A 71,662-nucleotide genomic window follows, 5' to 3' on the forward strand; every position below is an offset into this window, starting at 1 on the left:
TGTCTGAATGGACAGGGCAAGAACTAACAATCTTAAACTACAGCAGAGGAAAATTAGGTTGGCTGTTAGGAAAAATGTTCTAATTATGAGGGTGGTTAAACGCTGAAGCTGATTACAAGCAGAGGTTGTAGAATCTCAATTCTTGGAAATAAAAGGTAAATGTTTGGTTAATCTTGACTGGGATGGTTCAGACAGGGATTATCCTGCCTAGATAAGTTCCTGAGGTGCCTCTAGGCCCTATTTTTCTATGATTCAGGTCAGTGTATACATCCAGGGACAGAAGCATGTTTAGGAGGGATCTGAATTAGAAGGGGAAGGTTGTCCTACAACAAAACACCACAAAAATTGGGACCTTACAGAGCTTGAAAGAAAGCATGTGACATTTAAACTTGAATTTGGGGGGAAGCAAGTCCATAGCTCTGGACAGGCAGATTCTTGTTTAATTTATGCTTGCACCTCATGAAACCTGAAAACATTTGTAAAGAAGTAACATTTCACCATTGTTACTATGATAGCTTTTTGCAGGCTGGATGAAGCCCACCTGTGACTTATTAGCCACTGCCCATCCGTTTTAATGCGGCATAGCTGGCTCCTATAAGGTTACCAGGAAAACTTATTGGAAAGAGATGAATGAAAGCTAATGAGTTGTGGATAGGCTGAGGTTGAACAACACTGCAGTGAGATGGTGTTTATTGTCAAGGCCAGTTACAAACCTGTATGGCATGTAGGTGGGGCAAAAATATTCTGTTTGAGAACCTGAGGAAGCTGTAGTAGGGTAGAGATTGTTCTGTCTCAGTCTAGTCAACAGAGTATCTGGAACAGGGGCCCTGGTTTGTGCCTTTGGGTGGGAAGCCTTTGGGCTTGGGGTCAGGAGGAGACAATCAAGAGTTGGTGATAGTATGAATTGGATGATATTAACTTAATGACTGCATTTGTTATTTGGCACAGACCATTATGAGTGCCTGGAAACACTTTAAGGGAAAGAAAAGGGGCAGAAGAGAGATTTGATCAATAATGGCAAGTATGAGAGGGAAGGGAAAACGGACCAAGGAGCTTACAAATGGAGTGACCTGACTGATGCAGACACAGGTGAGCTTATGCTATATTAGACTTCTGGTATGCTAACTTAATTGTGTACTTCAATCTGTTGAGAACAAGCATACCAGTGAGGACCCCTTACTCCAGCTGCAAGGGACAGGCAGGCCGTATGCCTTAGACTCTTCCTGCTAATGGCCTTTTTCAGTTAATGTCCATTCACAAAGCTGCATGTGTTCTCTTTTTCTGCTTTCAGGTAACTAGCACACTTCACTCATCCTGGCTCCCCTGGCCTGTAGGTACTGGTGTTGCTACGTGTCTTACTTCATCTGAACAGTCCTAGTTTTTCATATCAAGTCCCACGTCTTTGATTGAACCTTGAAAATACTCATTTGTTCCTATCTTCAGTTTCAGGGGGCATGGGGGGGGGGGTGTTAAGCAGAGCTGCCAACTCTGCTTCACTGAAGAACTGGTCTCTGTGTAGGTGTCCTCTTATTTTATTTTTAAAACTTTACAGTTCTGAAAGTCAGTTCCTTCACTTGAATTTCAGCATGTTTCTTGGAAGTAGGACTGATGTAGTGTGGTAGGATGCAGGCTTCTTTCTAACTGCATCTGGTCAAAGGAATGAGTATTTTAGGCCTCTGGCAGACATTTGCTTTAAAGATGTGATGATATCTAATCCTACGCTGTGTGTAGACTAAATGAGGTGTGTGTGTGTGCATGACACTTTAAAGCTGATTATGAGCAGAGGTTGTTGAACCTCTATCCTTGGAAACATTTAAAAGATTGGCCAATATTAACTGGGATGGTTCAGATGGGGGTTATCCTGCCTAGATAAGTTCCTGAGGTGTCTCTAGGCTCATTTACTGTGGCTTGCTCACAATGTTCTGAGACCTGGAATATGAAACAGGTCATCAGCTTGCCAGCTATAGTTCATTTAGCTGTTGCTCACTGGCTGGCTCTTTATCACATAAGGTTGTGTGTACATGCTGCTGGTTCAGTGGGATGAGCTGAAGTTATATTTTCAGCTTTGTAAAGGACAAATGCTAATGTTATGATGTACTGAAAAGTCATCAGCAAAATGTATGTGCAGTTTCTAATATGGACTCTGCAGGAATCTGCAAGACCTAAGCTGGGACAGCTGAACTCTGGTAATGCCCTTGGGGACTACCACCTGTCTGTCCTTTTTGTCTACTTTAATCAAGAATCTAACTGTCTCTAGCTGATAGCGAACTTGGGCAATTTAAATGACCCACCCAACCATTTGCTAGGGTGGTTTGTTGGCTTTGGACATTCTTCACTGATGTTTTAGCAGATGGAAAGAGCAATACTTAATAAAAGAAATATGCTGGTGGTTTTCTCTTTCAAGCTGTCAAATTAGTAGAGCAATGACTTTGAGCAAGTTAATCATCTGTGGATATCAGAGACCACCTAAATGCTGAAATGAAATATGCCACTTCAAGTCTTCACTTTCTAATGGTGCAAAATTGCAGATGACCAAAACACAGAAGAGTTCTGGATGGGAATTTAAAATTTTAGGGATGTTACTGGTGAATTTATGCTTTAAAGGGCCAGCCCTATGTGCCTTTTCCCTCCTAGTCATGCCTCTCATGTTCATGTGGAATGAATATTCTCTCAGATAACTACAGTTAAGCTGGTTTCAACCAAATGTTAGATGCTGAGCATTGGGACTGGCAGTTTTTGGCATGACTTAAAACATGAGACTGTGCTGCAAGGATTTTGTCCCAAGACAAGATGCATTTCACTGCAAACAAGTACCTCAGTAAGGCAGTAGAAACACTACAGGCAGAAGACTATGAGAAACAACTTATTTATAAGACTAAGGCTAAATACAGACATTCAAAAAGCCTGAGCCTGAATTAATTCAATCTATGCAGGTTAGTTTAACCTGCATAGATTGAATCGATTTGCAAGTGAATAGACATTCATTTTTGATTCCAGAAATGCAGGAATATGTCTGCAGTGGCTCAGGCTAGAAGCTGGTAGGGTGCTAGAGTGAGCCCTCAGCTGCAGGGAAACTGAGCTAAACTCTGTGTGTTTGTGTGTGTGTGTGGGGGGGGGGGGGGTTGGTATGTATTCAGGTCTGCTGGGGCCTGGCCACAATTGGGTGGGTGGGGGGTGTGTGTTAAGTTTCCACCCTGGCTTGCAGGGACCCCAGCCAGGGTGTGCCTGGAGGGGAAAGTAGCCATTTCTTCTGCCTAGCATTTCCCACCGCTGTCCTCACTGCTAGAGTGGTGGGGGTGCCTGGGGGAAGTGCCTGACAGGCTTCTCTGCCCTAACCAGGCAGACCCTGGCTGGGATCCCAGGGGAGAAAGGAGGGAGTGGGGAATAAACCCTCTCCCTGCCCCCCTCACCTCAGGGGGCCATAACAGGCCTGTCCCTGGCCACAGCCCACCTCTGCCACTGCAGCAGTGGTGGGGCAGACACTGACACAGGCTGGTCTGTCCTGGCCAGGCAGACCCTGGCTTGAGTTGGGCAGAGGGGGGAATTTAAACCCCCTCCATCTCTGTTCACTTCATGTTGCTGCTGTGGCTGGCCATGCCCCTTGCCCCAGGTCAAGCAGTGAGTGAGGCAAAGTGCCTGACACGGGCTGCTGCGCCCCTGCCTGGCAGACCCCAGGCGGGGTCTGTGTTGGTGGGGCAGGGGAAGGAGGGGGGGAAGAATCTCTTTCCTGCTCCCTTTGCTTTAGGGGGTGGGGCTATGTCTGCCCAGGCCCCGCCCCTGCTCTGGCTAGAGATCACAGGAGTGGGGCCAGCCCAGCTCCATTGGAGCAGATAGCACAGCTCGGCCCAGGGCTGAAGTGCATGCTGGGATGCTGGGGGGCTCTGATTTAACTGAAACCAGGAAGGGGTCGGGGACAGAAGTTCTATAAACCATTTCAATTTCAATCAGTAGGTCTGATAGTACATTCACCCAGGTTTAACTCAAATTTGTTTAGGCCATTTTGAAACTGGTTTATGTGCACTGAACTTCTGTTCTGTTACAGGTTTAAACCAGTTTCTGATCACTTAAACTGGTTTATGTGTAATGTCTGTCTCTAGCCCATGTGTACAAATCTTATTCATTTGTACACGCCACAAAATTGGCCTTTAAAGCAGGTTAAATGCCCTTTTGCACTGCTTTAATGGTGTTGCTGTTTGCACATTCAGTTAAATGACTTTGGGACGTAGCTAAATAAAATGCATTTGAAGTGTTTTAGCTTGCTACCTTAGTAGCCACGGAGGAAAGCACTGGGCCCTGTGCAGCTCCGGGGCTGTGCAGGCAGCCTGGCAGCCAGCCTGTGCAAGCTTCACTGAAGGGGGGTGGGAAAGGGAGGAGCAGCAAGACTGATCCTTTTTTTTTCTCTCTCTGGAGCCTGCCTGTCTGTCAGAGCTGCATGGGGGCCCAGTGCTTCCCACCATGGTTGCGGTGTCCCCCAGGACTGCCTGGGCTGGGTGCCTGCAGGCAGGTGCCACCTGGGGGACACTGCTGCGGAGGGAAGCATCAGCCCCCCCTGCAGCTTGGGGACTCCTTGGCCTGCCGGCAAATGCCCCCTGCCGCTGGAGAGGTAGGTAAGGATCAGGCCCCAACCCCTGTGTACATGACACTGGGGCGTTACTTCGGTTTAAATTGAAACAGGGTTTTTAAAAACCCACTTCTTCAATTTAGGGAGAATTAAACTGAAGTATACCCCCGTGGCATGTACAAATGCCCTCAGAGTCTGCCCGATTCCAGGTTCATGGTATAGAGCAGACACGTATGTCCCAGACTAGTGCTGATGTTGCAACAATGTCTTTTAAAGCAGGAGTTTCAAACACCCTGCTGCTGCAAACTGCCCCAGGCTGGATCCCTATCCTCAAGGAGCCCCATGGCCTGTATCTGGCCCAGGGCACAAGGTGAATTTGACACCCCTGACTTGAAGAACTACCTGGTTCCAACAGCCACAGCCCTGTCAGATTTGAATGAATTCCACTAAATACCTGTCAGCGACAGTCTCAAACAGGACATGAGAAGTTGTTTGTTTAACAGTCCATGAATATTCAACACCATCCATAAGTACAAATATGTTTACCATGTTTTGTCAGTTGAGATGCCAAAAAAGGTGAAATGTTGGACTTCATGTATGTTGTTGTTTTTCTTAAAGGCATCAACCAGGGGTGTTACGAAAACACTGGAAAATGTTGACATGCCCTGAACAAATATGTCAGTCTATTCTTCCACTACATGAAGTGTCTGCAATGCTGCAGAGGGGTGGAAGTAGGTGGGGAAAGCAATTCCAGATTCTCAGGCTTTGATCCTACTTGCTATCATTCATTGTCAAACACTTCCCAGACAAATATTTCAAGTGTTAAAATACTGTGAAGAAAGTCCTGCCAATTACCAATATAATTTGCTTGAGCAGGAAAAAATTAACTGGAAAAAATCCATTTAGGACATCGGACATAAAGCTGATATTGCCTTTTACAAACCTGGTGAAGACCGTACTGGGTGGTAGAACTCCCTGAGTCAGTCAATATGCTCCTTGAAGCAATGTATCTTAACCAGTGATTGATAGAGCCGGTATATTTAACTGGTGTTATTCAGCACCTATGCCAAGGGTTCTCAGAGCTTTTATGCCATGGTCTGGCAAACCACAGCCTGGAAGTGGCTGCGGCCCAGCAAACCATCGCCCAGCCGTCACAGCCAACCACACCTGGAATTTCCGGCTGGCAGATGGGTAAGGATACCCCATCCCCTTGGCGGAGGGTGGGCTAAACCCTGCGCTACCTCAGGCCCTGCACAAGAAGCCCGCAGCCTCTTCGCCTGGCCCTGGGGGGCTGTGGTTTGCCAGTCTGTGGACACTTCTGTTCTGGCAGCCGACCTGCCATGGCCTGGCACTGGGCTGCAGCCCAGGGTTGAGAAGCCCTGACCTATGCTATCTAAACTGGGTGATTTTAGGAGCACTGCAAGATAGTTTCTGACTTTTTATTTCGGCAATCTTGAGCCTTTGGAACAAGTAGGAGCTCTTCCAAAGGGAGGCACTGTCAACCAAGGCTACTTAATTCCTTAGAAATTAGGAGCTATTTGAAAAGAGGTAGTTTAGGACTCTACAAATGCATTCTTGCACTTTGAAAAATGTGCAAACCCTGCCTTAGATCTTCAAAAAGCTTTTGAGGCTGTTATTTTTTAAGACTTAATTTTAGAACAAAGACATTTCTTACAGTTAATGTTGGGGTTTTTTTTGGTTTTTAAGACTCATTTGAGCATATCGTTAAGATACAGCTTCACAAACTGTCTTTTTCCTATGCAGGTTGAAATGTCCACATGGAAGGGTTCCAAACTTCTTGCAAATTGAACCTTTTCTTTCTGGAGTTAGTTACCTCAATTATAAAGGCTTTCTGAATATCAGATCTTGTAGAAAAATTGACTGCTTTACGTGTTTTATCTAAGATGCTTAACAATAGACTGTAAGTTGTTCCATTTGGAAATATTGAATGACTTCGGTATGCGGTGTATCACTTTACCTAGTTGCCAAGCTTATATTTTTCTTTTTGTTTTTAACTATTGCATTTACTGAAATGTATGAACCCCCCCCCCCCCGTATTTAGATTCTTTATATGTAAAATTTATAAGTTGCTTATAATTTTTCAGGTATAAAATCTAATTATTGGAGATTTGTCTTGAATTTGTCTCCTTCCCACTGCTACAGCAGGAAAGATACAGCTGCAGGTCAGATAGCCCCTTTGCCTTCTTCCCCCCTTCTTTACTGTCAGACCCCGCTTTTCCTGAGCACATGGAAGTAAAAGGCAAAACTTGCATAGAGACAAATCATTACAGGTACCTGGAGATGGTTCAGCTAGAATTGATACATTTTACCTTTTTTTGAAACTGCTGCAACTTTTAGCACAAGTGTTCCATAAACATACTTTTGTACCACTTACATATAGTACAAACTATATTGTTTTTATTTATTTACAAAAATATCCAGATTCCATTTAAACCTTTCTTCCTTTCCCCTTTAAAAAAACATAGTTAAGTATTCTGTTTCTTGGAATACAAACTCTTCTCCAACTTACTCATTTATTTTGGGTATTCCACATTTAACATCTTAACATGAAACCTTTCTCCATCCTGTTTTTATACAATCTGGTTTCCTTTCCAATTCCTTCCCCCCCCCCCCCCCCCCCCCCTTTCTTTCCATAGGTTCTATCTACAAACATCAGGACCCATCTTTCTCCCAGAGTTTTTTTTTCCACTTTTTCCTTCCCTTTTTCTCTCCTTGGTCCCTCCATAGGTACGTTTTCACTCTGTATAGGCCTAGCTTTAAGCACTGTTTGACAGATCACTCTACCTCTTTGAAGATCAGCAGGGTTTTCACAGTCCACAAAGCATTTTTTAAAACAGATTACCACTGTTTTTCTTCTGTGTGCTCTCTTTTTCTTTTTTGGTCCCATTTTTGGTGTCTCTGCACCACTTCTTCAGCTGTCAGCTTGGTGCCTGTTATTAGCTGGTATAATCGCTCTAGCCTTCCCCACACCCTTTGGGTAAAGGCACATTCCACAGCAAGTGCTCATGTGTTTCCCTGGTACTTACTCATGTCCCTTGGGCATTTTGTGGTCCAGCAGAGCTGTCAATGATATTGCAGCTCACAAACTGGCAGTATTCTGCATGCCAACATCCAGCTTAGCTGTCAGTCCTCTTTAAGAAAGTCTTTCACACATCTCCTTCCAGATGGTGTTGGCTTCCTCTGCAGAGAGAACAGCTGTGATTGGGGAAACTATCTCACCAGTGCACCTCTTGTTGGTTGTTGCAATGGTTTTTCATTTCTTCTGGTTCATTTTGCTGTAAATTGTATCAGTTCTGGAAATCATCTATTACCAGATATCATTTAGAGGGCTGCCATGCCCATGATTACATGGACGGACAGTCTCCTATTTCCTTTCTCTTCCATAGTCTTCCTCGAAAGTATTTGAGAAACAATGCTGCTTTGGACTCCCCTCCCACCACCAAATTACAACATAGGCTTAATTTTTATCCATTATGAATAAAAACACATCTAGGAAGTCTCTCCTGGCATGTTTCTTCTGTTTGAATAATATGTCTTGTGCTGGTCTCTCCCATTGTGACCCCCAGAAGTGCACACATGCTTTCCCTATTGCACAGGCTTTGGTGCATGTTGGGGTGGAGCACCAATCCTGTATATAAGATCATGGCTTTTAGCAGCTGCATCTTTCCCTCTAGGATTAGCTTCCACCCACTCCAGAGTCTCATCTTTTGCTTGAGTCTTTGTTTCTTGCCATGCTGCCCTCTCTAAGTTTGAGGTGTACTTCCAGTACCCATGTTGCTTCTTTTACCACTTTAACCCCCATCCCTTACAGGTACCCCATCACCCCACATACCCTACACATACTCTTTGCAATGTTCAATTTTGCCCTGCAGCCTCCTCATAAAGCTGAACATGCTTTATCACTTCCCTAATGGACCATTGGTCCCTACATACCACATTTATATCATACGCTACTAAAAAATAAGGGTTGGAAGGGACCTCAGGAGGCCATCTAGTCCAACCCTTTGCTCAAAGCAGGACCATCACCATCTATATCATCCCACCCAAGGCTTTGTCTAGCTGGATCTTAAATCTCCAAGGATGGAGATTCCACAACCACTGGAACAGGTTACCTAGAGAGCTTTCCTACCCTCCTTGTGAGGCAGCTTTTTCTTAATATTTAACCTAAACTTCCATTGCTGCAACATGAGACCACTGCTGCATTTTCTGTCATTTGCCACCACTAAGAACAGTTTAGCTCCACCCTCTTTGGAACCCCCCTTCACGTAGTTAAAGGCTGCTGTTAAATCCCCCCTCACCACCAAGGACATAAATCCCAGTCTGCTCACCACCAAGGACATACACGACCTTCAGTTTGCTGATGATTGCTGCATGATGGCTCACTCTGCGCAGGATGTGCAAGCATCCTTGGATCTCTTCAATACTTCGTATAAGAGACTTGGCCTGTCCTTGAATGTCACCAAGACGAAGGTTCTCCACCAACCCTCCCCAGGCCAACTGACATTCCTTGCGCTATCTGTGTAGACGGGGAGGCTCTGGAGTACATGGAGCACTTTCCATATTTTGACAGCCACCTCTCTCTCAATGGGCTACCATTGATGAAGAAGTCCAGCACTGGGTCAGCTGTACCAGTGCTGCCTTCTTCAAGCTGTGACAATATGTATTTCAAAATTAGAGACCTTTGGAAGTTGACAAAGGCCCTGATTTACAAGGCTGTCATGCCAACAACCTTCCTCTGCTGCAGTGAAACCTGGACCGTCTACTGACACCACATTAAGACCCTTGAGCTTTCACCAGCGGTGCTTGTGTTTGAAATCTGGGGGACAAATGGGAGGAGCAGTGGACCAGCACAAGTGTCCTGCAGGAAGCTGTGGCCACCAGTATCAAAGCCTTGCTCTTGAGATATCGACTCCAGTGGATGGGCCACTGTGTACGGACGCCCGAGAATTGCCTCCATTGCCAGACTCTCTTTTCCCAGCTCTCTGGCCAATGCTCAAAGGGCGGCCAAAGGAAATGGTACAAAGACATGCTCAAGGTCATCCTCAAGCACAGAGGCGTTGACACCAATGGCTGGGAGGAGCAAGTTGCTGATTGTTCGAAGTGGCACCAAGGCGCGCACCACTTTGAGGCCCAATGACTGGATACTGAGGCGGAATGGTGATGGTGGAGGAAGGAGAAGGAGACCAGCCCAGGGCTGTGAATCCTACTCCCTCGCGCAACAACATGCCCCCATTGCCAAAAAAACGTGTATATCTAGAATTGGGCTCCTCAGGTACCTGAGAACCCATCAAGCTTGATAGACATCATTCTTGACTCAGAGGGACTGCTGCTGCTGCTGCCACCAATTGTGCATTGTAACCCCCAGGTCCTCTTCTGTAAAACTGCTGCTTAGCCTGTTTGGTCCCCAGCCTGTGCCAGTGGATGGAATTGTTCTGTCCTAAGTGCAGGACTTTGCAGTTCTCCTTTATTGAACCTCATGACATTTCTTTTGGTCCAACCCTCCAATTTGTTGAGGTCTCTCTGAATCCTAGTCCTCCTCTCCTGCATATCTATTACTCCCCCCAGCTTGGTGTGATCTGCAAACTTGCTGAGGGTGCACTCCATCACATCTTCCAGGTTGTTGTTGAAGATACTGAACAAAACCAGCCCCAGGACCAACCCCTGGGGCACTTCACTTGATACAAGTTGCCAACTAGACATCAAGCCTGACAATCCAGCCAGTTTTTTCCATTCATCTACCCTGTACTTCTTTAACTTGCTTATGAGAATGTTGTGGGAGGCCTGTATCAAAAGCCTTGCTAAAATCAAGGTCCACTGTTCTTCTTCCTGCATCCACAGTACCAGTCTATGAGCTCATCATAAAAGGCAACCAGGTTGGTCAGGCATAACTTTTTCTTGGTGAATCCATGCTGCTTGTTTCCTAACCACTTTCTCTTCCCAAGTGCTTAGAAATGGATTACTTGAGGACCTTCTCCATAATTCTTCCAGAGACAGAGGTGAGGCTTTCTGGTCTCTAGTTCCCCAGATTCTCCTTCTCTTTTCATAAAGATGGGCACTGTATTTCTCCTTTTCCAGTCGTCTGGGACCTCTCCCAGTACCATGAGGTTTTTTTCCAAAGATAATGGCCAGTGGTTCTGCAGTCAATAGGCCAATTCCCTTAGCACCCTTGGGTGCATCATATCCAGCCCCATGGATGTGTACACATCAGCTTTTCTAAATAGTCCCTAACCTGTTCTTTCACCACTATTGGCTGCTCAACTTCTCCCCAAACTATGCTGCCAAGTGAAATAGGTAAGGTCAGCTACCAGACTATGAAGACTGAGGTGAAAAAGGCATTGAGTACTTCAGCCTTTTTTCTGCATCATCTGTCACTAGCTTGCCTCCCCCATTCAGTAAGGGACTTACAAGAGGAAGATCAGGGAAAGTGCAATACCTAGTTGTATTGCTTTTGGTGGGGGATGGCAGAGGGCTCTCATCCCCACATCTCCCTGCAGCTCTTTCTGTCTGTCACTCTGATTTGGGTGCTGCTGCACTGAAAACAGAGAAGCTGCTTCAAGTCTTGGACACCGGGTTGCAGAATGTTGCTGACCCAACAAGAGTGCCCCCCACCATCACTCTGACTTCCACAGAGGCCTTTCCTCTTTCTTCTGATTCTCCCCCCCACTCCTTCTGCCATTTCCCTGTTCCTATGCCTGTTTCTGCAGAGCAGCTGAGCTGTGTCTGAAGGGAGCTTGGAGGGAAGCAGAAAAGGACTGGGATTCTCCTTGGGCTCATTCCAGGGAGGGCTTAGGTGGGTGGTTAGGAATGTGAAAGGTGGGGCAGGAGGAAGAGGAGTTTAAGGAAGTCAAGAATAGGGCTAGGGACCCTGTGTCTCTGTGGCTGACAAAGGCAGTGTAAGTGAGAAGCAAGGGGGACTTTCGTGGGTGACTATTTTTTTATTGGACCAAGTGTAAAATTTGGGAGTTGCTAGACAAGGGCACTGCAGAAGGCACTTGGTGCTCAGAAACTTCTTTTAACTGGGCAAAAAGACAGACTGACTGGGAGAAAAAACAAGACATAAAAAAAAAAAAGGGTAATTAAAGATGTCACTAAGATCTCCTTGATTCTTGCATATTGTCTGGACCACCATGACTACAGCAGTACTCCAACCCTACTGCAAGGAAGGTTGTGGCTTTTATTTGGCTGGGCCTATCTCATCTAATCAGGGGGCAGAGCACTTTATGGGTGCTGGCTGTTATAGCAAAGTCTGGGACCCCCTCCCCCCTACCTGCAACTAGTTTACACCCAACTTTGAGGACTATTGCAGAATTTTCTGTTCTTCGTGTCAGGTAATCGGCTGCCTAGACTTGTGCCAGTGACTCTTTGCAGGAACCAGCTGGATACAAGAGGATAATTTTGAGATGCAAAATTGTGTCTGCAAGAACATTGGGCCATGGCTTGGCTGAGAAACTGAACCACCCCAAATCCATAGCTTACAAAGAGTGGAGCTGACAGGGATACATGGCACAAGTGCTAGAACATGATGCTTTGCAAAGTCAGTGATTCTGAGTAGGTCGCTGGGAGCAAAAAGAGACGTTCTGGAGCATACTGTTGTGCTGCTCTCATCACAGCCCACTGGCAGCAGTCTTCTCGCTCGTTAGTAAGACTGAGTGGGATGATATAAGTTGGGGAAAATGACAATGTGGGTTCTGTGTAGAGAGGAATTTGGCTCAGTGTGTGTAAAGGGGAGTGGTATCAGATAGGAAAAAAGCAACAGAAAAATTGTCATACCTGCCTTGCATAGGAAAATACACAATTATTTCCCTTTGGTTAAAACATGACACATGATCCCTAGGCATTGAAGAAAAAAGATGCATCTTCTCCTGTTTTCATCAGAAGTAACTACACAAGGAACTGGATTTGAAAAGCTACAAAAGAAATGCAGGGAGGAGAAAGCTAAGAAGGTACAGGCAATGACTATTTTAAAACCTACATGCCACGGAAGAAAGAAGCTGGTGGTTGACAGAGAGAAGGGTTCTTAGTAGTGCCACCTAGCACAAAATTCTGCTTCTAATTCAACCAGACTTCTGAATTTTCAGCTTTGTGAATGTGACATGCTTCCCTTAAAAATACCTGAATTTCTTGTTCCGGCTGAATTAAAGAGAAGAGTATGAAAAGACAAGGTTAGGGAAAGGTTCTTACAAAATGTATGATGCAGGTGGTGTTAAAATACACGTGTTAAAACCCCCCCACTATTTACTAAGACCCAATTTGCTTCCAATTCTGCAAAGCCTTTTACAAGTGCTTAACCTTATACACCATGACTAGTCTGATTCATAGAAGGCACTGAATATTGCGAAGTCCAGTCTAATTTTACTGGTTTACTTTGTGATTTTTTTTTTCACCTGGGTGTCTTTCTGTGTGTGCAGCCCAAATAAAAAAGCAACCCTAGATTGTGAGTCTACAAAACAATCTTTTAAAAACGTTGTAGAAACAAGTTGAGCTGGAGGAAAATATGATGTTTTACCTGAGAGAACTGCAGGAGGGAGCTTATTGAAGCAGAGAACTTGGAAGTTAAGTAAAAGGACAGAGCGAACCCGTTGTCTGAAGAACAAGGGATCAAAAAACAAAGTAGATATAAAATGTCTCTTTTTTTTTTTGTATCTGGAAGTGGTATCTGAAACTACCTTGTGTGTCTGAAGGATGAAAACATGACACACACAGGGATACTAACACTTCTACCATGTCACCTCATCATCCAGCACAGCACAACACTTCAACCACTCTTCTATCCATGTGTGCCCTCACTTCCCCGAGGTTTTACTCCCTTCATTCCAAGATGTTGTTCATTTTACAAGAGTAAGGCTTCTCCCCATGCTGCCTCCACAATCTGGAGCAAGGTACCCTGCTGTATTTTCTCATGTACCACACAATGTCTCCCCACCCCAAATAAGACTTCTGCCTTCCTTGTTTTGTGGAAGGCAGAATGGAAAGAAAACAAGACTGGTTTGGAGTTGTGGCCAACTGAGTGACCCTAGGGTAAGTTCTCCTGAAAACAATGTGCCTTAAAAGTGTGATAGCCAAGGAGACTGCCTGGGTGAAGCAACAAGAACTTTCTGGTGCAGCAAGACTAGGACCTAGACCCTTGCAAGTAGCAGGGCTGTTATTTCTTCACTGTAAATAGTTCTATATAAGTAAGTTCCTGTAAATAATGAAGAGTTGTTTTCACACTGTGAGCTTCATCCAGATACTACAGACTGCATTTGGCAACAGCAGTAGCTCAGTTGCTCCTTTAGCTACAGAGTTCACCCCATAGCTACAGCTGCGAAGGATTTAACAAAGGACTCTCAACCCCTTCTGCTTGCTGACCCTTCACGGGAACCAACAGCAGCCACCTTGGCTTCATTAGAGCACAGTCTCTGAATGGTTTTATTCCAGCAAAGAAAAATCACTAACTATGCTAAGACACACACCCCAGTTTTGAAGGGGTGATTTTTTTTTTCTTTTTTTGGAGGGGGGGAAGCATGCATGTGGTTGGTAAGGGAATGTGCTATGTTCATACCTCTCAGAATGCATCTCCTTCTCCCTCGCCTGTGAATTCATACAGGTGTTAGTTGCTCCTTTGCATTGGCTCTTCTGAATTCACACAAGATTGACTTGAAGAAAGATGACATGTCCTTGTACTAAAACCCCGGTCAAAATTTGAAAATATTATTTGTATTCCTTACTTTGCACTTAAGGAGACTGTATCCATCTGAAAGAGCTGCAGAATGCAATTTGGTTCTGAAGTTAGCTTAGTTAAAGGAGCACAAGGCCACATGAATTGTACATTACTTTAAAAATGGTTTGTTCTAACCTAGGGTAGCTGAAGCAGAAATTTATTAAAGCTACTTCAAAATAAGCCTTTATTTAACCAAAACAACAGCATTCATACAGGGTCTCACACTGTTTTAAAACCACAGCTTAAGTTAAATCTATGAAACTCTCCCATGCAGGAATGGCCTTCCTTCTGGAGCCATCATGGAACCAAAGCTCCATATGACTGCCAGGAAGTGTGTTGCTTTTTTAGGTTCCTCTTAAGCTATTAGGGTTCAATATACATTTTGAATGACTATTAAATTGATGTTACACTGCACTTGTAGAATGATAGACTAGTAGGGCTGGAAGAGACATTAATTGGACCAGATACCACCTCCTCCTCCTCAAGGCAGGATTATCCCTGAGTAAACCATGATCAAGTGTGGCTCTAACCTGCACTTAAAAACATCCAAAGATATAAATAGATTTATAGGTTGACAGAAGTTAGGGGCTGGAAGGGACCTTGGAAATCATCAGGTCCAGCCCCCCTGCTCTAGGCAGGAAAGACTGCTGAGGTCAGGTGACCTCAGCGAGGTGTGTTGTCTTTTGAAGATCGCCAGGGAAGGTGATTATATCACCTCTGTGGGGAGTCTATTTCAGACTCTGGACACACGAACTGTAAACAAACAAACAAACAAACAAACAAACTTTTCCCAATGTCTAATCTGAAGCGATACTCTATCAATTTATGACCATTATTCCTAGTTTTCACCTGGGGTACCTTGGTGAACAATCTCTCTTAGCCTAACAGAGCTTTGCATTTAGACATTTTTATTATCTTTTCCTCCAGGAGCTAATGTTTCTTACTGGCCTTCAGAGGATGAAAAGATCCCTTCAGCATCATAGATAACTTCTAATGCAATTGCTAATAAAGGCACAAAAAAGAAAAGATCATCCTGTCAGGTAAGAAGCCCTGCCATGGGGAGATGCCAGAACTGAAAGGTGATAGTTAAGTGCTCCCTGCCATGACTTACTTTTCTGCAGGAGTCACCAGATGGCATTGTTGCACACAGTCTTACACATTCTTTTCTGAAGCAAGTGAGCAGGATATAATGCTGGAAGACATACTGTATTGTGATTGGTTCTGTGATGGGAACTCTTTTCTTAACACCAAGGGAAACAATGGAGCAACTTACCTAGAAGGCACTACAGTGCACTGGCCACAGGTCATTAGATAGCAGCTTTGAGTCTGTTTTGCTATCGTAAAATGGGGGTAAAACTGTTGACTTCCTGCACTAGGGGCTGGGGGCATTAATTAGCAAAGCCCATGCAGTCCCTGAAAAACATAAAAGCTTCTCAGCATGTTGAGTGTTTAGATGCCTCATAATGTGGAAGAGCATGGAGCAGCACTGCTAAAGGAGAACACAGAACCATTGAGATGCAGTATGAGATGGAGGAAAATGTCTGCAAGTGGATTGATTCTCTTCCTTATGGAGGAGTGAGCTAGTTGACAAGTGCTTTCTTGGAGGGGAGGGAAGGGAGGTTAGAGACCATCCAAGTGTCAGACTTCAGCTTCTGTTCTGATGTGGAATTTGGAAGTGAAATTTTCAGTAATCTCTCACTTGGCACGTGGCAGATTCTCTGAACACGAAGTCCATTCCACAGAGTGTGTCCAGAGGTGTATCCAACTCCTAGCTGCCCTGACACTTGTAATGGGGTAAATCAGCAAAATTAGGATCACCTCTAGGCTCATGTGGGGGAATCCTGGCCCTGCTGAAGTCTGTGACCAAATTTCCTTGGGCTTCAAGTGGTCCAATTTTCTCCCGTAGTCTTCAGGGCTAGGGATAGACATTCAAAAAGTGTGAGCCTAAATTGATTCAACCTTTAGGTTAGTGTAACGTAGCCAGGTTGAATTGGTTTTCAACCATACAGACAATCCCTCTGGACTGACGAGATTCAGGCACATGCCTGCAGTGGCTCAGGCTAGAAGCCAGGGGGTACTAGAACAGCCCTTCCTTCCCTTGCACAGAGTTAAGCTGAGAAGGTGTGGCCAGGCCCTGGCAAGACTTTCTCATTAGGGAAGTCTGCCTGCACCATCCCAGTATTTTCCCTGCTGGCTGCTCAAGGGGTGGGCCAGTTGCCTCAGAGTGCTACCAAGGGTCTGGGGGATGACAAGTGTGTGTGTGTGTATGTGTGCATGCATCTGTTGATGACATGGAGCTTTTCAATCTCCCTCCCTGCTTGTCAGACTATCTGAAGCAAGCTGACGGGGGAGCAAGGTAGCCTGGAGCTGATAAGAGTCTTTATCACCCAATTAGCAAAACAATAGCCTGTCTTCTAGTACTTCAAATTCTTCTTAAATGCATACTGGGGTGACGTGTTGATTAGCTCCAAAAGCCCTGTTCTGTCTGCCTGTCTGGCTCAATGAAATTGGAGAGACACGCACAGACACCTCTCAGCATTAGCTAGTGCACCACATGCCTAGGATCCATGGGGCTGGGGTCCGTGCTGTGGGGGGAGGGAGGGAGGAGAGGATTTCCTGCTTGAGCAGCAAGGGAGGGGGTAGGGCAGGGAGAAGCCAGCAGACCCTGCTGTGTCTGCAGTCTCTGCTCGAGCCTTATACAGCACTAGCTAGCATACTACATGCTGGCTATGGTCTGTGCTGTGGGAGAGGGGAGAAAGGGATCTCTGCTTAAGCAGCACGTGGTAAGAGGGAAAGGGGAGGGGGACACAGGGAAGCCAGTAGACCCTGCTGTGTCTGCAAGTCTGTACTGGAGGAGCTCTGTCCAGGGAGCAGAGGTGAGGGGCCAGCCCTGCTGTGAAGCAGGGACTGCCGCCCGGCCCAGAGAGCATGCTGGGGGTGTCTGGTTTATCTTAAACCAGCAAGGGGTCTGGGACAGACATGGCATAAAACGGTTTGAGCCAAATTAGTTAAATCTGGTTAAATGTAGTATCAGACTTATCTTAAACCAGTTTTGGTCATTTACAAACTAGTTTATGCATACTGAACATCTGTTCTGTTACAGGTTTAAACCAGTTTCTGATCACTTAAACCAGTTTATGTATAATGTCTGTCCCTAGCCCAGGAGCTAAAGGAGGCCAAGCTCTATGTTGGACCTTCAAAAACAAATTGAGGGGAAGCAAAGCATATCTTAGATTGTCATTCAGTGACCTTTCCTGAATTGGCTGTTTATTTCTTATATTTATTTTATTAGATTTGTATCCTACCCTATCCAAGAGGTTCTTGTTCTACATGTCACTTCTTTTCATGGGTGACTGTTATTGTCCACCCTAAATGTTCAAATTGCAGCCGGCAGACAGATGTCGAATTGTACCCAGTAGACCATGTAAAGAAGGGAGAGTGAACAAATTAATAAACACATTTATTGTCCTTTCTCCTATGCTTCTGCTACAGAAAAACAAGACCAAAGAAGTTACATATATCATGGTTTGTGGCCAACATAATAAATGTTGTATACCCAGCTATAATACAGTAAAAAGAGAAAAAACAGCTGAGAGAGGAGGAGGCCAATGCCAAAAAGTCTGTCTTCACAAACAGACTGAGAACACCCAGCAGGCCTCCAGGATGTGTGAAGAGAGGGAGTGATAGGGAAACAACTCCACTGTTTTTCTCAACAGTCACCTGGCATATTTCTATCAAGGAGCAGGCCAGTGTTTTTAGGCAGAGAATTTTGGAAATAAAATCTTCCAGAGGCTGAAACAGTAGTGGCACCTCTGTACCAGGCTGACAATATTTCTACTTTGCACAGGAAGAATGTGTGCACGGGAGCTTCTGAAGATCAGGTTCTCTCTCCTGCCACAGACACATTGGTGGCCAAAATTATTCACTCTGGTTCATCTGACCTTTTGCAAGAAAGTGCTTCCGAAGTCTCAGTTTACACAGACATAAAAAGCAACAAGAGTATGTGAACAGAGAGCTTAGGTGTTCTGATAAGGATAGAAATTATTGATTACTAACAGGAAGGACCCTTTAGCAAAAGTACCATCTTCAACTCTATAGAAACCATTAGAATCTAGGGAAATTGCAGAAAAGATTTTATAGGATGCTACAAAAGCAGCACCAGATAGCAAAATTTCATGCCATCTACTCTGAAGGTATTCCATGGATTTTTTTGGAAGATATAATCAGCAGACTTTCTCTCCCCCCCCCCCCCATTTCCTATTGTGAATTTGGATGCAGAAAATACTTTGTTAGTGAACAATATAACTAGAAACATACTACATGCATTCTAAGTACTCCTTTAGAAAAGTTGTGAGTTCTTCTTTCACAGTAGTCCTTTAAAAAAAATCAAATGAAGATGAATGAAAATATGGGAGATATTATTTATACACTGAAGACAGACAAGCTGCGGGAGGCCTGGTCCATTCTGTTTGCACAAGCATTGTAGAACATTCTGATTCTGCCTTTTTTATTTATTTTTTTTTGTTTGAAAAGACCTAACAAGTATGAAAGATATTTTAGTTCACAGAATTGCAGCTTTAATGGCAAAAGAAGTTGCTGAACATGACATTTCAAGCCAGTTCAGAGGAACAGACAATACCCACTTCATCTTCAATACCAGAAGCTGTCAATATTATTAAAATATATATTCTTACTGATCTTGGCACAATGATGAAGATCCCACAATAAACTTTAAACCCACATATTCCCATGGTACCCATGACATTTGCGGAGGAAACATTAAGTAGATTCCTGTCAAAAGTCTTAGGGCCTTTGTACCTGCCATGTATTTTGCCTTTTTTTGTGCTGCAACGGCATAACTGTTTGCATGAGTGGGTTTTCCGGATGCTTTAGAAGTCTTTCTGGCGTATTCAAGTAAAACTCCTTGGACGTAGTTTAGTTTGGCTCACCATGAATAAAAGCATTGTGTCCATGGATTCATTGCATGCGAACACAAAAGCACTCAAAGATGTCTAATGACCTCTTTGTCCACCAGATGGCGCTGCAACTTTTTTGCAGGTCACCCCTTTGAATTGCTTATGCTTTTTTTTTTTTCTTGTGCTGTTTTCCAGCTCTGTGCTCCCACAGCTATGTGGCAGGGCATGGGGTGGAGTGCCTTGGGCCAGAGGGGCAGCACTGGACTTTCCTGATCTCCTGCGGTGCTGCCAGGGGACTAGGCTTAATTCGTTCAAAAACCTAGTGAGTGCAAACACTGATGCGATGCTCCAAAATAAACAAGTATAAATTTGCTAAACCTATTTAATTTAAATAGAGATTGATGTCATATATCTTGACTTCAAAAAAGCCTTTGAACTGGTATCCCATGATCACCTCTTGGTGAAACTGGCCAACTGTGGCCTTGGGTCTACCACAATCCGCTGGCTGGGAAATTGGCTCTGTGGTCAGACCCAGAGGATGGTAATTGACGGAAGTCAATCTTCATGGTACCCTGTGACCAGTGGGGTCCCCCAAGGCTCTCTCCTTGGACCCACATTGTTCAACATCTTCAGTAATGATGTGGGCATTGGAGTCAGAAGTGGATTGGCCAAGTTTGGTAATGACACCAAACTTCGGGGCAAAGCATCCACACCTGAAAACAGGAAGGCAATCCAGGCTGACCTGGACAGGCTCAGCAAATGGGAAGACAAGAACCTGATGGCGTTTAACACTGAAAAATGCAAGGCTCTCCACCTTGGGAGGAAAAACCTGCAGCATCCTTATAGACTTGGCAGTGCTGCACTGGCTAGCACTATGGAAGAAAGAGACATGGGGGTCATTATTGACCACAAGATGAACATGAGCCTTCAATACGATGTGGCTAGTAAAGCGAGCAAAACACTGGCTTGCATCCATAGATGCTTCTCAAGCAAATCCGAGGATGTCCTTCTCCCCTTGTACTCGGCCTTGGTGAGGCCGCAGCTGGAGTACTGCGTCCAGTTTTGGGCCCCACAATTCAAGAAGGATGTGGAGAAGCTTGAGAGAGTCCAGAGAAGAGTCACGCGCATGATCAGAGGTCAGGACAACAGACCTTACGATGACAGGCTGAGAGCTATGGGGCTCTTTAGCCTGGAAGAGCACAGGCTTGGGGGTGATCTGATGGCCATCTATAAGCTTATCAGGGGTGACCACCAGTATCTGGGGGGACATTTGTTTACCAGAGCACCCCAAGGGATGATGAGGTCGAACGGTTATAAACTACTGCAAGACTGTTTCAGGCTGGACATAAGACAGAATTTCTTTACTGTCCGAGCCCCCAAGGTCTGGAATAGCTTGCCATCGGAGGTGGTTCAAGCACCTACATTGAACACCTTCAAGAGAAATTTGGATGCTTATCTTGCTGGCATCCTATGACCCCAGCTGACTTCTTGCCCCTGGGGCAGGGGGCTGAACTCGATGATCTTCCGAGGTCCCTTCTAGCCCTAATGTCTATGAAAGCTAATGAGGATTAAACTTCATGGTGTGTACAGACACCCTCAAGCTCAATTAATACCAGAAGCCCAAAGTACAAAAGATATTTCTCAAGATCTAAAGTGAATGAAATGGCTGAGAACCTTAAAGAGGCCATGGAACAAGGTCTATCCAAACATAAGAAACAGTCTTGTGGCAGCTTCAGATGAAGAACAACATTTACACCCATAACATGAAGAAACAGTTAACTGAGTTGTTCATTCTGTTTTGAGGAATATTTTACAAAAAGCTGGATGTAAGCAAGTCTTTTTTGATGACCTAACAGTTTGTAACACTTTTTCCTCAAAAAGAGGCTAGTGCAATAACTGAGGAAGTCTCAAGTTGCCCCTTGTTACAGGCTGTTAGTGACAGTTCACCAACACTGAGCAAAAGTATGATGAACCTAGACAGAATTGCTGACAAAGTTCTTTCCCAAGTATCTGTTAGCACAATACTTAAGACAGGGAGTTTTGGAGAGGCAATCCCAGGTGTAAGTGCAAATGAAAGCCCAACAGAAACAGAGGAGCTGCCTGTGCAAATAATCCTTTAAATTAGAATCAGACCTGTATCCATTGCTCCAAACTTGGTTTTTGATCATTTAGTAGTTTTTTCCATGACAACAGAACCTCTTAAGGAAATGTAAAAAGGATTTCTTGCTCAAACTGGGCATGGTCTAAAAGACCTAAGAAGAGCATCACTGGCTGGGAAGTTTCCCAAAGATGAAAGTTCAAGACCTGAGGCAGGGGGAAAGGGCAGTTGTTTCTCTTTGGGTAGTTCAGGACAACAAGTCATAAGACCAAGGAAGGTAAGTAGAAAGAACAAGACAGTGGCAGTCCTGCTTTGTGACTGCTTGTAGCAGGTTCCAGGTTAATTACCTCTCATAGCCTTTCTATGTCCTTTCCATGTCCTTACAGGCTCACAGCCTTTGTTTATCATCCCTCCTGGCAGGGATCAATCAACATAAGCCATATGCACGGTTTCTGATATGCTGATGGTCTTTCCATGCTTTGTGATTGTCTTCACACTCACAGGCTGACTCTTGGGATAGCAGCACTCCAGGCATAATCCCTGGGCTCCACCATGAGTTGACCTGCCTGCTCTCTCCCTCTCAGCTCTCTACCTGTCTCAGGCTCCTGTCCATAGGAGCCTACTCTCACACCCCTCTGGTTCCTTCCTCTCCTGGAAAGTCTCTCTCTTCTTCACTCCTTCCCCTAGGAGACCTCTTAACTTCCCGTGGAGCTGGATTAGTTGGCCCAGTCCTCCTAGGCAGCCTGCAATCAGGTTTCACTGCCTGCAGCTGGGCTGTAGTCCTTACCAACCTGCAGACTGCTCCTAGGCTCCTTGACCTGGCAGTCACAACCAGCTCTGAACTAGGTACTGGCCCAGAACTAGGAACTGTAACAGGTCATGCCTAGACCCAGATTGTTTAGCAACATGTGGATTGAGTAGTTGGGTCTCCTCACAACAGAATAGTTTCTATTCTGAGAGAGCAGGAATGGATCAGTTTGTGACACAGGCATTTTCAATTGTGGACTGAATTTAAAAAAACGCAAACTTCATTTGTGACCTTGCTAGAGCCCTGATCCAGAAAAATATTTAAATACAGAAATCCCACTGGAATCAATGGAATTGCTCACAGGCTTAAGTGATTTGCAGTGTTTGGGCCTAGGATAAAGAAACTAAGCATTTGTATAACTCAAAGCCTGGTCTAATGATGAATTGAAATTAGTGACACCTAGTTTGAGATGTGCCTTTACATACCTTCCTGAATTAGGGCCTTGAAAAAGTAATTGGCCTTAATAAATGACAGCCATAGAGGCCCCTTAGTGTTTGTTTCTCATCTGCTTGAAAACAAAGTTTTGAATACAACAGATGGGGAAAGCAGGCTAAGGAAGAAATATCAATTTCTAATAGTGGGCATCTTGAGAGAAGCTTCCACTTTCTGGTAGCCAAGTCAACCTCACAGGAAGCATAGACTGTGTTTCTGTTTGTTACCATGAAGTTTCTATCTGGCCTGGGACCAGGGGTGATTGCTGCCTCCTAAGTCAGGGGGGGGGCACAATTTGTGGGTGGGCCCAGGGGTGGGTCAAAAGTCTCATATCCACTCGTATACTTCTGTGCCGCAGCTTAGTGTTCCCGCCCTCCCCCCCCCAACACGCCTCTGGCCTGTGTGGCAAAAACACTGCCCTGTCCTGAGCAGTGCCAAGTTGGGGGCCAGTCTCCGGGGGGGGGGGGGGGGGGGACTTGTCTCCCCCCCCGTACTCGTCTACCAATCACCTATACTTTGGGACTCATCATTTAGGGGCAGATCCTGATGCCCATCCAAAGGTTGAGGGGTGCTGAGTTTCTCAGGTCATTTCATTGATTCACATGAGCTGGCTGTGACTCGGGCAGTATGCAATGTAAGGATGGCAGAATCTGCTAGTGGCACATACCATGGGTGCAATAATGTATCCTTGACGGCAGTGGTGAAATTCCCATTGACTGTAGTGAGGCCAACCCTTCACACTGCGAGTATCTGTTTCTTTTCTTCTGTTTTTGATAGCATGACCCACCAAAGCAGGGGCCTTCCTTGTCCATTATGGGCTTGTACATCTGATTGTCATAGCATGTCACTCAACTTGTTCACCTTCCAGTTCTCCTTTCCTGGTCCTCACTCTTCCAAAGGAAGATTTGTCCTTGAGCCTGTGCAAATCCTGCTCTTGAGATGTCCATGCCCTCAGCATCATGTGCTCCAAGCCATGTAGGAAGTACTGACCCCTGCAGCCATATGCATATCACTGTGGGAACCCAGCCATGGGGCACTAGCCATGAAAGACCTCTGGCTCCTGTCAGCCTGATCTTCATCCTGACTCCTGGCTGCTAGAGGTGATTTGCCTCATCACCAGCCTTTTCTGTGTTGCTTGCTGGGGCCATTAACATTCAGCCCAGGTTTAGGATGGCCTGTAGCCAGTGTTAGAACATGTTAGAAGCTCTCTCTGAGCTCCCCCAGACACACAAGAGGGCCTGCTCATCCCATGCCATTGCCAGGACTGTTGGCTCAGTCCTGCCATTATTGGCTCTGCAGTGTCACTGGGTCAGTGTTTCTTTTTAGTGCTGACCTACTTTTGGTTTGCTCCAGCTCTGCTGGATCCATCTGCCCTGGAAGTGGCCCCATGTCAATCAGGCTTTTTCAGCAAACAAGCCGAAAATACCCTGGGCTATGCTCACTGTGGGTTTCTTGGTTTGAAAATATTTGTTGGTTACCCTTTAACAAAACAGGTCATTGCAAATTTGGCAGCAGTTTCATGATCGACAGGGCATGTCTACATGTGTATTAATGCACCGTAATTACGGCACATTTAGTTTAGTACCTGTAAAACTAATTCACAGTAGCGCTAATTACAGTGCATTTAGTTTAGTACCTGTAATAACATAAAGCTGTCACCCTAGAAAGTTTTGCATCAACAGGGTATTCAGTAGAAGAGTGAGTTGAGTGTAAATACCATAAACAAGGAGCTTGCTTTATGTTTACTGCTGCACTCCACCTATCTGCTCCCTCCCCCCCCGCCGCGCTCTATTTGTTTGCAGGCCTCTTGAAAAACATATTGGTGCCAGTCCTGTTACTTTGCCTCTTATAGCTATTCTGTCATCTACTTACATCAGACATTGTTACCAGATTTGCCCATTACTTTGTGGTGTGCTTATTTATTAGGGACATGTTTCTAGGGTCTTGGTAATTCTGTCAATGTGCTGCTTGTGTTACTTGTGTTTCTATACGGAGCTGTACATCTCCCTTCTGCAAGTCCTCACCCCCAGTACAGCTATCTTGCAGGACTCAGTTTCAATGTGACTGGGTTCCTCCAGCCACCAAATCAGTCACACACACACAAACACACACAGATTAACGTGACACACCTGACCCAGCCGGGTTGATCAGCATGGACAGGCTGACACCCTCATAGGCCAAGAGTCAGTTCATCAGAGCAACAATACACTGCAGTCAGACACAACCACACAGGTAAACAGAATCCCTCTGAATCCAGCTGGGTGTCCAGCTGACACCCTCATGGGCCAGCATTTAGTTCATTAGGGCACGTCTGAGCCAAACTGGGTCAATCAGCCTGTACAAGCTGATCCCCCTTATGTGTTTCAAACTCAGCACATCCCAATCTTTAGCCTCTTGATGAGCAGACCCCACAGTATTTTTGGGCTTCACAGGGATCTTTAGCTTAGGTAAAAGAAGCGTTGCTGCAGAGCAAGTGAGGAAGGAGAAGTAGAGAAGGAAAAATGTACCCAGTTACTACCAGTTTGACTATAAAAGTTATTTATTGCTAGGTATATGAAATGTACAATGGTACTAGTAGTAATAGACATGCAAAGGAAAAACAAACACAAACAATAACAATACTACCCTGGTTTCACTAAGTATTTGGGGAAACTTAGCTCAAGCTTAACTAATACAGTTCAGGTTCAGAAATTTATGCCTAGAGAGAGAAAAGAGAGAGAGTGCTGGGATCTCACCAGTCCAGGGTACTCGGGTTGCAAAGCTGACAGGTAAAGTTCGTAGCACAATCCTTGAAGGGAGATGATATGTTTCCTCCAGCCTCTCGAGAAGAACAGGGGATGGTATCGGAGAGATTTTTTCTTCTTGTAGCACACACACTGCTGCTTTTTTACAGATTTTTATACCTTCAGTTCAGCTTCTTCAAAGCATTTTCACTAGTGTAAATCATTGCCTTTTCTATTGACAAGGGGTTATCTGGTTTGGAACATCTCAAGAAACTGATTGATAATCAGGAAACACATAAGGTTAGGGAGTAACCAGATACTTGGGAACCAGCTTGAAATTCCTATGGATAGCAGATATACTGATGGGATATCTCATGGTTTCTTCAGAAACAATAGATAGCTTGCAGCATCAGGATTTTGGATTTTTACTTGTTGTGAACAAGCCTCAGCTTAGCATGACATTTCCAGATCTTACTATAGTCTTTTAACAGACTTAAGGCAATTATTGGAGTGTTTATAACCTTTGGGCAGGAGGACTTCCACCAGTCATCCAGGAAAAGTATGACAACGCTTGTGGTCAGGGCTCCAATGGGCTGGACGCTGCGATGAACCCCTTTACCATTGTTCAAATGTTGTCCACATCTCCTCTGACTCGGTCTCTTGCCTAAGCATTCCCTAACCCAGTAACCGAGTTTTAGTCAATCAAATTTAAATAGGCCTCCCATAGTGGGACCGGGGAATGTACGGCCCGAGATGCCTATTAAACTTAGAGTTGTGTGTGTGTGTCTGGGGGGGGAGTCCTTTGTAAATCCAGATTAGAACTGGTCTGATAAATGCTGAGCTGGGCGTGTAAATGTGGGTTGATTAGCATTTGGAGCACAGATTCCCCATCATGCAGTGCTCCCCTGCTTCTCTGATCCCAGAATTCATTGCAATCTCTGCTTTAGGCTTTCTGTTCTCCATCTCTCATGTAAATGAATGGTCATCTGGTTCCATCTTGGATGCAAATGAGATCTAGGGCAGTTGTTTCACTCTTGTCACCCTTATCTGGAGGGTCTTAGGTGTGTCTCTCACTGCATCTTAATCAGTTTCGTTTATGTGTGTGTGTGGGGGGGGGAGTCCTTTGTGAGTCAGACAGGCTGCGTCCTGTGCCAGGGCTCCCCAAGAACACAGAGCTGAGACGTAACAACATATAACTTATATCAGGGGTTGTAATCTCGGGGTACGTGTACCCCTGGGGGTACTTCGGAAGGCCTCGGGGGGTTTGCAGTGGTGGTGTGGAGAAGTGGGGGTACTTGGGAAGGAGTGGTGTGGGGGGCGGGGCCGCCACTGCCATCCATCACTCCGCGTTGCCGCTGTGTAGCACTTCTCGTGTCCAAATACCCCCACTTCTCCCTGCTTCCGGCTTTGCATTTGGTCAGCTGGTTGTGGGGTGGGGCAGGGGGTGGGGAGATGCTGCCAGCTGGCCAGATGTGAAGCCAGCTGGATGTAGGGTGCAAGTTGGGCCCATGGGAGCTGTGTGCCTGGATTGCTCCTGACTCCCTGAACCCAGGCCAGGCTGGGCTATCTGGGAGCCATTGCAGTGAGCAGGGCACTCCCCTGTCTCTTCTGCCGCTGGTGGGGTGGGGTCTGGCCATGCCCCCGCTCTTGCTGCTCGGTACCATCTGAGGGCTGGAGTCCAGCCATGCTCCTGCCCTGAAAAGCCTGGAAAGGGCTGGTTCCCTGCTCCCCTTCCAGGCACACCTGGGTTGGGGTCCCTGCAGGCCAGAGTGGGTGTTTAAAACCCTCCCCAATCATACTCAGGCCTGGCAGGGCCTGGCCATGCCTTCCCCCCTCCCCCCCCCCCGCTTCCCCTCCCCCTCTCCCCCAGCTCAGCTTCCCTCAGCCACTGCAGAAGGGAAGGCAGGGCTGCTCTAGCACCCTCCAGCTTCTAGCCTGAGCCACCGCAGGCATGTGACTGCATTTCCAGAATGAAAAGTGAATGTCTGTTCACTTGCAAATTGATTCAATCTGTGCAGGTTAGACTAACCTGCAAAGATCAAATCAATCCAGGCGTGGGCTTTTTGAATGTCTGTAACTGAGCCCCTGTGTTCTGGGTGTGTTACTAATGCTTGCTGCTGGTTCCACAGTTTGAAGTGGTTAAAAATATAACTGCCACTCATGATCAGTGATAAGAGAGAGAGAGCATACAAAGTCCACTGGGGAAGCTGTCTTTATTGTGTGGAAAAGTTAGCACCTCACAAATCACTGTAGCTTGTATATTTGTAATAATTTACATAGCTGAGTCATTGCAGCTAATGCTAGAATAATACAATCTCATTTTATCAAGGCATGGATCTTGGGAAACAAAACAGTCTCTAAAAATGACACAAATAGAATGTTTATACAGAGTTCTAACTACTGAAGTGAGCAAGCATTGAAGTAATCTTGTACTTACTGCATTACTAAAATTGACCGCATCTATCAGTGTATTTTTAATAGTGTTGGATGTTAATAAGAAAATGGTATTCTCTCTGGGTCATTAAAGTTCATGCTCTGTCATCCTGCAACCTTTTTGCCTGAGAGGGAGTGAAGTGAGTGCTGCAGCTAGAATAATCAAGGGTCTCTGGAGCAGATGTGGAGGATTGACTGTGCCACAGCAAAGAGCAGAAACAAGGTTGGTGACTCACTGATACCTGGGGCTTTGAGTCATTGGGTGGGTAGTTGTTGGGAGGCACCTGAGCTGCAAGAGACAGTCAGGGAGATAACAACACCCAGAAATCATACAGGATTGGGTGAACAGGTGTGGTATGAACAGGGAAATGAGTTACCAGTGAGGATGGATGATAGTATATTCAAAGGCTTGCAGCTCACAGGAGAGCAGTTTGGCAGCACTTTGTTTACACAGCGTTAACTAACTTTTTAAAGCTTTGATGAAGATTTTAACCTAGAGAAATGTTCCAATACATTTTAAAAAGCTGTTACTGGGCTTGTGTACTGCAGAGGGCAGCCTTTCCTTGCTCCCTTCCCTGGTAAATCTGGTACAGGCAACCCCCGCTTAAAGCTGTTTCACTTAGCGCTATTTCACTATCACTCTCATTTTACATTCATACCTGATTTCACTTAGCACTCGGTGAGTTTTGTTGTAATGCTCGTGGTCACCATCTTGGGTCATTAAAAACAATTGCAGCCGCCATCTTGAGTTGTCAAATACTTTCGGTTTCGCTTAACACTCATTTTGCTTAACACTCAGTTTTTGAGGAGCCAATTAAGAGCGCTAAGCGGGGATTGCCTGTAATGAAGAATTCTTCAGAAATGGGTAGGATGAGAGGCAGGGATTGAGCTTTGTTGACATGGAAATTTGCCTGTGTATATTTTTCCTATATACCACCAGAGTGATTCTGGGTTATACAAAGTAATGGTGAGCAGCTTTGGATATCATTGCAGTGTTATTTTAGTATAGTCCCAATTATTAGACTAAATAGAAGGTGAAGTGCAGTATTATGCACAAAGATTATGATACCAGCAAATGACTGGGACTTTGGTGGTTTGCACATACTGGTTAACTTACATTAGTGCAAAAATTGCAAGCTAGTGATATGACCAGTGCTCAGAGCAGATATAGTATGTGCCAAAATCCAAGGTATTTTGAATTGCCAAGAGAGTGAAGCTGAGACATGCCCATACTGGGCACAGGCTGAACTAGTAGATATCCCTATACCCCACCAGATTTTTGCTGGTGGCCTCCCATCAGTTTTGTAGGACCTAACCTTTCATTAAAAATATGTGCAGTTCATCTTGTTTCAAATATAGATTTCCATATATGTCTCAAGACACTGCCAATTTCCTCAGTGGAAATTTCCCAATTGAAATTCTATCCATTGGGAAAATGTGACTTATGTCTGTCTGTCTTTCTCATTAACACACATGCCTGTTACAGTTTGTAGACTGATATAGGCAGGTCAGCAGAGGGAGTGCAGGGCTATTACATCACTGGGTCCCAAATGAAACAACCATGGCAGCATAGGAGGCAGAAGTCTAGGGCTAATGGGGCTTAGCCCCCACCACTGCTCCAGTGTCACTGCCATGCTCTGCTGCCACAGCGCCATGCCCAGCACCCCTACCACTTGCTGGCCCCACAGTGGCCTTTCAGGAGGGAGGGGTTGCTCAGCATTGCCCTGCACCCCACCTTGCACTGCCCCCCCCACCTCTAGCCCCCACAAATAGTATTTTCTCCCACCACCGCCGGGTGGCAGCAGGATAAATCAGGATTTCCTAGCACTGGGCTGGCATTGCTGGCACTGGGCTGACTGCTGCTGGTGCAGTCTCAGTCCCTGCTGCAGCCTCTGGCTGTAGCAGCAGCAGCAGCAGCATTGGTGGTGCTTCCCCTTCAGGTGGGCCCACCATCTTTACAGTTACCTTTTGCGGACCCTAGATGTTATCCTCGGACCACAGGTTGAAAATCACTGCTCTGTGCTACTGTAATGTATAAAACTCCACTGTGGTTCTTTCTTGACTTAAGTGAGTCTCTGCACATGGTTCAGGAATTTGCAGCTGCAGAGCAGCTTGCAGCAGAAAGATCTAAGGCTCTCAGTTCTTTGAAACAAGGACCTGACAGTCTTAAATTTCCATGGGAGCCAATAGCATTTCACCAGCCTGCAAAGCTAAGGAGAAAATTTGAAAGTGAAGTAAACCATTTACTTTCCTACTGGAAAGTAAATAAACTTCTTACCCTAGTCTTTTTCAAAACTGCTAAAATCTGTGTGTACTCTTATTTCTGGATTTGCAAAATTTTTTTGTGGAGCCCTGTGAATACTGTCACATAGTTTCCAGCTGGCACATATACTTTCCATTAGTGAGAGTTTGCCACAGCATTTGCTTAAGCACCATAGTGGACAGGGAAATCTTTAATGGTGAAAAGACTGGAACCACAGTTTCATCTAGACCAGGCTTGTCCAACATACGGCCTGTGGGCCACCATGAGGCCTGCCAAGACATTTTCTGTGGCCCACGGTGCTGCGACAGGAAACTAAAGTAAACACTGTTTACTTTCGTTCCCACCCCTTGTCCCTCCCCCAGCCCCTCAGAAGCTTCCTAATGGCTGCTGAACGGCTGGGGAAGGGACAAGGTTCCTACATGCACTGCGTCAGCTTGACGTTACTGACGCGGTGCGGCTCTTCCCCTCCCCCTTCATGTCACTAGCCCCACCCCTCCCTTCCCTGTTTGCATGCTGGCCTTGCCCTGCACCAGTCCCAGTGCAGCGGGCGGGCGGATGTGGGGGGTGTGGATGCCGGCGCGGAGGGATGCTATGGCTGGGCCCGCGGGAGATGCTTCTGTTGCTGCTGCTGTGGCTGTGGCTGTCGGGGTGGGAAGCTGGCACCACTCCCACCTCCCCGTGTCCCCCCACGCCCACAGACATCATGCTGGGGGTGGTGAGTCACGGGCCCTGGAGAGGGATGGACCGCTGCTGGTCGGGCTCGGGCTGCCCCGGGGGAGAGGGAGCAGGGGGGTGTCCCTGCACATCCCGCACCCCCCTGTAGGGTTCCTGATGTCCCCCTGGCTGCTGAGCCCAGGCGCACAGGTGTGGAAGCATTGTCGAGGCCGCCCAGGTGGCAGGGAGGATGTGGTGGGGTCAGGCGGTGCCCCTTGCCCCGTGCTCCCCAGGTCGCAGCCGGACTGGACAGGCCATGCGAGTGCCCGCTCCTGCCGGCCCACTGGGTGATAAAAAGTTCATGATCCAGCCCCACATGCAAAAAGGTTGGACAACCCTGATCTAGACCACGCAAGAAGAAGTCAAAGATGGAGTTCTTGTACCCAAATCTTTGTACAAGTGATTACACCAACCACTAGGGCTGTGCGAGGCTTCTGACAGAGCTTCAGATCTGGAGACGCTTCGGGCACTTTGGGGTCCGAAGCGGCACATCTGGGTGGAAGCGATGCCTCATTCGCCTTCCCGAAGTGGGTCGGACCCGCCTCGGAGATCCGGCCATAGGGTATAATGGGGAAACAATAAAATATCTATAACTTTGTTGTTTTTTGTCCAAGTTAGATGAAGTTTTCAGGGTTGGTAGACTCTGCAGAGAGGATAAATCGTGCCAAGTTTCAAGAAGATCAGTGCAGGGGTTTGGGAGGAACAGCATCCCAAATTCTTGACAGCTAAACTCATGTCACATCTAAGCTGTGGACAAGCAAAACTCATGCCATGAGTGCTTGTGGGACTGACTGTGTCTGCCTTGGGGCTGGGAGACACTGCTGCAGGCCTGGCTGCTAAGCTGCTGTGTTACCACTTACCAATCAATCAATCATGATTCACTCAGGCACCAGCTCAATACACAGGACCTAGCTACTAATGACTTAACCAGCATCAATTAGCAACTACAAAACCAGGCTAAGGAGAGGAAAGAATCAATGCAGACAATCAACTGCCCCAAGGCAGACACAGTTTTGGCACAGTTTTGCCTATCAGCAGCTATGGGTGCAGGGCCCCAGACCCCCCCTGCACAGATCTCTTCCACAGCTAGTAGGCGTCACAGCAGGGGTCACCATCCCTGCAGCTGTCACCCCGCTGCGCCTTAACACACACAGTGTCACCCATGTCACGAATTTTGCTTGTCCACAGCTTGAGGGGCAGTTCCCCCCAAACCTCAAGAATTTGGGGTACAGTTTCCCCCAAACTCGTGCATCAATCTTCTTGAAACTTGGCAGGTTTCATGCTCACAGCAGAGGCTACCATCTCTGCAAGTTTCATCCAAATTGGACAAAACCCAACAAAGTTATAGATATTTCATTGATTTCCCATTATACCCTATGGCCGGATTTCCGAGGTAGCACCAAAGCTTCGGAGTCACTTCGGCTGGATCGATGTGGAAACCTGGTCCGGAGCTCCGGATTGGATCGTGGCCATCCAAAGTGATCGGATCCGAAACCGGATCGGATCGCTGCCGACTCGCACAGGCCTACCAACCACTGGCTCGCTCTCTTTCTGAGCATAGCTTAGCAGTGTCATGTTGGTCCGGAGTAGAGCATTTCCAGTACCTGCAGCAAGCACTCCATCTGCCTAATAGAGTTATCCATCAGAGTCCCACATGGCCCCAGTTACTCCTTAGCCTTAATTTCTGTACTCTGCTGACTGCAAGTCAAGTTGTACTATAAAAATTTGGATATCAAGCATTTTGTTTGACCATCCAGTCAACCACACAGGAGCTGGCCAAGGCTTGTGTCATAACAGACCACATCAACATTTTTGATTTAAGGTCTGTGGCAGGCACAGACATAAGGAGGGGTCTGCTTCTTCATTCTTAACTTGTTTCTTGATTTTTCTCTCCTTTCAGTGTTTATTGACTTCCTTTTCTTTGGTGAATTTTTTCTTTAGCGCACAGGAACAGTTGTGAGGAGGGAGGAAATAGTCTCTCACAGACTTGCTCTATGAATTGTATGCACTGTTGGTGTCATTCTGCACTTGGAAGGTGCCTGTTACTCTAGGAAATTAGCTTTTAGGACTGTCAACAGAAAATTCTCTTTCTGAGCAAAAAGCTACTCTGGGTATTCAGCCTGGCCCTGACTTGGGGGCTATGCTGCAGAAATATTTATATTCCCCAAAGATTAATGAGATGTTTATACACAATTGTCTTAGGCTCCCAAAAGGCTTTTACACAGATTTCCTACAAGCCACTGCTTCAGGGCAGTGTGCTGAGACACGTGGCATAGGTACTTAGAAAACAATGACCCTACAACACTTAGAGTGTTGGGCAGGACATAGATGCAACCAATGCTAGTATAGAATATCCTGTATGATTTTCACAAGTTTATTTTTACTGGTTTAATTAGCTACAGTGCACTTTGAATTTCACGCCTCTGGCTCTCAAGCCATAAACCTCTATCAGATGAACTAAGAGTCTCCATTAATAGTATAGTGAGATCAAAGTTAACCAGAGGAGCAGCCATTCATTTAAACACACATGGGAAGCCTACTTCAAGTGCAATCCTCTGCTCTTGTATGGTAAGAATGACAGTGAACATATTTCCCTTGTTTCCCTTTTGCTGTGAAGTGTCTTGTACAGTGCTGGCCTCCAACCGCAGCAGCAGCAACTGTGATGTGGAAAACAACTAAGTTTATCTACAAATTCTTCCCTGGTGTTTCTCTGAGGCAGTGGTTGAAGTCACAAGATTTTTGTTACAAAATAGTCACTGCCCTGTCTGTGAACTCTGCTTCTGATTCAGTAAGGAAGTAATTAAAATAGGAACATTTTTTGAGCATTTCCGCATGTTAAGTATCTTCTGGACCCATCATTCAGCACTGACATAAGCTTATCTGGATGTACAAGTTTCCTGAAAAACTCCATGTGCCAGTGTAAATATAACAACAGAGCAAGAATCGCTTATGAAATGTCATCTCTTTGTGCCTTCCAGGCTATATTATGTGCGGTTTTTATTTTTAAGGGTAAGGCCTTTTTCTCTATTTATTTCCCAATAGATATTTAATTGTGAGATGTGTTTATGTTAAACCTAATTCTTTTCTCAATGAAATTAAGGCAAGTTATGTCATCAGGTTTGCTTTGTTTTGAGAGTGAAGTGATATTGGCGTGTTTTGCGGGGAAGTAGAATTAACTTCCCAAAGTATTTCAGTTTTTTGTAGTTCCATTTCTATGTTGCTTCTGGTTATAGTGAACTTGTATGCTGAAGAAGAAACCTCATAATAATAGGATGTCCCTGTATTTGGCATGTAATCAATGAAAAAAATATAGAAGTACAGGAATTATTACTTGGTGCTATCGATTTATTGTCGTACAATACCTTTAATATTGGAAATGTAGTACACCAAAATATAGTCAGATAACGGTAAGACACCAAAGATTAATTCTGTGTTTGTGAATTTCTGAGTTTGTGTCCTGGTCTCTCGTCCTCAGCTGTAACCGTAAGATTATGTTTCTGTCTTGGAATTTAAAAACATGCATTGTCTTGCTCATTTGGATATACTGAGATGTCCGGCTCTAGTTTTTTGCTTTTTTTTTAAAACCCTGGTCTTACTATCTATAGACTGTTTGTTGTATAAAGTGCCATTCTGTTCTGCAAGGAATATGTATAACACAAACACCGACTTGTAACTAAGCCACAATGACAAATGTAAGATATACATTTTGCAAACCTAGTCAAGAAAGATGTATGTCAATTGACATTAAACATTTCAAAGGCAAGTTTCTGTTCTATTCAAGCTCCATGCAGGGGGCATAGACAGTTGAAAAGCTCTAAGAAGCTGGCTGTGGCCCCCTGAATCTGAATATCCTACCTTTTAAGAGGACCATATACCTCCTTTTGTGGAGGCTGAACAGGTTTATATATTTGAGTAAATACAGTAGACATTCTCAAGCAAATACTTTTTTTTCCATAGGTACCAGTGGTAGGGAGAGCCCTGCTAGAGGAACTGTAGGTGACTGTGTCATCCTTGATCTGAACATCCACAAGCCAGAAACACATGAAGTCATCTGGAAGAAAGGCAGTAATCTAATGGCCAAGATCACAAATTCTATTGTAAAGCTCTATGGAATCAATGTTACCCGATTTAATGCATTCCCCAATGGCAGCCTAAGCCTTTGTCCCATACAATGGGGGGATGAGGGTAAATACACAGCTGACATGTTCAGTCAAGATGGGTTGCTTTTAGATACCCAAGCTATTTTCCTGGAGCTTGTTGGTAAGTAGAAATTTATTGCATAACATCTTGCTGGGTCTGTGGATGCATTCCATAAAGAAAGAGTTTGAAAGTGTAGTTGGAAAATGCAGCTTTATATTGTTCAGCAATAAAGCAATTACCTTGAATCAGGTCCATTATAATGAACCATGAAATCAATTGTCTCCATCAGCACTGCCTGAATAGAATTGCTACTGCTGCTGCCAGGCACTTGATTTTAAACTTTGGGTGTAGCCGGAATCATCTGGATGCGACTCCACCATTACACCCTTGCTGAATACTGCTCCTCCCTCCATGCTGCTGCTGGAGGGAAGAAAAAGAAAAGAAGCAGCAGTCATTGTAGTCTCCATGCTTCTATTCTGGGCAAAAAAAATCAGTTTTCCTGCTTAAGACATGCATCCCAATTTTGGAAGGCTAAGTTTTGGGGAAAAGGTGGGGGTTGTTTGTGAGTCAATATGGCATATAAAGTCGGCACATATGTATTTTAAACCTTAGTTTTATATCTCCAAGCACTTGACTTCAGCCTTCCACTTTAAAAAGATACAATAGAAATAAGAGAACTTCCAGTCAAAAGGAACTGGAGACAATGTTCTTTCCCTGCAACTGAATTGAGTTGGCTAGTAAAAATAAGCTGATATTTAACAGAGATGGCTTTTTCCCATCAGAATATATATTTGCATCTGTTCAAGAAATCAGTGGATTTGCTGGTGGTTCTGTGTTCTTACCTTCTCCTGAGGTAAATCTGGAAGGACATTTCCATGTGACTTGGAAGAAAGAGAATATATCCATTGCTAGGATGAATTTTTCCTATTTCGAGTACTATGGGGAATACGCCAACAGATCTGAGATCTTTTCTAATGGCACTCTCAGATTGGACAGGATTGAGGACAGTGACAGTGGTCGGTATTATGTAGAAGCACATAATGGCACTGGAAAGATTACGTACAACACAATCTCTCTTGAAGTGGAAGTGGGAGCAACAGAAGGTGAGTATTGCTCAATTTAAAATATTAGCAACATGTGCAAATACTGTCTTGTCTTAAAAAAAAGTCTTGCTTTCCATTTGATCAAGTCTTGTTGGTATAGCTATGTTGGTGAGGGATGTGATATTTTTCCTTGTATTGCTGGCTTGGCCAAAACCTTACTGCACACACAGTGCATGCCAGGGAAAAAGTCCTTTGGCTCTATAGTTTCCTTTGCTAAGAAAGAAGTGCAAGCTATTCCAGAAAAGTACTTTGTGACCAGTGTATGCTCTGCCCACTCTCAGGGGGTAGCTACACCAGTATAGAACTGGCGGCAAAACTTTAATGTGCAGGCGTGGTTTAGAAATGTTTTTTAAACTGGGGAAAAAACAAACAAACCATAAAGAGCTGAATTGCCTCTCTGTGGGAATGTTAGATTGGCAGGAAATAATTCGGATACTTCAAGTCCTGCTCAAAATTCCAAACTGTCCAAAATTTGAGAATCCAATCCACATTGCCTGAATGCTTGATTATACCTAATAAAGTACCCACCAGTGAAATAGGTAGGTGTGATGACTTAGAAACTGTCGGCAGGTAGCTTTGTACTAACAACCCATTTTGATGAATGAGGCAGCTCACATCTTCACTAAAGTTACTGTTGCTGTGTCTACAAACTTTCAAAGAGCAGGTGTCCACTGCATCTATGACAGTGCCCATTAGGGATCTGATTCTGATATTTTTTTTGTACCCAAAGTGGTTATACCAGTATAAGCAGTTGTAGACACATACCAGTATATGGTAGCCTATTTCATTTCCCACACAGGATTAAATAATGTATATGAAGTATCAGAAGAAATACATTTATAACCATCTAAAGTAAGGAAAGGCATTTACTTCCCTTAAATATATTAAAAATAGTTTAAAAAGTGCAACTTCTGTGTGGGGACAAGCCTTTAGTGAGCTAATGGACATCAGACTTTAAATTGAAGGGCGGGGGAGAGACTTAACTGACTGAGGTCAAACTGGTTTATAGAACTTCTGTCCCAGACCCCTTCCTGGTTAAAGTTAAATCAGAGTCCCCCAGCATCCCATCATGCTCTGCAGCCCTGGGCTGGCCTGTGCTGTCTGTTCCAGCAGAACAGGGCTAGCTCTACTCCTCTGCTTTATGGGCAGAGCAGGGGTGGGGGCATGGTCAGATGCTGGCTGGCATGACCCCTGAGGCAAAGGGGGCAGGGAGGGGCCTATTCCCCCCTCTCTCCCCTCTCCCACTGGAGGACTTCAGCCAGGGTTTGCCGGCACTGGCCACCACCTTCACCTCTGCCGCTCACCCCTGCACAGGCTGAGCACTCTCTGACAGGGGCTGCTGCACCTGGGCCAGACAGATCCCAGCTGTGGTCCCCTGGGGGAAAAGGGGAGGGAGGGGGGAATAAATCCCCTCTCTCTTCCCTCCTTGCCTCAGGGGGCCATGCGGGGATGGCATCTGGTCATGGCCCTGCCCCTGCCACTGGAGCAGAAAGGAGTGGGGTGGGATCCTGACAGGGGTAGCAGCCCCATGGTGTCCTGGGGAGCACAAGCCTCTTCCTGGTGGGGGCATTGAGAGGGGGCTGTGTTGTGGGCAGGAGTGGGGTGAGCAGAGCCTGTGCAGGGTGGACAGTGGCAGCAGGGCTGGGAGGGGTGGCTATGGGGGCTGAAGGAAAATTTGGGGTGGCTATAATCCTCCTTAGTGCCACTTCTGCTTAGCCCCCCACATCCCCTGCCCCAGCTCCGGGCAAAATGGGTTTCGCCGCAGGGGCAGGGCCCTTCCCAGTCATCCTGGGCCATGAGAGCTGTGTGCCTGGTTTGCTTCCAGCTCCCTGCACCCAGGCTAGGCCTGGCTGGGGAGGATCCTGCCCCTGTGGCCCCATCCCACCTGGCCCCACCGTCCACCTACCTTACCTGGGGTGGGGCCATGGGGTGAGCTGGGCTGGCCTGTTGGCACTGCTGAGGGTGGGTGTGGAGGGGCCAGGCCCTTCCCAGCCAGCTGTGGCTCAGGTTGGGGTCACGGGAGCTGTGCATCTGGATTGCTTCCGGCTCCCTGCACCCAGGCTGGGCTGGGGTGTCAGGGAATGACTGCAGCAGGTAGGGCTCTCCCCATCTTCCTCCTGCCCCGCTGATGAGTGGGAGGGTTAGCCTCTGTGCTGCACTGCCTCAGCAGCTTTGTGATAGTCTGGCCTGGCCTGGGCGTGGGGATCTGGGAGCAATCCAGGTGCACAGCTCCGATGGCCCCAGCCTGAACTGCAGCCAACTGGGAAGGGCCCCTGCCCTTTTCAGTCAGTGGTGGGGCTTGGGCTTGGGCTGTGGGAGCTGTACACCCGGATTGCTCCCAGCTTCCCTTGCCCAGGCCAGGCCAGGCTGTCACAGAGGGCTCTCCCCCTCCTCTTCCTCCCCTGCTGTGGAGCCGTGGTGGGGCTCTGTATGGCACTGCCTCAGGGCTGGAGGGGCAGAGTGCTGAGCCCTGCTGTGGGGCCAGGGTGGAAAACTGGGCACTGTGGGAAAGGGGGAAAAAAACTGTGCTTCTGGCTCCCCAGGCTGGGCTGGGCTATCAGGGAGCTGCTGTGGCAGGCAAGGTTCTCCCTCTCCTCCTGCTTCCCCACTGCGGGGTGCCCGTGGTGGTCAGGTGGGTCTGGCCATACCCACGCTCTCACTGTTTGACCATTTGGTGCCAGCAGGGGGCTGGGGTCTGTCCATGCTCCCTCCCCACCCTCCAAAAGCCTGGCAGGGGCTGTTTCCTCTCTCCCTCTCCAGGCACACCCTGGCTGGGGTCCCTGCAGTCCAGTGTTGGAGTTTAAACTCCTCTCCAACCACCCCCAGGCCCAGCAGGGCCTGGGCACACCCCCTTCTGACCTGAGCCACTATAGGTGCCTGCATTTCTGGAATCAAAAGTGAATGTCTATTCACTTGCTTGCTGGTTCAGTCTATGCAGGTTAGACTCACCTGCAAAGATTGAATCAATTAGGCTTGGGCTTTTTGTCTGTACTTAGCCATGATCACTATCCTTTGCATCAGCTGAATTATAAACTAATGGCAAAAATCTTTCTTGCAGAAAAGTAATCCCAGTGGAGTTCCACCATGGTGAAACATGACCCAGGGTGGTTATGTTGAAAGTGTGACATTTTATAGGCCCTTTTCTTCAGCATGTGAATTTCTTATGTGCTTTTATGTAATGTCTTGACATGACTACCCAAGTGTCTTGGCTGCCCAGAATCCACCATGTCCAGGACAGAGAACCAGATCTCTTCTACCTCACAAATATGCAGTGAAATAACCAATTCATATCTGGCCACAGAAAAATCTGATGATATTGTAAGAGGCATAAGGAACCACAGCTGGATAGTTAGACCCCAGGCTGAATTTGTCATGCTAAGTGTCTGACTTGCAAACTGTGGTTATTTGATTGGGATTTGCTAAGAAGGAATAATCAGACTAGCCTGACTAGACAGATCTTCAAAGGAAGTAAAAAAAAAAAAGGAAGGATAGATAAAAACTTGGTAAAATAATTGGTTAGGACACTATTGTTTTATGCAACATATGTGTGTCATTAGAAAATACATATACAGGCATATGTAAGACTAACAACATGGACAGAAGGAATTTAAAGTAATTTTTCCCGTGTTTTATTCCCATTTTAGCACCCCAAACAATCGATTTCTTTGTTGTGTTATATATCTGGATGGGATGCCTTGTTGCTGTATGTATTATTGTGTCTATCACACTTGCATGGCATTGTGGAAAGTGCAAACACAACAAAGGTAAGGGTTTCTTTTTTACTCCATATCCAAACTGGGGAAAGAAGATTTTACACAAAAATGGTGCTTAAGGCTAGCTTACTGTTTTTGTATAGCCATCCTACCAGAGATACACCAGGGACTAGCTGCCACTTCCAAGTCAGTCTAGTAGTTTGGAATTCTGACTGCTTCAAAATGCTTTCAGCTGAGCTATGAAACTGCTCTGAAGCAGCAAAATGTAGTGACTTGAGAGGGAATTTGGCCACGAGTCTGGGATTAATGTGACTCTTGTGAAAAGCATCCCAGTATTTTTAAAGGTCGGCATTGTCTGGGATCATATCTGTACATCTCCACACAAGAATTGAGAAGTCCCTGCCCTCAGTATTGACCCTGGTTGGTGCTTAGACCCAGGATGTTACTAAGTGAATCAGTTATGGAGAATTAAGTTAAGGGGCCCAATCCTTTTCTTCGGCAGAGTCTGCCCACCTCTCCCAGAGCCAGGGGGCAAGCTGCTGGTGGGCTGAGTGGCCCCTGAACTGTAGGGGACTGTGGCAGGGCACTGGTTGTGCCTGTCACTTTAAGGGCCTGGAGCTGGCAGCTGCCAGGTGCCTGGTGAGGGCAGCCATTTTGAATCTGGGGCTGCCCCTATCAACAGGGCAGTTCTGCTGCTGGAGGCCAGGTAACAACATCGCTTGGCTGGAGGGCTGCTGGTATCATCTGGAGGTAAGGGAGGAGCTGTAGGGGATGGTCAGGAGGCTCCTGGTCCTGGGTACAACTTAAAACTGCACCCTGCCGGGAGTGGGTGGTCTGGTGGGGCTCCCAGTGGCGTGGGAGCCCCCAGGAAATACCAGGCCAGTTACCACTCCAGTGAAAGGTGGGTCGGGGCACCTTAACCCCTAGCACCCACGGCTGGGTGGGTTACCCCTTGTTTGGAGGGCCTGGAGGATGGACCCTCGGAGAGAGAGAAAGTGCCATAGACCTGTCTGGACTTCCCCTGACTGGTCAATGCTGGGGCCAGGACTGGAAGGGTTGAAGGGCTGGGGGCCCACTGCGAGGAATGCCCAAGAGCTGAGGGTCTGGGGTTCCAGCTGCCCTGGAGGTGGGCCAGGGCTAGTGGCCAAAGGTCCCAGGGGGACCACACCTGAAGAGGAAGTGGTTCAGGGAGCTATGCTGCCTCGTATGTAGGCGAATGAGACCACCTGAGGAGAGGAATACAGGTGGGGTTCAATTAGGAGTATTCTGGGACCCAGAGTGGGGGCCGGTGATGATGATAACATGTAGATGCCATCTGTGAGGCTTGGGCTGCAGTGTAGGGGAGGAAAGGAGCCGCAGATAGCGCCCCCCTGGCATCGGGGCAGGAAATGGGTAGCCTCCTGCTTAATTACATCATTAATTAATTACCAACAAGGCATGGCAGGTGAGAAGGTGGGCGGTTAGCCCAGAAACAGGTGGGCGGGCCACAGGGAAAGCGGCCCGGAGAAGGCCCCTTGTTACAGGGACCCTTGTCCTTCCCTCTGTGGTGGTGGCACCCCTTTTAGCAGGCACCTGTTGAAGGCAGAAGTGGTGAGGGGCCCAATCTTTTTTTCCTGAGGAGCCTGCCCACCTCTTCTGCAGCTGGGGGCAAGCTGACAGCTGTATCATTGCAATTTGCAAAGTTGTTAACTAAATTACATCCAGATGTAGTTTAGTTTGCAATGATGCAAGTCATTTAAAACCCCCCAAAGTCCTGCATGTGTACACTGTGATGCCATTATGCCACACAAAATGACATTATCATTGTGTCCATGTGTTAATGGCATCACACGCCCAGAGATGCAGAAAGGAAGAGAGGAGCCAGTCTACTCTGTGCTCCCCCAGTGCAGGCAGTTGGCAGTGGAAAGAGATGGGGGCAAGGCAGTTTGTCCAAGTACAGGCTAGAAGAAGAACGCAGAATGAGATTAACATAGGGCTAGATGAAAGAGGAGTGCAATATTACTAAGTTGTTTAAGACCAAACAACCCATATTTTCCAAAGGATGCACCTCCAGGAGTTGTTAGGAAGGAGAGAAATGGTCCTCATGTTCCACCAGGGACATGTGAATTTATAATCTGTGTAAGTGACAGGTGGTCTAAGGCAGTGCTTCTCAAAGTGGTGGTCCATGGACCAGTGCCGGTCTGCAAGCCACCGGTCGCCGGTCCGCAGCAAGTTGCCAGGGAAGAAAGAAATATATTTTCAGAAGCATAACATTGATATTTCATAGTGCCACAGTTTGTATGTTCCAACACTCCAGGTGATGTAACGTCGTGCGAGGTGAGGAAAGAGAAAGAAACAGCCAGTCGCGCATTTGTGTAGCACTGTTACACGCAGTTGCTGCCACCAGCTGAACCGGGCACCGGTCCCTGGTCCACTGGAAAAAAAATTGCCGGTCTGCCACATCAGATAGTTTGAGAAGCACTGGTCTAAGGGAGTGTTTAAGGTATAGAGCAAGAGGGAAGGAGAAAGTAGAACACAAGGAGAGAGCTGAAACTCCAGGAGAAACTAAACAAGCAGTAAAACCTGATTGGAGGAAGAGACAAACAGGGAAAGGAAATGTCCTGAGAGTGATTGAAAGCATTAAAATGAGCCACGTAACAGACCCATGGTTTACAGTTCTTCAGTTGTCTCACATTTCTTGGGTTCCAGTGGGTGGTGGGAGACAGGTCTCAGTGGGATGAGCTGTAGTTAGGCAGGGCTTGCTCTTCCATGCAAGTCTTTCACACGTGTCTAATGCTTTTCTTATTTTATTTGGATTAAGGTCTCTTTAAACCCCCTAGCTTCAAGCGTGCGAATCTGAGCCTAAGGAGGCACAGTGATGGCTCTAGGATATCTGAGGAGGGAGGCATGAGCATCTCCTGGCAAAGTGAGTATCCCCTTAGCCCAGAGATGTTGCTAGGATGGGAAACATAAGGGGGCTGTTGACAACAACATGCATATCGGTTTGCTTTGAGGTGGCTGGACTTACTTTTGTTTTTGTTTTTTCAGGGGTTTTGTTTTGTTTTTGGGGATTTTTTTTGGGTAACCAAACAATGCATGTGAAGCAGAGCTCAGAGAGAAAGGACTTTTTAAAACATGCTAAAATGACTGGCAACTCACAGAGCAGCATCATGGCAATTGTGCCCATTAATGTTCCTAACACAGTATCAGTGCTAAGCCCTGCCACCCTGGAGATGGGCTGCTGCCATGTGCTTGCCCTGGATACACAGGTCCCTAGATCACACCCTTCTTACCCCTTTACCACCAGGCCCCTGCTGAGGTGGGGTTGTTAATAATATGTGCTGTAGTCCAGTTCTGTAGTATGTGATTTAAGCAGCAGGGAATTCAGTATTCAAGTAGAAATTATACTGGAACAAATTTCACTTCTTAAAAAGATAAAGGAGCCTCCACTAAAATGACATTCTGTAAAGTCACAGTCATCTTAAAAAAATTGCCTATGAAAGGATGTTTGCCATAATATAGAGGAGAAAGGATTGGGAATGTTCTTTATCAGACCCGGTTTTATAGTAAATTGGGCTGGGTGAGGTGCTGGATATGTTGGCAGTGGATGATCTTCTATTAATTTGTGAAGGAAACAGCTGGGTCCCTTTAACTACCTGCTGTATTGTCACTTGCTGAGCTTTTCCTTTGCTTCATTTTCCCATTCATTTACTAGTCTACTGATTCAAGAACATTAAGGTTGGAAGGGACCATGAGACCTCTTTTACTATACAGGCCAGAATCTTATCTAAACCTCTCCTATGTTGAATCTAATAACTCTTGCTTTCAAAACTGTGTTAGTTTTGTTCCTATCCCTTTCTGGTCCCCCCCCCCCCCTTTCCAATTTAAAACAAAAAGCATGTCCTGAAAAGTTGCTCTGTGCTAGTAACTATGACTTCTTCCCCTGCTTCAGAGCCAGGCCTATGCCTGAAGTGTGGTGGCACTCATTGAAAAATGCTGTTATTGCTAATGTGGGACCCTCAGGAGACCAAGGACGCAACTAGATCTGGCAGGTGCACACTGAGCTGTAAAGCATCACATTAATGACTGAGTTACTGAAATGAAGCAACTAGATTTCTCCAGCCACTAATCCCACCCTCTGTAGTAACAGAGAAAATAACTAAGGGCGTTTATACACGTGCCCCAGAAGGCAGGGGAGAGGGGTGCTTTAATTAATGCAGCTCCACGAGTGTCACATGTGTCAGCGTCCCTGTGCTGAAAAATGGCAGTGGGACACTTTGAACTAAAGCTTGTTGAATGAGCTTTAGTTGAAAGTGCCCTGCTGCCATTTTTCAGCACAGGGACACTGATACACTTGAAGCTGGAGTCTGCTGGAGCATGGTAAGTACCACGTGCCAGCAGACTTAATTAATCGTGTCTGCTCCCATGTGCTATAAAATTACAGTGCATCAGAGCAGCCTCTCTGCATGTGTATAGGAGCCCTAAGTGTATAAAGTCTGGCAAGACTTAGCTGTTCCACTTCACAGGTCTCAGATGAGCCTTTGTTCTCATGTCCCTGAGTTTTGGGAATGTAAACCCCCCAAATGCAAAGCTAAACTCAGCCAAACCCTGGAAAACTCCTGAACTGCACTTGGCTTCATGTAGTAACCATAGAAATCTATTGAATATTTCTTGGTTTTCACTGCAGACCACAAACCTCTCCTTAGTACTTGCAGTTCAGTCCAAGTCTCCTGAAAGTTTTATGAATCTCTGCAAGCTGGGCTTGTGTTTTGAGTTTGTCACCAGTCTCTGCCATCAGTTCTCATCAGGGTTCAAATTACATTTGGACTCTTGTGAGGGTATGCAGCGGTGGCAGGTGGAAGCTGGAAGGAACCACTGCCGCTGCCTGAGCTTCTTAGAAGGGCGCAGGGCAGGCCAGGGGCTCTCATCTCTTATGTTGAGGGTCTTGTCTTTTCTGGGGGACTTTTGGGGGGCTCTTCTCTTATGAAAGGACTCAGCCCCCCCGAGCTTGCCCATATTTCAAACCCTGGTTCTCATGTTGGTGAAAGGGAAAGTGACCTCCTGGGGTGGAGTTCCCCAGTAACAACAATTAGGAATGTGTCTGAAGATCCTGCATGGATTATTTCAGAGCTGAAAATTACATCATTTTAAAATATCGATTCTGATTCTGCTCCTTAAAAATAATCAGAACAGTGTCCAAGAGGTCCTGTGTGAGATTTTGGTTACAGCTTCTCACTCTCAACTGTGAGAAACTAGTATTTCTGTTAATTATGTCAAGGCTGGGTGGTGGTTTTAGGGCCCACATGCATGCGTTGCTGTAAAACAGTAACAAATGCAGCCTTCATGCCTATTTATGAAAGACTCAAGAGAATTAGGTGCAGCTGTTGAGCTGGGTTGGCCCTAGCAGAAGCCTGTCACTGGTCTAGCATAAGTCATGCCTCGCAAGCTGCTGCAGCAATGGTGCTAGATTTATCTGTGCCTTCCCCCAGCCCCAATGAACTAAAAAGAAAAACTTTCTGATGAGGGAATAATTTGTAACTGTTTTTTTTTAGTGCCTCTAGTGTGAAAGTGCTACTAATGGCGTCTGATAAAGGGGTTTTCCTGGTCAAATCCCCACTCTCTTCCCCTCAGGATTCCATGGCCCAAGCTTCAGTTTTAATTTTATATTTTTTTACCGTCTCTGAAAACCTCAGTTTCCAGTTTGTAGGCACTGGGGAACGAGGACAAGAGTTGGCCTGCAGACCAGAAGTTGGACATGACAGTCTGTTGTCAATGCCTATGGTCTGTATATGTTTGTTTTTAACTATATTGTGCCTTCTTGTTTAGATCAGGATGAAGACTGCCATTCAGGAAAAGGAAGCACTGCAGACTCCACCAAACAAGGGGACAAAGCTTTCAATCAAGATGTTGATGCTAAAGCAGCAGTAGCTGCAGGTGTTTTCAACAAGCTGCCTGTATCTTTAAATATCTCCAGTTTTCAAGGTAAGCAGGGGCAGTGAATAACCAAGTCAAATGCAAAAGTCGAACCACATTTCGAACAGGAAAGAAGAGTATGTAACCAAAGTGAAGAATTTCCTGTAACAGCAGAAGTCCAAGGTGCTCTTTTAGTCAAGTGTAACATAATTATATTTTAAACCTGCAGAGGGTTGATGCTACAGACTATGCAGGGCTGCTAAGCTCAGTCTGTAGCCCCTGCTCTAAGTGACCATATTTGGGCAATGGTTACATCTGCTATATTTAATAACTCCAAAAGTAATAGAACCACAAGCCCCAGCTTTTCTCAGTAATGTAAAATTAAGTTTGAAGCTGGCCAGGAAAATGGAGCTTGTGAGCATTAGAGTGGTGTAGTATCTGATACACGTGCCGCATGTCAATTATATTAATAGATTAACATTTAATAATTGACACTTAACACTTATCCTAAGCATCAGTTATGCTTTTGAAAGAGTTTCACCAAATATGTTGAGTCCTTCTGAACACATGCCACTCTTATGGGGAAGTGTGGTGGCGTGATGTAGAAAAAGTAATTAAAAAAAGGAAAGCAAGATCCCAGGAGGGAACTGTGTAATCTTACACTCTTCCCTGTGTTATTTTTCTCGATGCTCTTTTCTTCTCCCATTTCCATGCATAGGTTAAGAAGTACTCATTTTGAAAGAAGGAGAGAGAATTGCCACTTTACCACTTACTCTGCTTGTGTCTTTAGACGTTGGCCTATTCTGGGCAACAGACACATTAGCTGGTTGTTGGTCACAGTGCAGGGGTATCACATCGATCTATTTTCTTCCTTTCAGGGATTGAAGTACCTAAATCACCGCCCATGTCTGCAGATGGTGGGAACTCTGTTGCCTTTATTCCTGAAAGCTGTGTTCCTCTGCAGGCTGAGCATTGTATGCCTCTGGATTTTGAGGACTGTGGTCCTCCTGATTTCCCTTCAGAAGAATATGATGACTGTTGTTCTCCGGCTTTCCCTCCAGAGGCATTTGACCCCTACAGTTCTCTAGATTTTCCTCCAGTGGTTTTTGAGGACTTTAGTTCTCTGGCAGATGGGGACTATGTTCCTGTGGAGGAAGGTGACTGTGTACTTCAAGATTCAGGGGTTTCTGTTTTAGAAGTAGCCAATGACTAGTTAAAGATCCAGATGAAAGAAGGAAACATGCATCCTGTTGTTGACAAAGACTGAAATAAAATTCCCAGGGGACAAGTCTGAAGGACTGACCTGAAGCTCTTTACATTAGAGTTTGCAAAGTAATATGCAGTATGTGCCTGTTTGTAGTATAACAGTGGCATTTATTTGGCAGATCCCCTTTTTGACTCATCACTGAATGAGCAACCTCAAAATTCTGGAGTTTGTTTCTCAATTGAGTTAAGTCCCCCAAGTATGAAATGTTTTCTCTCTCTTGACCAAGGTATGCAAGCCTCTTCACATCTGAAGAGCTGGCTGGGAATCAGAAAACAGTGTGTAACACTTTGATTTTCACTCATGTATGTAAATACTGCAAGAGCAGCTTTGCTGAAAACATTTCAGCATTTCCAGTTTGGAGCTTAGCTCCAAACCAGGAGTGGACAATAAATCATTAGTATTTTTGGAGCCTTGAAAAAGTTTTGGTTATCATTTACCTGCTGTTGGGAACAAGGAGGATTTCAGTTTTCTGAAAGAAGCCCAGCCTTAATCTTGGCTCCAGTCTTTTTTTCTGCTTCATCAACATGTTAATATGGGGAGATGGGACTAATGGAGTCAAAATGCCCCATCTTGATGCACCTGAGAGCTCACTGTTAAATGCCACTGCATGGCATTTTTGCATCAAGGAGGCAGCAAATAAACTAGCCAGGTTTAGATGCAAGCTCACAGTTGATTGCTTGAATTAGCAGATATACTGTTTATATGTTTATCCTCCTAAAATTACATTAAGATAAGAAAGTTTCAGTGAAGCATAGTCTTCAGTTTTCACACAGGCCTGTTTCAGCAAAAAATTATAGCATTGCCAGTGAATTGCTGGAAATTTAAACAGTTGTTTAACATGCATTCAATAACATTCTTATTTATAAACAAACTTGAGAAAGCAGTATATTATAAGTCGAACTATGGTATAAAATAAGGTCAGGTTGTTTATTTTGTAGTGTGATATATATGCCTTCCACTAAAGTGTAACTTTGCTTTCACATAGATAGAAACAAAGTAGTGTCCCTGGGGTTCCGGCAGCCTATAAGTGCTTTCTTATGTACTCTGAACTTGTGATCTGCTGTGTTGTCACTAGACTTCTTTCTGGAGAGTTTAAGATGTGGGTATGTATAATATTCTCTTTGGGAGAAACCTGGAGGAAAGATTTGCATATCAGTTGCTACTCTGACATTTCTGGCCAAGTTGGGGCATCTGGGATGCCCAGTGGCAGAATTATGAAACAACAGAGGACATTTTCTTGAGAACTGCATGGAGTTCACCCCGTATCCATAGTGTTAACACAGTAACATAAAAGCTCCCTCAGTTGTTCAGAAGTATGTCAGCCCTAGCTGCTACAGGTCTTAGCAGTTTAGAGACTGACTGGGGCTCTTGTAATGGAGTGGTAGCATGGTAGTAAGAAGGTGTTGCTGCTAAGTGTTAAGGCTTGCCAATCCTAGGCCTTGTCTACAGCAGACTACCTTTGCTGTCAGAACTTCTGTCTGCAGTCAGCAACTACCACCGGATGTGTATGTGTACACCCTGGTGCTTCTGGCAATGCCTCTTGGTCCCTTTCAGCAGTGGTCTCCAGAAGATATTGTGCCCTCTGGGAGGGCACCAGCTGCTGAATGGACTGCAGCACCCAAATGAAGGCATGAGGTAATCGTCACTGAAACATACAGCCCCTCTTAATCAGCATGGCTACACCCCTGCTGGTGAACTGTTAAAGAGGGCCTAGTTCTTTTAGTCAAGTCTGGTTTACCAATTTTCTGGCTCCTTGCCAACAGTGGACTTCAGGCCTATAGTTCTCAGGAGTGTAGGAAACAGTACTGATCCAGGGGAAGGTCACTGCAAACAGATTGACACAACCAAAGTAGCTCACACTGATGGATGGGAATGCCAACAATGTAACGTGGGCCTCCTAAATCACTGGTGGTCTTGGAAAAGTCTACTCAGCCCCCACCCCCAAGGGACCATCAGGCAACTGAGACCTGAGGGTCTGAAGTAGTTAGGGTAAGAACCAGTCACCTCAGAGGATTCCAGCACAGCAGTAGAGTAGAGATCTTTTCCATTGTATTTTCTCCATGCTCCAGCTGAACCTATCTTAGAGCCCCCTGACTCTGGACAGCGGGTTAGGAAGAACATAAGATGTCTTCACAGATGGTGAGAGGGATGGTCAAAGAGGGGTTCCAGTTGATATTAGACCTGGAGAGACTGAAGAGTCTTATTGTCATGGTCCACCAGACCAGATGGGGCCTAGCATCAGGGATTGAAAGGGCAGAGGTCAGGAGCTGAACGCCCAGCCAGGGTCAGGATCTTGGAATCAAAAGCCTAGCTGTCTAATCTGAAGGATAATATACAAGGCAAAGTCCAAGAACAGGTTCAGGAACCAGGAATGCCAGAGGAATTGCTATGACAGGAGCTGCTCAGAGACTGAAGACCAGTCATTTGTGCAGCAAGGTTCAGGTGCTGGAGGAGTTCCTTAACCCAGGACCAGAGGGAGGGGGCTGAGGGTCAGTCAGCTGGCCTCGATTAGTTGTAATGGGGCTTCAGGGCAGAGCCTGCCTGTGCTTTACAGAGCTGACCCAGCCTTTAGGGCAGAAGCTTTGCACCTATAGAAACTCAAGGAAATATGATTATATTTGTCCCAGCACCCACCCAACCAGACCACACATTTCTGTATAGTCTTTTGGATAGTCAATGGTAACACTCTCTCAAAACTTACTGCAGGTCATGGATCAATGAGTTATTAAATCATTTTGAATGCTAATCCTGTCCTCTGAAGTACTTGTCCACCTTTCCTCCCCCACCTTTGTGTCATCTGCAGATTTTGTACACTGGCTGTCTATGCCATCATTGAAGATTATGATAAATATATCAAATAGAAATGGGCCCAGGACAGTCCTCTATGGAACCCTGCTTGAAATGTCCTTCTGGTTTAACAGTGAACCATTGACAACTGCTCAACTACCATAGGTATATGGTTTTACCACTAGGTCTACACTTATCTTAAGGTGGTTTTCATCTGGTCCACCACATTTTTCTAGTTTGCTGATGAGATTGTTAAGTCAGCATCAAATCCTCACTAAAGTCAAATCTATTTCCCATCTACTGCCTTCCCTTCATCCGCCAGGCCAGTTACAATGTCAAAGGAGGACATGGAGTTGTTTTGACATCATTTATTCTTGACAACTTAATGTGGATGGTTTCACTTGATTATCTCTGAGATGTTTAAAAAGTTGCTGCAGTATATTTTTAAGTATTGGTCTGAGGCAGACTGTTCAATAACTTAGTGAGACCTAATTTCCTGCTTTTTAAAGATGGTACCTACCCCTTCCTCCCCAAATTCTCAAAAGGCTCAGAGCATGCTTGTTCCTTAAATACCTATGGAGTATCCAAAGAGATAGTGGATCTAGATTTAGAGACTCTTATATGGTATCTGAATTTGTGTGCCTTGCTTCCTGTCTCTCCTGTGGTTTATCTGAGTAATATTGTCTAAATTCCTCCACAGCTGCATATTTTCTCAGACATCTTTGATTCCTTTTCTGTCTGGACTTTATCTAAATAAGTGCGTCTAGATTTCCCTCCCTCTGGAACTAGTAAAGTTCAGCTCAGACTTCTTAACTTCTTTAATATTAAATGCATGTGACTTTTACAGCTACAGCTGAGCAGATGAACATAGTAGTAAGAGTGCTTGACCTGATGATTAGGTCCTTTATACTACAGAATTTGGGAGGCAGCCAATGGGAGTCGTCTATACTACTACTCTTCATGTTAGCACAATCCCAGTTAATTATCCTGCAATTCTGTAAAGCAGATGCAGACATGGGACATTTTGCTTTAAAACCCCATAAACCAGCCCTTTTTTCATCTTTGTTGACTGTCTTGTGGTTTTTGGCTTGTGATTGCATATTAGTGCTATTAGTGCTTGTTTTCCCTGCTTTACATTTTGTTGTGAAATGTTTCAAACAGGGCTCACTTCCCAGTGCATCAGCAATGCTGTGGAAAACAAAGACAAGCTAGGAAATTTTCTATTCAGGTTATAAATTTACTGTTTGGGTTCCTGAGAGTGCGTGGAAATGTAGAGTGGTTCTCCCTCAACCAAACTTAATCTTGCCCTGTATGCCTACCCATAGTCAGAAGATCCATATTACACCAAAGCAAAGTGCCCATACATACTTACTATAACAAACAGGGTTTAGAAAAGCAACATTAGAACATCCTATGAACACATTAACACAGCAGCACTAGAAAACAACTTACAATTCAATCCCTCTCTCTAGAGAGAAACAGAAAAATCTGTCTATGATAAAATACACATTGAATGTCACATGAATAATACAGTAGGGTTGCAAACTGTCTGTAAATTTACTGACTGTCAGTAAAAAGTCAGGCTAAAAATGGCTGGCAGGTTAGATGTGGGGTCAGCATGCTGTAGGGTACAGTTGGGGGAATCAGGATGTGGGGATAAGTAGGGGTCCCTTGGCAAAGTAGTGGGGGCAGCATAGTGTAAACCATTGCTGTAGTCAAGCAGGGTTGCCAACCCAAGACATTGTTCTTGCTGCAAACTTTTTACTGATAATCAAACTTTAAAAAAACTTTTGCTATGGTTGATGATAACCCCCTAAATTTGAACCTAGCCCTTTAACTAGGGTCTGGCAGCAGGGCAAGGCTTGGCAGAAGAGTTATATTTACATTATGAGTATACATATGAGGGTGAACACATATCAGTATAAACGTGTTAGCAAAAAGTTCGGCTGTCAGTAAAAAGCTTGTAGATTATCAGTTAAAACTTTTTTCTTGTGTAGTCAATCTTGATTGCTGCCATAGGCAGTTTTTCTACTCTTTAGTGGTTGCAAACATTTGGCTCAATGTAGATAAGTTGTTCTCAAGTCTGTGATCCATTTAGTTTTACAGGTAGTTTTACAGGTAGTAAGTTGAGGTGCTGACAAGAATGATGTGTCTATAGATGGACAACTGTAATAGAATGTGTTGCAGTGGAGCTAATATTTCACGAGAAATTCTGTTCCCCTCTCCCTTTTTAGGTATTCTCAACAATGTTAGTCCTTCTATGCATAATTTATACTTGCATTTTATGCCTTTTCTACTCTGGTCCAATGTCACAGGTCTTACTTCATCATTCTCTTTTGCTGTGATAGTCAAGCATCAGATAACATCCACCTGGATTTAGTTAAGCCAAATGTGGGAAGCAGCAACTTTTAAATATCATGCAAACAGTCTGAATCCTGTACTTTATCTGCTTTTGTGTGTTAAACTGACAATTGGTCTTTGGGCATAATAAATAACTCCTGATTTCCAATTAAAATAATTGCACTAACACAATCAAGGGATAGGGAAGGCTTACATAGGGTGTGTCTACACATGCAAGCACGTATGCTTGCAGCAGCTCAGATAGAAGCGGTGCAAATCTGAGCCAGGGTTTTTTGCTTCAGTGCACATGCTCAGTCAAGCACTTTGGTGTGGAGCAAATTGTGCCACTTGGGGCAAAATAACCCTGCCTGGCTCTTCTCGGATCTGTAGTCAGGGAGAGCTAGAGCCCGGAGCCAGCACCTGTGCTGATCCCAGCAGTATAAAAAGCTTCCCTATCCTGGCCCCAGCAGTATAAAAAAAGTACCCTGTCAAGTAGCTCAGGGCTACTAGCTCTCAGAAGCTTCTGGGGCCCAGCCAATTGGTACCTGGGGACACTACCCATTGTGCCAGCTGGATTGCTGAGAGTTCCCTACACCTGTACCCACTGCAGCAGTCTGGCAATGGGGGCTGCTGACTGGCTGTGACCTGCTGCACACCTGCCAGACCTGGATGGGGACTGCACAGCCAGTAGAGGCATCTACCTCTCTGGGCCAGTTGCCAGTGGATTGTGGTTGCAGGATTGGCCTCTGTGCAGCACTACTGCCATGTGTGTCCCCTGCCTGGCCATCTGGGCAGCTATTACCTGGAAGATGTTCCAGGTGTGGTGGCCTGCTTTGAACTGTCAAAGCATGTTTTCCTGGCCCCGTTTGGCCAAGAAGTCAGCCACAGCCAGCTCGGTCCAAGGTGCCAGCTCTGAGCAAGCAGGGTCCTGCCACTGGCCTCCCTAGCAGGAATTCTGGTGCTTCCTATTGGAAAACTGAAAAATCCCTGATAAAACAATCCCAAAGTCACTCTGTAAAATAGCCCCAAATCCATGTTCCTCCACAAGTAAAACAACAGACCACTCTAAAGAGAGAGAGAGAGTGAGACAGAGGCAGTGATCAGTTGGACAATGTTTTATTGATATATCTTACAGTGTTAAAGCAAGTCTCTTATAATAATAAAGTGAACTCTAAATACAAGTTTCATGAATTCATGAATACATATTTTGCTGCCCTCCCACAGGGGTGATGGCCCCCACACAGAGGTTATGGCCCCCCAACAGGGTTTTAGCCCCCACACAAGGGGTATGTCCCCCCAACAGGGGATTCAGACCTCTAACAGGGGATTTAGCCCCCCACACAAGGGGTACAGCCCCCCAACAGGGGTCAAATGGCCCCACAGGGGCTACCACCCCCCTTGCAAGGCCCACATTCCCCACCCCAGCCCCACAATTGCTGCCCCACCTGGCCCCATCCCCCACCAGCTGCTGCAGCTCCCCCAATGGTTGCCCCACCCAGCCCCACCCCCCAACTTGCACCTCCAGGCCTCCAAGTCTACCCCCACAACCCCAGGCACCTCATTAAAAAAAAAAAACAAACTGAAAAAAATGGGAAAGAAAAGCCTCTGTCTTACCTTAGATGTGGGGGTGGGGTGGGCTCCAGGGCATTCTGGCAGAGCCCCCTGGGCAGCACAGGACAGCAGAGGGGCAGGAGGGCCCAGGCTGGGGCCAATGGGGCTGTCACCCTGCCCTGTAGTGTGCGGGCGGGGCCCCAGTCAGCTAGATGGCAGCCAGACTGCTGGTAAATGCTGGGTTTGTTTGGGTTTTTTTTAATTATGAGGTGTGGGGGCAGGGATTTAGGAGGCTTGGGGGGATGGGGCCAGGCAGGGGAGGGGTTGGGGGCCTCAGGGAGGGGCTGGGGGGCATGTGGCTGGCCAGGGCAAGAGTTGCGGGTCTTGGGTGGGCTGGCAGGGTGAGGGACTGGCCACTATAGAGGTCAGGGGCCTCGGTGGTGGGGGAGGGGCCAGCCAGGGCAGGAGTTGGGGGCCTGGGAGGGGCTGGTGGGGTGGAGCCAGCCAGGGCAGGGGTTGGGGGGCTGGGGGAATGGGAGGGGCCATCGCGAGTCTGCCCCATGGTCCCCTCCCCCCTCCTCCAGCCCCCCTGCCCCCTTACTCAGTGGCACTGGAGTACTGGTGTTGAACAGGTGGCCTGGGCAGCTGTGTGTTTCAGCACCAGGGAGAGGGACCAACCATAGAGACACTCTGGCAGCCAGCGCATCTCTGTGAAGGATCCAGCCTCTGGTTGCCTCAGGGTATGGTTCAGGACCATGCCCTGCTCCACTTTTTTAAATTTCAATTTTTTTAGACCTTTGGATATCCAGGGGTCTAATTTTCTCCTGCACGGGGAACATTTTTTCTTTCCTGCACGTGCCTCTTGCCCCACCTCAAAGGGGTTTGAGCAGGGCAAGAGGTATGTGGGACAACTGAAACAGAATCATATCACAGTAAGCAACAACCACACAGACTCATAGAAAAGTAGGGTTGGAAGGGACCTCAGGAGGTCATCTAGTCCAACCCCCTGCTCAAAGCAGGATCAGCCCCAACTAGATCATCCCAGCCAAAGCTTTGTCTAGCTGGGTCTTAAATCTGCAAGGGTAGAGATTCTACCACCTCTCTAGGTACCTGTTCCAGTGCTTTACTACCTTCCTAGTGAGAAAATTCTTCCTAATATCCAACCATTCTGATCTAAGTTGTTGGGTTATACTCCATTGTTGATTTGTTTCAAAGGAGGATTTGATGCATTTGCACAGGCGGCTAGGAAGTGCCACCTGCATTTCCATCTTGCATTTTTTAAACGTTTATCCCAAATCAGGATGAAAAGTCACATTTTTAAATTCTTTTGTGGCACCAGAGTTTCTGAAATACAATATTTCATAATTCCTTAGTATCAACTGCCCAGTTTCAGAGCAGCCTTTCTGATACACTGGGATTTGCCCAACAAACTGGCCACCAGGCAGTTGGAGCATCAGGCAGTCTACTAAGCGCACAGAGCTAGGGAGCTGAGTAGCCAAGCAACTGAGTATGCCAAGTGGTCTGGAAGTGGGGAAGCCTTGAGACTGTAGAGACGGGGGTAGCCTGCTGGGGCTGCAGGAGAATTGTGGCTCCTGAAGAACCTGGGAACTCAGGGATCCCAAAGAGCTGGAGAGGTTGACAGGAAACCAGGCTTTCAACTTGCCTGCCTGACTTCTTTTGAAAGTTTTGACAGTCAGTGCATTCTCATGGAACAATTTAAGTCCTGTGGACTTTGCATTTTCCAAATGAAAACTATTCTGTTGGAATTTTTTGACCAGGTCTGTTGATTTGTCAACTGTTTGTAAAATGCTCTGTAATCCTTTAGATGAAAAGCTGTAAAAACATGCAGAATATTATTATTACTACTAGTGGTACAGCCATCCATATATGCACAGTTAAGTTTTGCATACCTCCTAGAAACTGAATTCAGTTCTGCTGCTATAAAAAATTCAACAGAAAAAGGGCTTGCTTTCATTTAAATGGGAATCTATTCAATATTCATGTCCACAGTTGTCTCGAGATATACTTGTAAAAATAGACAAAAAACACAGCAAGATATTTTTCTCCTCAGAAAATAAAACAGTTGGTTCAGGAATCCCTGGTGTCTTCATGTCCATTCATCTAGCAGAGAGAAGACCTGTTCCAGGTAACTTGGAGGAGAGACAGCCCACTGGTTACCAGGATGAATTACTCTCAGTATGAGTTCAAAGGGGAATATAATCCAGACATCCAAGATCATACCTGCTGGCCCCTTTGAACTGGGCAAGGTTCACATGTCCTGTAGGGCATGAGACAGAACTAGAAACACTAAGTATCAGGGAATGAGAAATGCAAAAGATGCGAGTATGTTCCTGTGGCCCTTGCTGTTGAGAGATGAAGGTCAGTGCTCAACAGTTTTTTGAAAAATGCAGTAAACCAGTAAAAGCAGTTCAGTTATGGTTGTGGGTTATCAAACAACTCTAAAGTGATTTGGGGGATAATACAATACATCAGTTAAATAAAAGGATGAAAACATCTTTTGTGTCACTATTTGAGGTTCCATCTAATACTGCCTTCATTCAATGAGAGAAGCTCTTAGTGTGGTTTTCATGGTTGGCTTTTAAAATGGAAATATAGGAAATCCCAATTAATACCTGTCTCATGAGCTTTCTATTTCCATATCCAAACTTCAGTGGGTTGAATACATAGTCAACAAGTTTCCAGTGTAGCAAAATATACAGCCCAACGGCAAACCTCACTCCTTTCTTGATTTTTCCATGACAAATTAAAATCAGACAGGAGAAAGAAGAGGCCAGTTGGCATGGATTGAGTGGTAATTGTGTCTTTTTTTTATTCCATGCTGCATGGATTGAGTGGTAATTGTGTCATTTTTTATATTCCATGCTTTGTTGATAAATACCTTAAATGAAAAAAAAAAACCCCAAAATCACCTGAACATGCTGCAAGCTGTAGGCCATCTGTCTTTTCCTTCCGGTCATAGGCCCAAACCCTATTTCACCTCTATAGTACCTACGTCACATTTAAGTGTGATCAGATTGCTGGCATGAACCCCTGTACAACCATTAATATAAAAGATGAGTGGAAGCTCTTTGCTGCTTTCTGTGACTTGCCTTTATGGGTAAGATGAAGGTATGTATGAAAATTGATGTTCTAATGGATTTTAGGGACACGAGCAGGGTGAAATAGGATCATGTCACTTACGATTAAACAGGCTTTGGGCCTTAGTCACTCCTATGCTTTCTGTTTGCTACAACATGCCAGTGAGGAGAACAGTCCTTATTTTCTTATCGCATATAAGGGTTTAACTTTTGTTGAAAGTGGAACGTTGACAAGCAGTTTCTTTTTATGTTACAGGAAGGGAGTTTAAACCAAATGCTCAAAAGATGTACAGATCTCATGTGCTGTGTCTTAGGTGCCTAGTAACACAGGAACACGTGGTTCATAAGGGACTATCTTTTCTGCAGAGCTGAGTTGAGTGCAAACAACTGTATTGCAAAGCGTCAGCTGAGTTATTGTGTTCTCCCTGGTGTTGCAGTTGCCTGGATGCTAGTCCTTTAGGAGTCAAATGCTACGGTTCTCTTTGCTGCAATGGGCTGAACTAATCTATTATTTTTCCGTGGTGACTTGTGGGAGAGCTTGTCTGTCCTGGGCCAGCACAGAAAATTGTATGAAAGCCCTGGAGGAATACCTGCACTTGATATTTAGCATATGTCCCTACTGCAAAATGGGTAGCATATTAATGAAAGTGAAGCCTTGCTTATCTTAAGTACCACCCTGAAAGAGCTAGGAAACATTTCCCCCATCCCTGAGCTGAACTGCGTACCCTGTCTTAAACCTCATGCAGGTCTACACTGACAGTATGCAGAAAGGAAGGTGTTAGATCAAAGAGCAACTTTAGATAAAATGAGAACCACTCTCACCAACTCACCACCACTTTGAGAAGCTCTGGTCTAGAGGTGTAAATAAAGATGGGCTTGGGGCTCGCCCTTTCACACTTCTGGGTCAGGCAGGGACAGTGGCAGCAGTGGGCAGGGGATGGGTGGGGAGGGAAGGGGATGTGCCACTGAGCATGGACAGGAGGGGAGGTGGGGTTCTTACTTTACTCAGGCTCTTAAAAAAAATTCCCTGACTTCTGCTCCTATATATAGCAGAAACTGCAGTTGTCATAAATCCTTGCTTATGATGTGCACTCCAATTTCCAGCAGCTGAATTTTGGAAAAAGTTATGTAAGAAAATAGAGTACATAGGTTTGTTTTCTTTTCTTCATACTTATGGCCAATGTCTCCTGGGTTTCATCCACCCACTGATATTCCCTTGTGACAGGCTGTCTTTACAAGTCTGTGGCTGAGAGAGAAATGGAACTGCAGGGAGCTCTTTCCCATGAAATTTCAAGTCTGAAGTTTAGACCTCAGTGGTTTGGATATGTTTTGGACAAACGCAAGATTGCAGTAACCTATCAAACTACTCCCGGTACATCTGTGTTGCCTTCTGCAATGTTTTGCACAGCTAGCTTTAAACTGATATAGGCATGGTTTTCAAGCTAGGCTTGTTATCTCTACATTGCATTATAACTGGTACTATAGACATACCCTGCAGTTTTACATGGTTCACTGGCTGTTACTTCTCTGCATGGTGTGTTTACAATGCTTTAGGATCCTTGGTTTGGAATATATGAACACACACATGCACACTGATTATACTATCAGTCAGTGCATGCTAAATTCAAGCTTATGTACACACAGCCTTCTAATTTCTGATTTCATGTTTCAGTAGAACAAGGGTTAATGCTCCTTTATCTGCTTTGAACTGGAATGGCATACAGAATGTAATGCTACTCCTTTTCTTTGAAGAAAATTAAGCTGCTTCAGCTTAATTACTGTTAAAAATTAACTGGAATTGCTGGTAGCCTCAGATTCCCTCCAGCAAGCAAGGAAGGACCTAATTCAGATAACATGGAGCAAAGGCGGTACATTGACCACAAGGAGGAGTTATTCTCAAATAGAGTATGATGGCCAGGTACACATATTACACTTTTACTAGTATAAGAGATTGGAAACCAGTCTATGCCTGTAACAGAGCAGAAGTTCGGCAAACATAGACTGGTTTAAAAATGGCAGAACTCTGTCTAAGATTTGCACCCCCACCCTGCCCTGACACACACACAAAAAGGTGAACGTGTGTTCTGTTCTCTACTGATCTAAACCACGCCGCTGAACAGAAAACTGCATAACTTAGATCGATTCTGCCTTGGGTTTCTTGAATGTCTGTACCTAGCCCACGAGGGCTGCAGATCTGAAACCTTTCCTGAGGATACCCTCAGATGAGACAGGTTGCAAAACAATGATAGCGGATGGCTTTCTGTAGAAGTGTGTGATAGAGGGAAGATTATATACAATGAGGTCTCCGATGTGAATGTGGATGACAGTTATTCATTTTGAAATAATCATTCAGCTAAAAGAAAATGTGGTTAAGACTTCAAGATGTGGTAGACACAAAAAGCTTGACTCTTTTTGGAGACAGCTGCAAAGAACTCTGTGTTTCAATTTCCTGTGTTTCAGCTATTCAGGGGCAGAACAGCTGCATAACTAAGGGTGCATGAGGGGGTGCACCCACCCTGGGCACAGATTTAGTGGGAGTGCTGGAATGGTAGTCCTCATGGACCTGGGTTGCTGAAGCAGCTGGGTGAGGAGTTTGAGCTGCCGTGACCCCACCCTGCAGCAACAGGGGCCTTTGAGTCTCTCGGTGAGGTAAGACTTGCTTGTAGCCTGCACCCCCCAACCCCATACCTCTGCTCTGTTCAGGGCAGGGAAATAGTTACTGGGGGGAGGTATTCTGCTCAAAGGCTAAGGTAACACTGATTTTCCTCACTGTGTAATACCAAACTTTAATAATGACCTCCTGCTTGCCACATAAAGACATAACACACCACACTCTTAACTCATGTATGTGTCATTCCTAAAGTTTTTGCAGATATTGTAATTAAAATTAAGCTCTGAGGGAAACTACTGAAAGTAGTGGGTTTCCTTATTGTTTCAACTTCCTTGTAGCTTGGAGTTTCTCACTGTCATTGGTAACATGTTATGTGGGTATTAAAATGGTTAAGATGTCTCATAATTTGTTTTTAAGGTTTTGCATTGAGGGGGATGTCTGTCATAGCTGGCCTTGTTTCCTTCTCAAAATGACTTTTTTGACCATGAAATTACAAGAAGAAATATTTGAAGAACTCATACAATGGGACTGAGGTGCTTTGGATGCATGGTTGTTTTCCCCCTTGTAATCTCACTTGAGACCAAGAGATGCAAGGAAAATCCTTGTGTTTACTGTCATTTCTCTCAATAGATCACAGTGCTGTATTTATTGCAGTCTTGGGCCCACTTTTCTGGCAACTGAGAAAACACAAATGCAGTCCAGGTAAGGAGGAGGGAACAATTATGGGGTTGGGGACTTTGTTCTCAGTGACAGAGAAGCTGAGAGAAGTTGGGATAAGGCAGTTGTAGAAGAGGAGACTCAGCAGGACCTCTAGCAGCAAGCAGAAGTCTTCATCCCCACCTGCAGTGGTTTGCCCGGAGAACAGATATGGAGCCCTAGCAACAGAGGAAGAGGAGCATGTTCCATCAGCAGAAGAGGCCAGTCCAGGACTCCCCAGGGTTGGGAGGATTGAAACCACTGCCACCAAGAGGAACTGGCAGGTGGTGGTGGCTGAAGACTCCCTTCTGTGGAGTCTCCAAACTCCAGGGGGATGGAGGTATACAGGTCTGCTGGACTGACTTGTTGCCTCAGGAGGTCTGCTGCTTGCCCGGAGCCTGGATCCAAGATGTCATGGAGAGATTACTGAGATTCATCTGGCCCTCTGACTATTACCTTATGCTGCTCATCCATGTGGGCACCCATGATAATGCCAGGGGGGACCCTGAGCAGACAAGAAGTGACTGCAGGGCTCTGGGTGCAAGGGGGAAAGGGACAGGAGCTCAGGTGGTCTTCTCCTCAATCCTTCCAGTGAAAAGGAAGGGCCCAGGAGGCAGGAGCAAATGCATCCTGCAGATCAATGCATAGCTGCACAGATGATATCACCAGCAGGGCTTTAGCTTCTTTGACCATAGGAAGTTAGTCTATGAAGGATAGCTTGGAAGAGATGGGATCCACGTGATGAAGAGAGAGAAAAGCAACTTTACAGATCTGCTTGCTAACCTAGTGAGGAGGGTTTTAAACTAGGTTCCCTGGGGGATGGAGACCAAAGCCCTGAGATAAATGAGGAAGTGAGTGACCTGGAGGAAGTGCAAGCAGGAGGGAGCAACAGAGGGCCGTCTCATTCCTCCTGAGAAATTAGCACAACTGGCTAGTTACCTCAGATGTCTGTACATGAATGAATGTTATTCCAATCACATCATTGTTCCAGGACTGTGCAAGGACTTCCAATTCTTCCGGCAGATGGCTCCCTCCATCCCTCACAGAAAGGAGTCTCCAAACACCACTACTTGTCACTTCTTGGTGGTTGGTTGTCTTGATCTTTTCCACCTTAGATTCATAGATTCATAGATTGTAGAGTCGGAAGGGACCACAATAGATCATCGTGTCTGACCCCCTGCCCCTGGCAGGAAAGAGGACCGAGGTCAGATGACCCCAGGCAGGTGACTATCTAGCCTCCTCTTGAAGACCTCCAAGCGAGGTGATAGCACCACCTCTCTTGGAAGCCCATTCCAGATCCTGGCCACCCTTACTGTGAAAAATTTCTTCCTAATATCTAACCTAAATGCACTCTCAACTAGTTTACACCCATTATTCCTAGTCACTCCCTGGGGCGCCTTAGTAAACAGCGCTTCCCCTATTCCCCGTTGACCTCCCCTAATAAATTTATTGATGGCCACAAGATCTCCCCTCAGCCGTCTCTTGTGAAGGCTGAAGAGATTCAGCTCTCTCAACCTCCCCCCATAGGGTCTATCACAAAGACCACTAATCATACGAGTGGCCCTCCTCTGGACCCTCTCGAGATTCCCCACGTCCCTCTTGAAGTGCGGCACCCAAAACTGGACACAGTACTCCAACTGTGGCCTGACCAGTGCCACATAGAGGGGGAGCATCACTTCCTTTGTTCTATTAGTCATGCACATGCTAATGCACGACAAGGTTGCGATTGGCTTTGCTGATGGCCTCGTTACACTGCCGGCTTATGTTCATCTTGGAGTCAATTATGACTCCAAGATCCCCGTCTGCCTCCGAGCTGCTGAGAAGGACACTCCCTAACCTATAGGTGTGCTGGGGGTTCCTCCTTCCCAGGTGGAGTACCTTACATTTATCTTTATTAAATTGCATCCCATTTCTCTCTGCCCATTGATCCAACCTGTCCAGGTCAGCCTGAAACTGCTCCCTGCCCTCTGGTGTACTAACTTTGCCCCATAACTTGGTATCATCAGCAAATCTGGAAAGGGTGCTCTCCACGCCCTCATCCAAATAGCTGATGAAGATATTGAATAATATCGGTCTGAGGACCAAACCCCGCGGGACCCCACTGCCCACCTCCCTCCAGGCCGAGAAAGAACCATCCACCACCACTCTCTGGGTGCGGTCCCTAAGCCAGTTGGCCACCCACCTGACTGTGTAGGTGTCCACTCCACAGTCAGCTAGCTTCCCAATGAGGATAGTGTGCAAAACTATGTCGAAGGCCTTCCTAAAGTCCAGGAAGCTGACATTAGCCTTGGCTCCCGCATCCAGGCAGTGTGTGACCTGGTCATAGAAGGCTACAAGGTTTGTCAGGCAGGATCACCTCTGACAAACCCGTGCTGGTTTCTCCTCAGCATTGTTTCCCCTGCTGGGCCTGCACAAATGTGTTCTTTGATTATTTTCTCCAGCATTTTCCCAGGAATAGAGGTAAGACTGACTGGTCTAAAGTTACCTGGCTCATCCCTTCTCCCTTTCTTGAAAATGGGCACCACATTGGCCCTTCTCCTTGGTGAGGCTGTCCTGTCCTCCTTCACCAATAGAATGTGCTCCTCCCTCTCTGTTGCTAGGACTGCATATCTGTTCGCCAGATGAACTGCTGCAGATGGAGGTGAAGATTTCTGCCTGCTGCCTGAGGTCACAATCTTCCAGCTTCCACCCTCCTGGGAGTCCATGTCCTCTCTCTTCTCTAGCACTGCCTATGGCAGAACTTCCTCCTGAGTCCTGGAGGTCTCCTCCAATATCGAATCAGTGGAGTGGTGGCCAGGTTTCTTCTCTCTGAAATATTCCACTGTATGCAATTTGCACTACTCATCCTTGTTTATCCAGGGGGCAGTAAAACCATGGCTAGTGTCCTGCTATCACGGAATAGCTTATAGCTAGTTTCAACACATGCAATGTGTCCCATAGCTGTCCCTGAGAGCTGTTACCCGCTTCCTCATCTGCCATGCCTTGATGTAAAAGAAATAGAGGGGAAGCTGAGTGTTGCCAAAAGGGAAACAGAGCTCTATCAACAGTGTATTCATCCTCTTTACAGGTCATCACCTCCCCTATACCTTATCCTCGCCACACCTGCCAGGCCAGACCTATGATTTTTCAAATATAGAATCATAGAATCATAGAAGTGGGGTCAGAAGGGACCTTGCAGATCTTCAGGTCCGATCCCCTGCCTGGGCAGGAAGAAAACTGGGCTCAAATGACCCCAACCAGGTAGGCATCAAGCCGCTTCTTAAAGACCCCCAGGGTAGGAGCCAGCACCACTTCCCTTGGAAGTTAGTTCCAGATCCTAGCCACCCTAACTGTGAAGTAGTTCTTACGGATGTCTAATGTAAACCTACTTGCCAACAACTTGTGGCCGTTATTCCTTGTTATCCTGGGGGGTGCTAGGGGAAACAAGGCCTCCCCCAAACCCTTCTGGTCCCCCCTAGTGAGTTTATAGATGGTCACCAGGTGCCCCCTCAGCCTTCTCTTCTGAAGTCTGAACAGGTTCAGGTCCCATAGCCTTTCACTGTAGGGTCTGCCCTGCTGTCCCCAGATCATGTGGGTGGCCCTCCTCTGGACCCTCTCAATGTTATCCACATCCCTCTTGAAGTGGGGTGCCCAGAACTGGACACAGTACTCCAGCTGCGGCCTGACCAGTGTCACGTAGAGCGGGAAGATCACCTCCTTGGACCTACTTGAGATGCACCTGTGGATGCATGATAAGGTCCGGTTAGCCCTGCCGACCGTGACCTCGCATTGTCGGCCCATGTTCATCTTGGAGTCAATAATGACTCCAAAATCCCTTTCTGCCTCCGTGTTCTCAAGTAGGGTGTTTCCCATCTTATAAGTGTGCTGCTGGTTACTACTGCCCAAGTGCAGCACCTTGCACTTGTCTGTATTGAAACGCATCCTGTTTTTGTTAGCCCACCCCTGCAACATATCCAGATCTTTCTGCAGTCTTTCCCTCCCTGCTAATGTGCCCACCTCTCCCCATATTTTGGTATCATCAGCAGATTTGAACAGGTTGCTTTTCACCCCATTGTCCAAATCACTGATAAAGAAATTGAACAGTGTGGGCCCAAGGACCGAGCCCTGGGGGACTCCGCTGCCCACTTCCCCCCAGGTCGAATATGACCTGTCCACCACCATCCTCTGAGTACGACCCTTCAGCCAATTTGCAATCCATTTGACCACGTAGGCACTGATGCCACAGTCACCTAGTTTTTTAATGAGGATGGGGTGGTCGACAGTGTCAAAGGCCATGCTGAAGTCCTGAAAGACTACATCCACGGCGACACCTGCATCCAATGCTTTTGTGACCTGATCGTAAAAGGCAATCAGGTTGGTCTGACATGACCTGCCCTTAATGAAACCTTGCTGGTTGCCCTTGAGCATCATCCCTGATGCTGGCCCGTCACAGATGTGCTCCTTGAAGATCTTCTCAAAGAGTTTCCCCAGGATTGAGGTAAGACTGACGGGCCTATAGTTGCCTGTCATCCAGGGGACAGTAAAACCATGGTTAGTGTCCTGCTATCATGGAATAGCTTATAGCTAGTTTCAACAGTCCGATATGCCCGAGTCTCTCAACTGGAATCTCACCCAATCGCTCAACCATTATTTATACCCTTCCAATCCATGAGTTCCTCAGGGCTCAATTAATTCTTATTTAGCCCCCTTTATTTTCATGCACACCCCCAACCAAAGGGGTCCTTATTTATGTCTACTTATTCTGTGAGTTCAGCATCAATCACTTAGTCCTTGTACTTCCTTGATTGATGGATCTTTCACCAACCAATGAATTCTTATTTAAGTCTCATCAATTACATATCCACCATCCTCAGATGTATCAAATCAGGGATTTTTCCCTACCCTTCTGACAGCCCCACCATTGCCAGCCCATTGGCTCAATCAATTAGCTTCCCAGAGAGGCTCCACAACTGCTCCCCGCACAAGGAAGCTTACCCACAGTACTGGTGGGTTGAGTGGCTGCCTCTTTTCCATCAGTTACTCTTCATTAGCTGCTGCTCAGTCTGCCTGAGACTTGCCCACAGATCAGGATCCATTGTGCTCCTTGATTTTCTCTATGCTTCTGCACAGACATACACCACTCTCTTCCAGGAGACCATGCACTCCTCTCTCTGGGGATGTTGTGACTCAGCCCTCTCTCTGTTGGGCCCGCCAGGACTCCCAGGGGCTAATCAACCCTGGCTCTCTAGGCATGTGGCTGCATGCAGCTGGAGCCTGCTTGCACTTTTGGGGTCACTCTCAGGCAAACACAGCCGTGTGATCCAAGTGCTACTTCGGGGTGAGTTGGCTGATGACCCTGGTTGCACTTGAGGTCCTGATCATAACAGGGGCCATGGAATGGCTTCCTATTACATAGAGAAAGCCATACTTTAAGTTCATCTGGTTGTTCACACACACGTGTTTAGATGTGGGGCTCAACAGCACTGTATACTCTGTTTGGATTGTATCCAGGCAGATTTTGATTGCTAGTCTTAGCTTTGTTGAAAACAAAAACTAAGTCCTTGCTATTGCAGAGAGGTATGGAAACATGACTTGACTGCTGTCTCAAAGCTAGGGGGTCAGAGGTCGGAGACAACCCCAACATTTATGATTTTTTTTAAACACCCTCATGATTTATAAGGAAATCTTGGGATTTCTGAGGACTGGTTCCTGATTTTTCAGCACTTGAGTTTAGGAAAACTGAGGCTATGCTCTTAATAAGTTGGATCTGCAAATCTGGCATTGAGCATTATCTCAGGTACATCATCTTGTCCTGTCTGTAACAATGTGATGGCAGGCATTAAGACAGGGAAAATTGTTTTCTTCACTCCAAAATGATGGGACCACTTGTACTAATCATACAGTTAGCTCCTCACCCAACCTTTCTTTTCACTAAACTGATATTCTGATTTCCTTCTCTTTCCCTCAGCTTCCCTAGTTGTCTGCAGTTCTCCACAGTCCTTTGCAGCCAGTTGCCATGATTTCATCCTCTGCTTCTTAACTGTTGCCCACTTGCCTCTCCACTCACTATTATTTCCTATGGACAGGAGTATCTTGTCTTCCTCCATGTTCACTGCAGGCAGGTCTGGTATGGAACATGTGGCAAAGAATAGAGAAGTGCCCCAAACTCTTTTGCTTTCCTGCTGTTCAAAACTCTACCCAATTCCTGACTGAGGTTCCGTTTCCTACACTAGCCTTTAACACCTTTACCTTCCTTAAACACACACTGACTTCCTTCCCGCCTCTCCCCTGCAGCTACAGATAACCCAGTTTTGCTCCTCAAAACAGTTTGGCCTCACCACAAACAGTTTCCTGGTGTCTACTTAAATGTTCCTTTTCTTGACTTGTCTCATACACCCATAGAAACAACCGCTTTCCTAAGGCTGAATACTCTTACCATTTTCTGTCTTTCTTCTCCTTTGCTGCACCTGGGGACTGTCCCTCTAAACAGCTGCAGGTCTTTTTCCTTCCTTTGGTTTCTTTTACTTTCTGAGACTTTCTGGTTTGTCTCTTCAACTTCTTCTTTTTAATGTTCTCTTCTGTCCTTCTTCCAGTTGTTTTTTCTTGACAACAGCCTTTAACCCCAGGGGTTTTCTGTGACAAGAAAAAACAAGGCGTTTCTCTTGCAAGGCCCCATGTGGCCTAACGTTGCAGAAGGGAGTAGTTATACCAAATTTGGATTTTTTTTTTATAATAGATGTTTAATATCAAAGAGACAGAACCACTAACAGAGTGTATGCTCTATCCTTTTAGTGTGACAATTGCTTCGTCTCTAATATCTCCCTCACTCTGCTGGTTTTGCATTTCATCTGCCTTTTAAAAGTCTGGTTTAAAAATGTCCTTTCCACTACTCCACAGTCCTTTTCTAACGACATCCTGAGGTTAATTTCTTGACTCCATGTGTGAGATGTAAGCAAATACAATGCAGTAAGTTAAGAAAGTAACCTATACCATATGTTCTTTTTAAACACCATGATGACTACAAATCTGAACGCATGATGTGGCATTATTTACAGATTTTTTCAGCCCATATGTGGTGGGCATCGTTATAATGGATGAAGATCATCAGATGGAATTTGGTTCTCCATTCTGATAGGCATCCATGACCTAAGACTTTTTCTTTTATCTCATTAGAATTGTTCAAGTAATTTAGATTTAAGGAATTGAGTTGAAACTTTTAGCAGAAGAAATCTGGTCTTGTTACTTCTGCTTCAAATCTTAAGTCCTTGGAGAGCATTTTGCTCATATTAGTTCAGCATTTCCAGTTTAAGTCCCAGCTGAGAATGAATATTCAGTATAAATCACTAGAGCTTGGATTAAGGTTGGGATTAATATTTGATTCTAAAAAGAAATAAAGTTTTAGAGATTAAATGGATTTCAGTTTTCTGAATGATTGAGTTTAGAATTAATATAGAATCCAGTTATCTTATCTGTTTAATCTACAGATAAATATGGGAATGGGAATATCAGGGCACAGTCAGAACCCCTGAGATGGGCAGAGAGCTGTAAAATGCTTGGCATGGCATTTCACATCAAGGGGACTGTGATTAAATTTAGCAAAATCAAAAGCTCACTTGAATTGATTGCCTATGTAATTATATAAACTACTAATATAATTTTCTGTATCTCCCCAGTGGTCTAAGAGGGACCGGGTACTCTCACCTGGTTTGGCCCACTCGTCAAGGTGGTTTATTGGGGTGTGGCCACTGTCACATGCAGACAGCTACTTGGAGCCACAGGTGAGAATTGAGTGCTGGTGAGGACCAAAAGAGGAAGAGTCACTCAGGCAGGCACGACATACTTTTTCTCTGGAGGCGCTACCTCTCCCAGGCACCCCAGACACCCTGAGATAGGGACATGCCTATCCCTGCATGCAAAGTCTGATTCCAGTTGACTGGGAAGACGAAACCCTTCTATAGTCCAATGGCCATATTATAGTCCATGATGGTAGTACAGCACCGTGCCGTGGATTGCTCAGAGTAGGACAAGGCACAAAAGATGTCCTGATCATCCGCTGCATCTAGGCCAATCTCTACCCAACTTGACACTGTCCTGCTGCTGGTTACCAATTGGCTCAGATGAAAGAGTGAGTTGGACGCTGCATAACTCTTCCTCACTTAAATCTAAATCCCACGCAACTCACATTTAGCACAAGCCCTGTGGCAACAGGCCAGTGATGAAGCAGCAGATGTGGACACAATGGAAGCTGTAGCTGCAAACCTGCACACAAGTGGCTCAGGGCTTTGAGTCGCTTTCTACTAGACAGAAGCAGCAGGAAAACTCAGCAGCCCCCTGAGTGACTGAGAATCCCTATTCAGGACCACACTGTTCACCTCCTAGAATGAGGAAGGGGCTAGAAAAGGTGCCCCAAACATTGTCTGCTTCACTTCACCCTGGCCAGCATACCATGGCTGGCAGGGGTCCCACTACAGCTGTCAAAAAGGAAAGAAATCAATCCCTCTCAAGCTGGGTATGTGGAATGGACATATGTTGACTGTCAGAAACACCAACAGACCTGAAAGGAGAACTGCCTTAATCGGGAGAGAATTGGGCAGATACAACATCCAGGTGGCTGCCCTTAGCGAGACTTGCCTACCTGACAAAGGGCAGCTTACAGAAGGAAAAGCTGGTTACACAGTCTTCTGGAGTGGTTGTGGCAGTGAAGCCAAACAGGAAGCAGGTGTTGGCTTTGCTATACAAAACACCCTCATCAAGAAGCTGACCTACCTGCCCGAGGGAGTGAATGACCAACTGATGGTGCTCAAGCTCCTCCTGCTTGCCAAAAATTGTGCCACTATCATCAGTGGGTAAGCCCCTACCTTGACCAACTCTGACGAAGTAAAGAACCAGTTCTATGATGACCTCCTCTCCATGATTGCTGCTATACCAAAGTCTGACCATCTCATCCTCCTTGGTGACTTCAACGCCAGGATTGGCTCTAACTGCCAAGCATGGGATGGTGTCATTGGGAAGCATGGGATTGGAAGCTGTAATAACTGTGGTCTTCTCCTGCTCAGACTATGTGCTGAACACAAGCTCCTGGTTATTAACACTGTGTTTCATCTCTCCAACACATCTCTTCTCACATGTCCATCCACGAAGACATCATGGATGGACCCTCGCTCCAAGCACTGGCATCTTATCGACTAAGTTATCATCTGAAGGAGGGACAGATGCGATATCCATGTAACCAAAGCTGAATCATCGACTCATCATCTCCTCACTAAAGATCACAATTCAAACCAGACGGTGTCTGCAAGGATGAAGTGGACCGAAGGACCACAATACTGCTGGGCTGATAAACAACACCACCAGGGTGCCTTTGTGAACCAGCTGAAAGATCAGCTTCACACTACACCACTCTATTCCAGGTCCCTCAAAGACAACTGGAAGTGGCTTTGTGAAGCTATACACTCTGCAGCTCTTGAGACCCTGGGACCAAGCATCCACAGACACCAAGACTGGTTCGATGAAAATGATGAGGAGATGCAACAGCTGCTGGAAGAGAAACAATATCTTCACAGAGCCTACCTCTATGATAAGTCTGCATCACCACAACATGCCTATAGCTTGATATGGAAGACCATTCAATGCAAATTGCGAGGGGTGCAGGGCACATGGTTGAAAAACAAAGCAGATGAGATCCAGTATTGTGCTGACTGAAACAATGTGAAGAAGTTCTTTGACACCCTAAAGACTGTTTATGGTCTGCAGGTCCTCGGATCCTCCCTTCTGCTGTCTGCCAATGGGACCACGCTGCTAACTCACAAGGCCCAGATCCCCCAGAGATGGGCTGTGCACTTCAGCGCTGTCCTCAATCGGACCTCCTCCATCAACATGGATGCCATATACAAGCTGCCTCAAATTGCTGCCAACACCTTGCTTAAAGCTGCACCTACTATCAGGGAAGTCCAAAAGGCCATACAACAAATGCCTAGTGGCAAAGCTCCTGGAGTCGATGCGATTCTAGCAGAGGTCTACAAATCAGGTGGTCATGACCTCACAGAGAAACTAACCAAGATCTTTTGCACTATGTGGGTGCAGGAGGTAGTTCTTCAAGAATTCAAGGATGCCTCCATCGTCCACCTGTACAAGAGGAAGGGAAATCAACTCTGTGACAAACACAGGAGCATTTTCCTCCTCTCAACTGCCAGAAAGATACTCACAAGAGTCCTTCTCAACTGACTGATCGACCATCTAAACGACCAACTGTCTGAGAGCCAATGCCACTTCAGAAAAGGACACAGAACCACCAACATGGTGTTTGCGGCTTGGCAGCTGCAAGAAAAGTGCCAGGAACAGAACATCAACCTTCTCCTCACATTCATCGACCTAACCAAAGCCTTTAGTACGGTGAACCATGAAGGCCTTTGGGAAATCATGAAAAAGTATGGATTCATAGATTTCATAGACATTAGAGCTGGCAGGGACTTCATACGATCATTGGGTCCAGCCCCCTACCCAAGGGGCAGGAAGTCAGCTAGGGCCAAAGGATCGCAGCAAGATAAATGTCCAAATGTTTCTTGAAAGTGTCCAGAGTAGATGCTTGCCTTCGAAGACAATGACCTTGGTATGGGGATCAGGTACCGATTTGACAGAGACATCTTTAACCTGTGCAGGGACCAAGTGAGCTCCAAAGCCTAGATAGCCATGCTTCATGACTTCCTCTTTGCTGATGACTGAGCATTATGTTCAGGCTCACAGACTGACATGCAATGGTCCAGGGACCTATTCTTGTCAGCTTGCAACACCTACGGACTCATTATTAACATGAAGAAAACCAAAGTGATGTTTCAACCTGCACCTGGCACAACACCCCAGGAATCACACATTTCAGTTAAAGGCCAACAACTGTTGATGGTCACTAAGTTTGTCTATCTAGGCAGCATGCTCTCCTGTGCTGTCCACATTGACGATGAAGTCAATGCGAGATGAATGAAAGCTAGCATGGCCTTTGGCAGACTCTGTATGTCAGTCTGGGACTGCAGAGGCATTGGAATTTTGATGAAATTGAAGGTATACAAAGCCATAATTTTCTCGACCCTCCTCTACACCTGTGAAACCATCTACCAGTGCCATGTCAAGAAACTAAAACACTTCCACCTGTGCTGCCTGGAAGAGATACTTAAGATCAAGTGGCAGGACAAGATTTTGAACACTGAGGTGCTCAGAAGATCAGCTCTCCCTAGTATTCACACTCTACTGAAATTGGTGCAACTAAGATGGGCCAGCCACCTTTCAAGAGTGCCTGACACTCACCTGCCGAAGAAAATCTATGGCAAACTGTCAAATGGAGTACGCTGTCATGGCACACCAAAGAAGCAGTACAAGGACACCCTAAAGGTGTCCCTAAAAAGTTTCAGCATCGACCCGGAGTCATGGGAGCAAATTGCTTGTGTCCGCCCATCCTAGAGGTCATCAATCCAGAACAGAGCATGGGCCTTCGAACAGCACTGCATGGCAGAAACAATGAAGAAATGAGTGGTCAGGAAAATGAAAACCTCTTGTACTCAGTCCTCATTGCTTTCCTGCCCCTGCTGCAACTGAATGTTCAAGGCAATGATTGGGCTCATAAGTCACCTACCCATGTGACCTAGCCTCCCCCCCCCCCTTCTCTTTCCTCTCTCTCTTTTTTTCCTTTTTCCTTTTTTTTTCTCCTTTTCTCTTTTCTCCCTCCCTGTTTCTTTCCCATTTCTTTTCTTCCCCCACCCCACTCACCACTCCATGCAGGATGTGACCGCCTTTGCCTGCGAAGGACAACAGATTATACTATCATT

The 71,662-nt window shown here is 45.9% G+C and overlaps 1 protein-coding gene across 3 annotated transcripts; it reads left to right on the plus strand.

Moving 5' to 3' along the window:
• Nucleotides 1-685: 685 nt before the first annotated feature.
• LOC102561689 (uncharacterized) lies at nt 686-48,120 on the plus strand. Of its 3 annotated transcripts, XM_059720602.1 has the most exons (8): nt 686-1,089; nt 15,210-15,322; nt 34,627-34,929; nt 35,592-35,912; nt 39,557-39,676; nt 42,426-42,530; nt 45,431-45,586; nt 46,396-48,119. In XM_059720602.1, the coding sequence occupies exons 3-8, from the start codon at nt 34,743-34,745 to the stop codon at nt 46,728-46,730; spliced, it is 1,224 nt and encodes a 407-aa protein (XP_059576585.1). In that variant the 5' UTR covers nt 686-1,089; nt 15,210-15,322; nt 34,627-34,742; the 3' UTR covers nt 46,731-48,119. The 3 variants fall into 3 exon arrangements, with proteins under 3 accessions (XP_059576585.1, XP_059576586.1, XP_006262334.3); XM_059720603.1 differs by lacking the exons at nt 686-1,089; nt 15,210-15,322 and adding an exon at nt 27,790-27,915; XM_006262272.4 differs by lacking the exons at nt 686-1,089; nt 15,210-15,322 and adding an exon at nt 33,367-33,678 and having other exon boundaries at nt 46,396-48,120.
• Nucleotides 48,121-71,662: the final 23,542 nt, after the last annotated feature.

The sequence above is a fragment of the Alligator mississippiensis genome, chromosome 1 (genome assembly GCF_030867095.1).
Source record: "Alligator mississippiensis isolate rAllMis1 chromosome 1, rAllMis1, whole genome shotgun sequence".
NCBI lineage: Eukaryota > Metazoa > Chordata > Crocodylia > Alligatoridae > Alligator > Alligator mississippiensis.

Excerpts from the sequence above, each read along its gene's own strand:
- LOC102561689 (XM_006262272.4), top strand. The coding sequence starts at position 33,579 with ATGTGCCAGTGTAAATATAACAACAGAGCAAGAATCGCTTATGAAATG. Across the intron at positions 42,531-45,430 it reads CATGAGCATCTCCTGGCAAA|ATCAGGATGAAGACTGCCAT; the intron begins GTGAGTATCCCC and ends CTTCTTGTTTAG. Across the intron at positions 45,587-46,395 it reads AAATATCTCCAGTTTTCAAG|GGATTGAAGTACCTAAATCA; the intron begins GTAAGCAGGGGC and ends TCTTCCTTTCAG.